Source organism: Podarcis raffonei, chromosome 17 (genome assembly GCF_027172205.1).
Source record: "Podarcis raffonei isolate rPodRaf1 chromosome 17, rPodRaf1.pri, whole genome shotgun sequence".
Classification (NCBI taxonomy): domain Eukaryota; kingdom Metazoa; phylum Chordata; class Lepidosauria; order Squamata; family Lacertidae; genus Podarcis; species Podarcis raffonei.
This window is the reverse complement of record NC_070618.1, coordinates 30359902-30423814: the sequence shown is the minus strand read 5'-3', so window position 1 is coordinate 30423814 and position 63913 is coordinate 30359902. Positions and strand designations below refer to the sequence as shown.

At 46.4% G+C, this 63913-nt stretch overlaps 1 protein-coding gene across 4 annotated transcripts; it reads left to right on the top strand.

The window, feature by feature from the left end:
* The first annotated feature begins 34089 nt into the window (after window positions 1-34089).
* Window positions 34090-52721, top strand: MFAP5 (microfibril associated protein 5). Of its 4 annotated transcripts, none has more exons than XM_053372117.1 (9): window positions 34090-34440; window positions 34696-34758; window positions 40219-40260; window positions 41652-41678; window positions 42247-42285; window positions 43081-43107; window positions 46333-46420; window positions 47629-47702; window positions 48458-52721. In XM_053372117.1, exons 2-9 carry the CDS (start codon window positions 34698-34700, stop codon window positions 48577-48579), a joined length of 480 nt encoding a protein of 159 aa, XP_053228092.1. In that variant the 5' UTR covers window positions 34090-34440; window positions 34696-34697; the 3' UTR covers window positions 48580-52721. The 4 variants fall into 4 exon arrangements, with proteins under 4 accessions (XP_053228092.1, XP_053228091.1, XP_053228088.1 ...); XM_053372116.1 differs by having other exon boundaries at window positions 34090-34444; window positions 42244-42285; XM_053372113.1 differs by having other exon boundaries at window positions 34094-34440; window positions 42244-42285.
* Window positions 52722-63913: the final 11192 nt, after the last annotated feature.

Genomic DNA, 63913 nt, shown 5'->3' with positions numbered 1-63913 from the left:
GCCAGTTCTACATCCCAACCCCTCCTCCGCCAAAAATAATATTTTTTTGCGTCGTATTCGCCCGCTTTGTAGGCCTCTGGAGTGAAAGGAAAACGCGCAAACGTAAGCCCGCGCTTGCCCTGAGGTGCGAACGCCTCACAGCGAGGGCTCTGAGGGAAAAAGGAGTGGAATAACGCTGAAAAGAAGGAGAGAAATGATCTGGATTTCAATAACTGTCACGTTCCATGGGGTGGGACACTCACCGCCCTCCACCATCAAACTGCAGGTGGCAAAGCTATACCCTCAGCCAGGAAAATTGCCACACCCGGTGCCGTGGCGCAAAACCAAGAATCAGCACGTGGTTTTTACATGGCAGGCCCCCCCCCGCCCCGAAAAAACTGCTAAATTGCACTTTGCATCAACGTTCATCAGCTGAACTGTGAAAATTGCAGAGCCATCCTGGTGCATAAGCGAGGCATTCTGCGGACACACATACATGAATTGGCTCCCCCCCCCCATAGGCTTCCCCAAAAGGCATCATGAAATGGGGGGGGGGCACAGATCCAGGGCTTCACAGCACCACTATGAGGCAGAAATGTCAATCCACTCCACGTATCCACATGGATTCTACCTAAACTGTCATCAGATCACCCCTGCCCACAGTTTGCACCACAAAAATACATGGGCTGTGTGTTTCCTGTACCACCACAGCACAAAAACATGGACTCGGGACACTGAACCTCATAAATTCTCTTGATTTTTAAACTGAAGTGCCACAAAACGTCATCAAATCACTTATCAATTATTTTAACGCATGCCAGAGTGCCTTGTATGGTTTATGCTACGCTAGTGGTGAATTCCTAGGCGCCAGGCAAGACAAACTCTTCTAAATGAACACACTACACATAGCAACCTTATGAAGCAAGCCTGTGTTATTTCCATATTACAGATGAGTGTAGAAACCACCTGTTGTTTAGGGCTGCTGCCCGATATTGCTGCTGCCCCCCAGCTTGCCGCACATTGCCTCACATGAGTTCTCTTAACCCTATGGAGCAACTTCCAGGAATTCATGGTCACACATCTTCACAGGCACCTTCCCACTTAAACTCATTTAATGTAAGTAATTTTCACAATCTTTAATATTTATATAGAACTTTCTTCACCCACCTGAACCCATATCATCCAAGATGTGGCTTGCTGGGCCATTTTGGGGGTGTTACACCCACCTGCCCTACACACAGTCTCTACACATGATGTCAGGTGTGGGGTGGATAAGGGCAGGGCTTCAAAAAGAACTATCAGGAAACTATGTATAAAAATTCGGTGTTTAATAAATACACTTTTGAAAAGGAACTATCAGTAGCTTAAAGTGAGCTCCAGATCATTCCTTTGCTAGATGGACACTGGAAACATCTGATGGACACTGGGAGCTACTTCTCTCTCCCAGCATTGCTCTTTGAACCTCCAAAAACCCAAAGTTCAAAGAACAGTGCAGGGCTGTTTGAAAGCCCTTTAAAAAAAACTGCCCTGCATTGTACAGTACTTTGAAGTTGCGACAACAAGGACCTCAAAATATAGCATCACCTGACATCACTATGGCACCAGGTGACTGACAGGTAGGTGCTCTCGCCCTGCCCTGTCAGATTTGTCCCACCATGGGTGAGGAGATTTAAGATCTGCCCCACTGGTCAGAAAAGGTTGCCTACTCCTGACATCTCGATACTTTTACAACAACGTTAAACAGTAGACATAAGTCTTGGGTGGTGGAGGAATGCAGTTCTTACCTGATGAGAGTGCAGGTAGGGGGCAGAGGACATTCCGGGTTCAGTTAGGTTCTGCCTCTGGGACTGAAAACAGGGCTAAAAAGTCACTTCCTGTAAGGTGAGAAATGCTCACCATATACTCAATTACATAGCATTTTAAAGAAAAAACATCTGCAACAGAAAGAGCTAGAAAGAAGAACCACCACCATAGAATGGGAAGAAATGAAGCCAACAGTTCATATTAATTGGAACAGAGAGAGCAATATAACTCCCACTCTCCAAAAAATCAAACAAAATCTGGAAAATATAAGATTCATAGTAACTGGAGTAAATGCAGAGATGGGCAGAGACCCCCAATTCTCTTGATTGTTCTGGAAATAAGAACCAGACCTCCTGAAAAGTCTTCCAGAAGCCCTCACCTCAGATTCTAGGTTATCAGGGAAGTAATAAGTTTCTGCTCAAGGAAGCGAACAGATCACCTCTTTGAGGAGTTGTGGAAAACTCATTCCTGCTTGTCTGTTGACATAAGACTTAGTACATATGCTGTCCAGATGAACAAGGATATCTCTGGAACTGTGTCATGAAGGAAAGGCTTTCAATGGAAGTTGACTCACCCAAAGTTCAAAGAGGTTTATGCTGCAAGGGGTCTCCTTCTGCCACCATGTCCCTTAAACATTGCTCAGCTTGCATGGCTCAGCTAGACTGGTTGACACCAGTTATTACCACAGTTTCTAGCAGAGCCAGATTTAGGTTTAATGCAGCCCTAAGCTACTGAAGGTAATGGGGCCCTTTTTATGTGATATTTCAGGGAGCAGGCTAGCAGGCAGGGCCCATTACTTACATCATAGGAACCTACACAACACAAAACACTGTTGCTGTATGTAAGTTTTATATTATTTGTTTTTTTTGTCTTATATTTTGGAAATGTACATCCAAGGTTTTTTTCTCATTTAAATTTTTTGGGGGCCCCCAAGAGTGGGGCCCTAAGCTAGAGCTTGTTTAGCTTATATGTAAATCCGGCACTGGTCTCTAGGCTGATGGAACAGTGCAGGAACTCCTGTCTCGATGACTTGCTTGAAGTGCTAGCTCTTGTGAACCTCTTAGGGAAGGATTTAAGAAAGATAGGGTCTCATTGTAGAAGGGTAACAGAAAGGTTTTTGAAGAGACTAATCATGATGGAAATCATCTTGCCTAGCAGTCTGGTGAGGGATTGAAGATGAAGTTATTCTGAAGGGGTGAAAACCCTCTCTTCTGAGAGAGAAACACTGTTCAGACATGTATTGAGGGGAACTCCTGGATGCTGGATCTATTGGACAGGTTTTGTTTACTGGGATGTTGAGACACCTCAGCTGAGGTAAGGTGGATGTTCCAATTCCTTGGCGGAAGGAAGGGACACTAATAAAAATAATCTATGTAAAATGGATGAGCAGTCAGGGTTCTCAGATGCTTCAGAGGCTGGAGAAGATACTGAAGGAAAGGGCTCCAAACTGGAACTGGTTGTTCCTTCAAGCGAATCCTAGAAAGTACAATGACAAGGGTGAGTGTGAATGTGGAGGCAATAGAATCATACAATTGTAGAGCTGGATCAGGGACACAAGTGTCATCTAGCCCAACCTCCTGCAATGCAGGAACCACAACTAAAGAATCCCTCACAGATGGACATCCAGCCTCTGTTTAAAAACCTCCAATGAAGGAAAGTCCATCGCCTTCTGAATTAGCCTGTGCCGATGTCAAACAGTTCTTACCATCAGAAAGTTCTTCCTAATGTTTAGTCGGAATCTCCTTTCTTGTAATGTGAAGCCATTGGCTCAGATCCTACCCTCTGGAGCAGCAGAAAACAAGCTTGCTCCATCATTACTGTGACAGCCCTTCAGATATTTGAAGATGGGTATCATATCTCCTCTCAATCTTTTCTTCCCCGGGCTGAACATACCCAGTTCCCTCAACCGTTCCCTCATAAGGCTTTATTTCTAGACCCTTCATCATCTTGGTTGCCCTCTGCTGCACACATTTCAACTTGTGTTCTTCCATGCTGCAGATAGGGGATGGAATGACTCAATCCAACAAAATATGGAAGTATCCAAGAAAAGAGCATTTATGAAGCATTTGTAGCATCCTTCTTAATGAACTGATGGCCCTCCAGGTGTCTGTAAAGGCCTGAAGTTTGCCACTAAAAGAAAGGAGTTAAGGCTGGCATCCCTGTAGTCATGAGGAAGAGAGGGCTTGTTACCAAAGGGTTAAGAATATATGGAGTTGCCTTTTGACTTGGAAGAATGCCATTTGGGCCTGTTGTTGTCACATCTATTCTGGGAAGAAAAGAGGGATGAAAGGAATGTTTCAAAGTGGAGGGTTTCTGGTCCCTTTTTTTAGGAGGCACACATAGACAGCCTCTCTCTTGTTTGAGTAGGTTTCTGTTTGCAAAGCATCTAGGAAAGCATCTGTGAAAAAGACTGCTGGTGAGGCTAATCTCATTTGCTGATATGAGGGCAACCCTGGCAAGTTATGAAGAAGCCGAGGAGGCTCAAAGGCTAGGGCTAAAGCCTCAACTCTCCTATGCAAGGTATACTGTGCAATCTGGGGGTTCACACAACCCCTCAATGTATTTAGAGAAGATGGGAAGGGGGCATGGGGCCACATGGAAAAGCCATGCCCCCACACCACCCTCACACTCTTCTGACCACACATTCATACTTACATCAAAACCTCTACTCATGTACCAGTGTACACAAGTAGAACTTCTAATGTAATTTGAACATGCAGATATTAGGAGAGCATGGCAACAGGGAGGGTCCCACAATCCCTTTAATACATTCTTTCAACATGTCAAGGGGTTCGTGTCAGCCCCACATGATCTCATCCAAATTAATGGGTGAAATAGCTTTAGGAGTTAAGGGAGCCACTAAACCATCTCTTCACATAACACTTGTTAAAATATCCTTGGGTAATATAATTTCTTGAACAAGAAAGGGATGGTTTTCCCCACCCAAAGGGTTCAGCCCATTCTTTATTTTCTTATGGCAAATTCACACACCAGGAAAGGAACCAAGGAACCTGAGACAAACAGAGTAGGAAAAGGTAGGTCCATTCCAACTGGTTTGGTGGGTGCTGGAAGAGTTTCTGAAACATTTAACTGAAAGGTGTCCAGAGCATACCAGACCAAAAAGAATCTGATTTGCCCCTGTGCACTATTCTTCTTCAAAAGTATTATTAGAACCCTTACCATCAATGGAGGAAGCCCTAGCAAAAGAACCAATGGAAAGGAGAGCAGCTCCCTAGATTTGCAGGGCTGGGGCCTAGAGCTTAATGGAAGAACCATTCTCTCTTAAGGGGCAATCAACACAGAACACAGCAACAGGAAAAGCACTTTGCCCCCAGGATTGCCTTTGGAAAGATAGGGGAGGCAGAAAAATGTAACCTGACTTCTGGACATACCCCTAGAATGGATTCTGCTTCTAAAATAATAAGGGGAAGAACTTTCTCTAGCCTGAAACCTTTCTCTTAACTAGGAAGAGTAGTGGTGGCACCTGTAGCTATTGGACCTTCCCTTCAGCTATGGGAACTGGAGCAGGAAGAAAAATGTCTATATCTGATGCAATTTGCAGAACTCTGGTTGAAACAACTCCAGGCATTACCACTTTCAGTTTAGGCTGGCAGTCCAGTGTCCATATGCCATTCAAAAGGAAGAAAAGGGCTCATTGTGACCCTCCATAATGGCAGGCATACCCTCCATGGCTGAATGAGCCATGAGCATGTATGGGGATGAGGCAGACACCTTTTCCTAAAAAAGCACCTATGAACCATGTCAGAAGGAGGGAAAAATATTTTATTGGTTCCCTTCTGAGAGAAAGCATGAGAAAGAAAAAAGAGTGCACTGTATAGGGACATTTCCACAGCAGGACTTAGGCTGCGCTCTTAAAATCTTTTTCCCCAACCCAGAGCAAGGTGAGTTAGGTTCTGAGGAAAAAATAAGGTTCAGGATGGTTCATTTATTAAAACAATTTATACACAACTTTTAAACAAGAAGTCACCAAGGTGGCGAACAACAACATAATTGATGACAATCCACTAAAGCACGTTAGAGTATTAAAAAAATAATCTGCTGTATCTAAAGAATAATTAAATCTGGTATAAGGTAAAGGTACCCCTGCCCGTACGGGCCAGTCGTGTCCGACTCTAGGGTTGTGCGCCCATCTCACTTAAGAGGCCGGGGGCCAGGGCTGTCTGGAGACACTTCCGGGTCACGTGGCCAGCGTGACGGAGCTGCTCTGGCGAGCCGGCACCAGCGCAGCACACGGAAATGCCGTTTACCTTCCCGCTATAAAGCGGTACCTATTTATCTACTTGCACTTAGGGGTGCTTTCGAACTGCTAGGTGGGCAGGAGCTGGGACCAAAAGACGGGAGCTCACCCCGCCACGGGGATTCGAACCACCGACCATGCAATCAGCAAGCCCTAGGCGCTGAGGTTTTACCCACAGCGCCACCCGCGTCCCCTAAATCTGGTATACCATGTGGGAAAAAGTACTGGTACTTCCAAACTACAACATAGAAGATGCAGGCAGAGTTGGAATCCAACTTCCTCTAGACTAGGGTCATATCCCTGCATTAGCAGTTGTGAGGCACTTCTGCTTGTGTTTGACATGTTAATGTTCCTCCCCACCCTTTTCTTTGTTTAGTAATTTAATATGCTTCGTTTTTCTTTACATCTCAGGCATGAGGGTGATGAAGCATTTGCCCAAATATACAAATTGAGTCCTGGGGTGGTATTCAACAAAATTTTATTCAGAGTAGAATGAACAGAAATGAATTAGCATGGCTAAGGTAGGTCTATTAATTTCAAAGGGTCTACTCCAACTAAAACTTAGTTGGATACAACCCTAGGTTTCTTGAATGGTGGCTTTACACAAAGATGGTACTATTTAGACTTTGAACTCACTCTTTGATTCGAATATAAGAAATTTGTACTTGTAAGTTCTGGTCATTTGATTTCTTGAGAAGTGTTTGTGTCAACTACTCAATTGGTTCTTTGAATCGTTCAGTACTATTTCATACTGAACTGTGATTCAAGGATTGACAAATAAATTTCAAAAGCATAATGCAAAGTCTCTTGTTTGAATAAATGTCTTTAGTCATGTGAGAATATGGATGGGCCTACAGGCAGCTGACATTCTTGGCTGACTTTCAGGGGGTGGAGAAAAGCAATTTCATCACTGTTCCACATTATCAAAAAATGTTGGAATGCAGATACAGACATCATCCTAGGGTCACTAGGCAGGGCGTGTATTGACTCTGAAGCCTTCTTTTAACTGTTAAAAAGCGAACAGTTGTCTCTATCCATCTTTTAGGCAAATACACGCTTTCTAAATGTATATTGCAGATACATGTATTCTATCCCTTTCCCTTTGAACTCAAGTAAAAACTTCCCTGTCAGACATATTTCCTACGGCTGTATTCATTAATGGTTTTTTTGGCCATTCGTCAAACCAGCAGATTTAAATAATGTGTCTTTTCTCCTGGTGTGAAGTATTTTATACTGCTGTTTTACAATTTAAGACAATTATGTTATTTTAATATATTTCATAATGACTATGTGCCATCTTTGGGAAGTTTTTTTTGAATAGAGGCATAGGTATCTTCAAAATCATCAAAATAAATAAATAACATAGTTGTGTCATCCCCCTTTAAAAACATGCCCTGACTTTCATCAACATCTGAAAGACAGTCACTTTTCTTGAAAGCTGAGCCCTTTATTTCACAGCTTGCACAGCCCTGCTGGCTGGGGCTGATGGGAATTGTAGTCCAAAACATCTGGGGGGCACCAAGCTGGTCTAAGTAGCTGCATTTGATTAAGTCCAATTGCCAGTAATTATCTACCAATTTGTGGCAGATGCTATGAGTGAGAGACAGGGAGGATTGTTTGTGACTCCTGATGAAGTAGGGAAGGGATGAGTGCTAGAACTCATTATTATATGTTATCCTTATAGCTAGAATATTGTATGGTGTTTATCAGCAAGTCATTTCCCCCCATGATAGCTAGTGTGATGACTGTACACGTGGGTGCATGAGGGTAGTTTGTGTGAGAGTATAAGGGATGTCTGAACACTGGTGTGATTCTTCCAGCGGGAAGACTGGTGTGTGAGTGATTAGAACTGACCAGGATATGTTTGGGTGACATTACTAGAAGGGAGCATTATAGTGGTAGGCCTACGTCTGTAATTCCTGGGGCAAGTGTACCCAGCTGCCTGCCTCCCTTTGCACAGGCCTGTGGATAGGTAACATTGGATAATTGTTTCACTGTCCCCTGACAGTTATATTGTAGGGTGTCATAGAATAGAGTCTTTTCCCCAAGGCTTTAACATCTAAATGAAGCTGTTGGGGACAATATAGTATTGACAGCAGCAGCAAACTGGCATATAGGATTTGATGAGAGCCTGTTTCTTCCCTGTCTCGCCCATGTCTCATCTCCATTTTGACTGTTATACCAGAGCAACATACCCCAGCATATCTGCGCAGTCCTATTAGTGGCTCTCACATGGTGGTGGCATATCTCACATGCTGCCAGTGTAGGGAGGCAGTCACCATATCCATTAGCCCCCCAGCCCATGTAGCTGAAGTATAGGATTGGGCCCTTAATATTATGTTCTTTTGTCCAAAGAAAAGCATGCATATAATATTGCCAAGTGTGATTAATAGCTGTACAATTAGTGTACAATAGATCAATGGTTTCTGAGATCAGAACATACCTTAAAAAAATGCAAGGAGGCAATGCAGATCTGTGGAAATTATCTGGAATTTTGCTGGGGGACTACTGTATGATCACACAATCTGCCTACATTTTCATTTGATTATAAATAAAATAAAATGAGCTTTGGAGAGAAAATGGGAAAAAGTGAGGTGCAACTGTAGCAGAGATGTGATGGGAAAGAATACTGACATATTTGGGTCTGCAAACACCGTGTAGCATTCCTGCTATTCACAAACCCATTTGGAGCCACCCCTGCATTAGCCAACCCAGTGCCTATCAGTTACATCCAAGACCTTGCAAGGGCAGCCCTGCCATGAAACATCCCTCTCAGATGGCAGACTTTAGGCACCATTAAGGCAGGAAGGCAAACTCTACTCCATGGAATAATTCCCACTCAGAGGTTCTCCTGTCCAATGCCGCTGAAGCGACTAAGAACTGCACCATTGTGCCAGCACCCTTGCACAGCTCCTGCTGATCCCAAGGAGGCAAAAGCTGCAGCAGAGAGAAAACGGTACAGCACTCGGCTTCCTAAAAAGCACTAAGCTGTTTTAGTGTCACCGACGACGATCCTGGTATCCTGCCTGCCTTAGCAGCAAGCCGGACCCTGATCATTTATTCAAGGGCCTTTGGAGAGCTAGTCCTCCCAGTATCGATTTCCAGAGGACATGGCGCAAGGGGGAAGTACGCACACTAGCCCTGAACGGATGCCAGATCAGAAAACCAGACGTGGGGAGCGCGCCGCAGCTCCGTTCTTTGCAGCGGCTTCATGCACGTGGCACACGGAGTCTGTTGCCTGCTTACTAAGGAGATGTCCTGCAGCAGCACATTCGCCTCTTACGAGGCTGCAGCTTCCCTCCCCATTTCCCTGTGTGTGTGTGTTTGCGGATGGCTCTGCCTGCATGCGTATTTCAGCCAAGCGCGTGAAAAGCGCGTCCGCTGCCTTTCTGGGGCTGGAAGACGAGCGGAGCGCCTTCTTCCAAGACTGCACCCAGGCCCAGCCTGGGAAACCTGGGCGTTGGCTGGCAAGATGCTTCCCTCGCGCCAGGCCGCCGAAGAGTCCAAGAACGCAGCAAGACCTCTTCCCTGGGGCGATCAGTGGGAAGAGGAGGGAGGAGGAGCGCTCTGCGTCCCAGGGAGGTGGGTGGGGGACGTGGCGCGCGCGTTCGCGGGGCCTGCAGCCGCTGGCGTGCCGCCGCCTCCTCCCCTTTCCTGCCTTCCTCGCGCGCCAGCTGGAGAAGCACAGGCAGCGACTTTTGCAGCTTTGCGGCGCCGCCTTGCCATCTTCTGGTGCAAGCCGGCTAGAACCGGCCTCAGCAGAAGCAGAAAGCAGCAGCAGCAGCAAAGGGGCGGCGGCGGCCGCGACTCCACCTCCTCAGAAGGACAGGAACGCGCCTGAACGCTTCTACTTCCCCGGGGCCGTCCCTTCCTATCCAAAGGATGCTGCTGCCGTCGCTTCTGCTTGCGGGATTGAACCAAGGGGAAGTGGAGAAAGGGGTGCAGCTGGTCCAAAAGCGATTACTTTTATTCCCTTCCTAACACCGCAGCCCTACACGTCTAAATAAATTTCAGCGGAGCTTGCTCTCCCAGATTAAGTTGGCGCACATTAATTAATTAGAATTTTAATTGTCACATTTATAATCTAGCAAGGAGCTCAACGTGGCAGGCAGGGTTCTCCATCTCCCCATTTTATCCCCACAAAACCCATGTGAGGTAGGCTAGGCTGGCTGAGATAGTGACTGAGCCAAGCTCACCCAGGGAGCTTCATGGCTGGCTGGGGAGGATTTGAATCCTGTTTTCTCCCATGTCCTCTGACGTTCGCTCGTGTGAACCACCAAGATCCGGCAGGCAGCAGAATCTCCATAAGGAGGCTGCGAAGACTGGAGCAGTGTTGCCACCCCATCTCTTTTACTGACCCTTCCATTATGCCTTCTGAGACTAGGCTGCCACCTTTAAATTGGTGTGCAAAGCTTTGCCTGAGGATGGAGGTGGAGCGATGGGAGGGAAGCACCACCTGCCATATTCATAGAAACCTAGAACTGAAGAGCCATAGAACTGGAAGGGACCACAAGGGTCATCTAGTCCACACCTATCACGTTATAAGGCAGTTCTCTGCTCCGTTATGTGATGGTTACTGCCTGGCTACGATTGAAACTATTGTGTATGTCACTCTCACTGCAAAATGGAGCTATTGATGGCTTCCTTCATACAATTGTTAGATGAGTGAGATCCAGACTGGAAAGCACTTTGTAGAACTAAGGAATGCTAACAGAGCAAAAGATTTATTTATTTATTCATTCATTAAAAATGGGTGTATTTCAGCCTGTCTGCCCAAACAAAACATGGAAGTACACTTTTGTTCTGAAGTCATTTGATCAAAATTTAAGATTAGATGGTATCCACTAATGGAGAACAAATGAGAACAAATAATCCAAAAATGGCATCTACAAATATCATAAGGTGCTCCCCTGAAGTTTGTCCATAGCTTTTAAGGGCTAATTGGATTAGGAGAAGTGAAGTCTGACCAAAAGCCTCATTGGGACCAAGTCTGAAATGTAGAACCTCATCTGCTCATATCCTGAGGAGAAGACCCAGGGAAGAGAGAAAAATAGGGAAGGGCGGGAAAGCCATTGGTATTGTTTCTGTTTATGTATGCCATATCAAACAGGAGGCAGAATATCATGGGGAAATAAAGCTTAAGCCTTTACCCTGTGACAGTCTGAGGCCAAAACCGCACTTCTTTGTTTGGAACTGTGTGCGTCTTAGTTAATGCAAGAAAATGTATTTTCCAGGTGTAGTGGTAACAAGGCGGAAGGAATGCATTGGTAATTATCCCATCTTCCTCTTTTTGGTCTTGACTGTTCTCCTTCCCACTTTTGTTCTCCTTTGTGGCTCTGGACTCCACATGTCAGACATAATTGCTGCAGGTATTTCTTGCAGCAAAAACCAAGTGTGTGTAGTATACCTGCATTTTTAAACATCTATGTACACATGCCAAGATCCTGAGATTGGAATGGGGCTCCCAAGCCAGGGGCAAAACTAAGTGTTATATCACACAGCTCAAAGACCCAGTTTGGCACACACACACCCCATGCACATTTGCATACACACCCACACAGGTTGGGAGCCTCAGTGGTGCCCCTCTGGAGGTGTCACAGGGCAAAAAAACCTGGCTAGCCCCTCCCCTTGCGTAGCTACGGCTCAGCCCAAGCATTAGTGTTTTTTTTAAAAATGCAGTTTTTTTATCTACTATAGCATGAAATGTTAACTATGCTGTATATGCTGTCTGTGTAAAAGACCTGTGAAACTGTGTCTGCAGAAATTATGTTTGTTACATGAAGTGTAGAACCATTGTGCTGTTCTTTTTTTTTTCTACCTCTGTCTATCCATGGCTAATTCACTCTACTCTTCCTGCATTCCATCCTTTCTTAAATCTCACTCCTGCCAGATTGCCAGACATCCTTCAGCAAATAGCAGAGCTGGCCAGATCTGAATTTTCATTTGAGTGTCCCGTGTTGGCATGAAAAATGTGTGCCTTTCAAGAATGTTTCACCATTTGCCCTGCAATCTGTATGCCTTTATTAACCAATTTTAAAAGCCTCTATTTATATCCTTGTTCTCACAACACCCTGTGAGCCTGTGTTTTGAAATAGTAAAAGTGGTGAAGTGATTGGTCTCATTGTGGGAAAGTTATCCTTTCCCTCAATTTTTCCTCCAGCTTCATCCTTTAACCATATAGTTCTGTACTGGCTGTAAATATAACCACATATGTTCAAAAGCAATGTGGGGGAAGGTCTCTCTCGATAACCCATTTCCTCTGTGGGGTAGCCTTACATAAAGGGTGAATGTTGTGCTTACTGAGGATATGAACCGATAATTGCTCTCTCCCCACCTTCTTTCTATTTCAGACACTGCAATTGCTGGAAGCAGAGGAGGAGGAGGAGATGCTTTGAAGGGAGAAGTAGGTCAGTGTGTAGATGGCAGCTGCCTCTGATACATTGTGATGCTAGGAGGAAGGATGCAGATGGGGAAAGAAGGGAGTGGCGGGAAGGGAGCCTAAGCCAAGCTTGCAAGGGAGGCTTCAGTAGCAGCAGGGGAGGAGGAGATAGTGAGGGTAGCAGTTGCAGGGTGGGGACTCTTCCTGAAAGCTGATTGCACAAACAGCAAACACTCCCTTTCCCCTCCTCCACTTTCTTTCCTCCCATCCGCATTGCTTGATTCCTTCTTTTGGGAAGTACCCTATCTGAGAATGAGAAAAAAGGCTGCCACAGTCAGTTACAAGTCCTCGTTACTATTGCCTGCCTGAATCAGAACTGATCACAATTAAAGACTGCTTAGAATGCACTTGGTTTTCCTGCACTAAATGTGAGAATGGAGAAACAGCATAGGTGAAACAAATGAGGGACTGGAGGAGACAATGGGAGAGAGAGAGAGAGAGGATTCCAAATGATGATGGAATAGGAAGAAGCATGGAAGGAAAGGAAAGGAAGTGACAGCTTTTAAAAGAGGCAAAAAGGAATCAAGATGAGGGGGAAGCTGTGGGGGATGGTGAGAAGAATAAATGGAATTCAGAGCAGAAATAGAGGGAGAGAGGGAAGATAAAATGAAGCATGGGACACAGAATTGAAGAGAGTCCTTTGTGCAAACAATCTATTTTTTTCAAATAGATTTTTTTCAAATTTCAAAATATTCCAAAATGCACCATAGAGTGCTCCCTGCTTTTTCACTTTGCTATGATGCACATGTTCTGAGGCACCTAATTCCAAAAGTTTCACTGCATGTCTTGGAGCTAGCCGGTCAGGGATGGTATCTTCTTGTTCTGGCTCACACAGTGTTCCCAGTACCGTTAGACCTTCCCACTGCACCATTCCTGGAGCATTTAAGCTGCACCCCACTCAGCCAGCATTGCCAGTTCTGACCTGAAGGTCATATTGTCACATTTCCTTATTGCACACATCTCAACTCTTTGCACATTTTCGCATCACCAGCACAGGCTGTTTTGCATTAGCTGGTGCAAAGAAGCGTGCAGTTGTGGAGCATGGGTCATACCACAAAGGAAACACAGTAGTTCTGCATTCCAAGCCGTATCCTATGTTCTGAGATGTGCCTCTCTGGCAAAAGGGCTCTTGCTGCTGTTCTTTTCTTCCTGTGTGCTTCTGTTTGCTGCACCTTTGCTTTAGATACAGCAGCCAGTGGCAAGAGCCTGTCTTTTGGCTCCCTGTCTCAAAGCCCAGTTCCATGTACCCAGCCAAAGATAGAATGGCGCCGTCTGCACACATGCGCCCATGCACGCACGCGCACACACACACACACACACACATTCATCCCTCTCCTTCCCACCCTGATGCTGACAGTCTTTTCTTCTGCTCCTCCCCTCTCCAGCCTTTTCTTTCTGCAGTGCTCCCAGCCTTTACTGCAGTGTAATCCATCACTCACAAGGTCTGGAGGGGTGGGGTGGCTAGAGAGCATAACTATTCACTGACTACAGGGAGAAGAAAGACTTTCAGAATGCAGAGCCTTCAGAAGGAGAATTCGCCAGCCAACAGGCTTTTTGAGATATTTAATTTATTTAGTTTCTTTGTTTTCAGGCATGGGAGGGTGGGGTGGGCTGGGGGAGAGAAAGGTTGCTGCCAACATTCCAGCGAAGGTGACTGAAAAGAAACCAAGGAGACGGGGAAAGCGAGAGACAGCAGCAAGGAGCACAGAGGAGAGCTGTGAGAAAGATGAACAGAGGCAGACAAAAAGAAGAAGAGGGATGTCAAGAAGGGAAAGAGAGCAGCCATGGTGGAAGCGGGGAAAACCAAAATGGAGAGCAGCAGACACAGACAGGAAAATGTGGGCAACACTTGGAAAGTATGTTGAGCCTAAAGAAAGGAAAGACGCAGAAAACTTTTCAGCAGGGAGAACTGCTTAAAGATGAAGGGAAAGGGATCAGGGAAGGGAGATACGAGCACACAGTTTTAACTTTAAAACGTTTGAGTAAACATTTGCATACTAGCAGCACATTTTGAGCTGCAAATTGCCCCAATTTTGAGCCCAGTCCTGGGAGAGGTTCAGGACATTTCAAAGGCTGTTGCAATGATGAATAAGGATAGCTCAACATATTAGTTGTCGTTCCCAAGGAAAGTTTCCATGATTATTGTCACACAGTGTAAGCAGAGGGAGGCACCTCCCCCCCCACTCCCCAGAAACCTATAGTTTCTTCCATTGACTGAGCAATTGTGAGCCAAAGAAATTGTGTGTTCTGACTTGCAGAGCACAGTTTATTCCTGATACCTGAATAAAATTGAAAGTATCTTACATTCATCAGTGTCCAATGTTGCTCTAATAATCCTAAATGGAGGTGTAATTCATGGTACTGTAGTGAATATGTGTTGTGCCCTCAAACTGTAAAGTAAAAAGCTGGAGGGGGGGAAAATAAAGACACAGCTGAGCCTTTGTCCAAGTTTCAATCATTTCTCCACCTACAGGTTACTAACCCACGTATCATCTTGCAAAAATGTGGGTGTTTATTTGTAGAAATTTACCCAATCAGATAATAGAAGATTGTTGATGCCTTAGCTCAGAAATACTCCCTACGGCAGGAATAGCTAGCAGTGTATTGCATTTTGTGTTGTGAAAACAAGTTCAGGTGTATGGAACATCTTGCTAAGAGGGTAAAACCCTGTACATTGCTGAAGTTGCTTCTTGGACATATAAACTTCCAATCTTTTCTGGTTGAACTGTGTTTTGACCTTTCATGCAAGTAAGAAACTAGGAACCAGGAATCATAAATATATCCCATTTTTTTTTTGCAATAGGTTTGAATATGGGAGGAGCTGAAGCCGACCTTTCAAAAGTTGAATCAAAAGTTGAAAGTAATACATGCTTGGGAAGATAGCTGTATCTGTTGTCAGAAAGAAGTAAGCAAGATTTGAAGGAAGACTTGTTTATGTCTCTGTTTCTCTGCAGCAGTCCAGTTAGTCACATGGAACAAAGAAGTTCTGTGCTCTCTTAAAGTATTAACACATCACTTTTCTTGAATTCTTCTGGGCGGGTCCTGGTGTGCTGGTCCCGGGGGGAAGGTTACCGCTGGCGTAGTCAAAGTCCGGTCCTGGGTCACTAGCCTGGAAACAGTTCACAAGGAGCGGGGCGAGGTCTGAAGCAGGAAGCCGGGTGGGGACAGGAACACTGGAGGGTCAGGTCTGGGTCCGGGCAGGAGCAGGTACTCAACGACGTTGCTCCCACAACCTGGGACCGGGCTGACTGGCCTTTATCTTCTCTGAGGCCAGGGGCGGCCCTGGCCCCCAGGAGACTCGCCTCTCCTGGCCTTAAGGCGAGCACTCCTCCTAGGAGAAACCAGTTCCCTCTGCCTCTCTGCCCTAAGCCTCTGCAGTTCAGGAGAGGCTGGGGAGTTACTGGACCCAGGGGGAGACTCACCTTCCTCTGGCAGGGCCGGGAGAGGCGCACCTGTAGTCACTGTGTCCTTAATCACCTCCGGAGCTAGAGTGGAATCACCTGGTTCCTGCTCCTGAGGATCCGGCACAGGTGCAGGCGCTTCAGATCCAAGGCCTCGCCCCAGCTCAGCCGGCCCTGGAGGCGGGGACTCCTGTGCAGGCTGGGGTTCCTCCAGTTCCGCCTCTGAATCGGATTCCCAGGCCATCACACCATCCCCCCTCCCAGGCCCCCCCTCAACCGAGGGTCTGGACCCGGCTTGTTGGGGTACGCCGCATGGAAATCACGGAGGCAGGCAGGCGCGTGGACGTTGGCTGCTGGTTCCCAAGAACGGTTCTCAGGTCCATACCCCTTCCAGTCTATGAGATACTGCAGCCTTCCCCTGCGGTATCGGGAGTCCAGAATGCGTTCCACCTCGTACTCAGGCTCCCCCTGAACCAAAACTGGCTGCGGTTGGGGACGGTTTGGGTGGAACTCATCGGGCGGGGCCACCAGACTCAGAAGGGACCTGTGGAATACCGGGTGTACCTTCAGGTACCGAAGACAGGCAACCGAAGACAGAATGCCACAGGCGAGACCTGGTCCACAATGGGAAATGGGCCGGTGAAACGGGCGTCCAGCTTCCACGAAGGTCGAGAGGGGTGGAGGTGGCGAGTGGAGAGCCATGCCAGTCACCGACATGGAGTTCTGGCCCCACCTGGCAGTGGCCGTCGGCCTGGGCCTTGTACGCCTCCTTGGCCTGGCGCAGTTGCTCCAACAATAGCTGTTGCTGGGACTGGAGCTCCTGAAGCCACTCCGTCACCGCAGGGACCGCGGATGCCGGCAGCACATCCGGAAACAGCCATGGATGATAACCGTAACTGGCCTGGAACGGGGTTTGCTGGGTGGACGCGTTCACCGCGTTGTTGTAGGCGAACTCCGCCAATGCTAGGTGGTCAACCCAGTCATCCTGCTGGTAGCTGCAGTAACACCAGAGGTACTGCTCCAGCACCGCGTTCGCCCGTTCCGTCTGGCCATCGGTCTGTGGGTGGTAGGCTGATGAGAGACAGACCTCTGTCCCGAGGGTCTGGTGCAAAGCTCGCCAGAACCGGGATGTGAACTGAATGCCCCAGTCGGACACCACACACTCAGGTAGGCCATGCAGGCGGAAGACATGCTGAAGGTACAGCTGAGCGGTTTCCTTAGCTGAGGGTACGGATGGGCAGGGGGCACAGTGCACCATCTTAGTGAAATGGTCGGAGAAAACTAGAAGGCAGGTACAGCCATGAGATGGGGGTAAGTCCACTACAAAGTCCAGAGAGACCGTGTGCGAAGGACGTGGTGGAACTGGCAACGGCTGAAGAAGGCCGGGGGGGTCGCCCGGTAGGGCCCTTGGCCCACCGACAGACATCACAACCAGCGACGTAGCGAGCCACGTCAGCCTTCAGACGGGGCCACCAAAACTCACGGCTTACCAGATGGGTGGTCCGATACCGCCCAAAGTGTCCCGCTGCTGGGGCATCATGGGTCATCCAGATAACCTCAGCCCACAGTGGCCCTGGCGGGATGTACAGGCGACCGTGGTGCAGCAGAAGGCCCTGATGCAAGACCAGCCCTGGATACTGAGGGCATGACCCTTCGGCCAGTTCCTGGCGTCGTTCCTGGGCCCAAGCATCGGCCCCCTGCTGTTCCAGCACCCGAGCCTGCTGTGGCTCAGCCTCCTGGGTGGCCAGGAATGCAGCTGATGGTAGGATCGTGGTGGGTACTGCTTGCTGTACCGTGTCTGCGTTGTCTTCAGGTTTCCGGGACAGGGCATCCGCCTTCTGGTTTTGGGAGCTAGGGATGTAGCGGATCCGGAACTGGAACCGGGAAAAGAACAACACCCACCGGATCTGCCTTTGGTTCAGCTTGCGGGTGGTCTGGAGGTACTCCAGGTTCTGGTGGTCGGTTCTCACCTCCACCGGGTGCCGTGCCCCCTCAAGATGGTGGCGCCAGACCTCAAAGGCCACCTTGATGGCCAGTAGTTCCCGCTCCCACACGGTATAGTTACGCTCCGCTGGAAGGAGCTGGCGGGAATAGAAGGCGCAGGGTAAGAGTGGCGCATCAGGTCCGTACTGCTGAGACAAGACGGCACCGAGAGCCGTACTGGAGGCGTCGGTCTCTACCACAAAGGGTCGAGAGGGATCAGGATGTTGCAAGATCGGCGCTCTCTGGAAACAGGCTTTCAACCCCTGAAACGCCTCCTCTGCCTCCTTGTCCCAGGAAAATGGTGTCTTGGGGCGCAGTAGCCGGGTCAACGGGGTGGTGCGATGAGCATAATCCGCAATGAAGGTCCGGTAATAGTTGGTGAACCCCAGGAATCGCTGTAGGTCCTTGCAGTTCCGAGGTGCTGCCCATTCCCGAACCGCTGTCACCTTCCCAGGATCCATTTGCACCCCATCTGGAGAGAGTCGGTGACCAAGGAAGTCCACTGACCGCTGATGGAACTCGCACTTGCTGAGCTTTGCATACAGGCGGTGCTCCCGCAAACGCTGCAGCACGGTCTGGACATGACCCTTGTGGCGAGCCAGGTCACGGGAGAAAACCAGAATGTCATCCAAGTACACCACCACGTACTTGTCTAGCAAGACCTGGAACACGTGGTTGATATACCGTTGGAACACAGCGGGCGCGTTGCACAATCCTAAGGGCATAACCAGGTATTCGAACTGCCCGTACCGGGTCCCGAATGCTGTCTTCCACTCATCCCTGGCTCGGATCTGAATTAAATTTTAGGCCCCCCGGAGGTCTAACTTGGTGAACACCTGCGCCCCTTGCACCTGCTCCAGCAACTCCGAAATAAGGGGCAAGGGGTACCGGTCTGGGATGGTAATTTTGTTCAGGGCCCGGTAATCATGGCAAGGGTGAAGCTCCCCACACTTCTTCTTAACAAAGAGCACTGGCGCAGCGGTGGGCGAGGTAGAAGGCCGAATGAAACCACGCTCCAGGTTCTTGCGCAGGAAGTCCTGCAAAGCTTCGCGCTCTGGCTCTGTTAGAGAGTATAAGCGACTCACCGGCAGGGGTGCTCCGGGCTGGAGGTCTATGCCGCAGTCAAAAGACCGATGCGGCGGCAGCTGGTCTGCCCCCCGTTCCTCGAACACGTCGTGATAGTCCCGGTACTCAGCGGGGAGCGTTGATGCAGCCTCCTCAGTGGGCGCGGCTGCTAGCATCTCGGACTGAGCATGGGAACATGGGTCTGGGAAGTGCACAGTCCGTTTGACCCAGTCAATCTGAACATTGTGAGCCTCCAGCCAGTCCATCCCGAGCACCGGGGGAACCGGGGCATGGAGGCAATGTCCAAAGTTCACATCTCCCGGTGCTGCTGGAGACACAGAACCAAGGGCTGGGTCTCCCGAGTGACGGCACCCAAACGCAGGAGCTGTCCGTCAATTGCCTCCACCTGTACCGGTTCTGGCTTGTTCTGAAGTGGCACCTGATGATGGGCAGCAAAAGCAGCGTCCATATAGGAGCGGGTTGCCCCCGAATCTACCAGAGCATGGGTAAGAATCCAGGGCCCACCTGGAGGGTATAGACGTACCGGGACCATAAGGTGTTGCAATTCCATTGGTGCGGGCCCATTCTGCGCTGTTTGGGACCCCCAGTAGCCAGGGCCATCAGCTACTGGGGTTGGCGGTTTCCCTGTGGCTGGCTTTTCTCAGGACAGGACCAGGCATAGTGTCCGCTTCTGCCACAGTAGAGACATAGATTCCCCTCCCGACGCCGCGTCTTCTCCGCGGGGGAGAGGCGTGGCCACACTGCCCCAAGCTGCATAGGCTCCTCCGATGACTCGGCTGTGGCCTTGAAGCTGCTGGTAGAAACTGGCGCCGAGAACTGGAAGTGCCAGCGGCCCCGGGCCTGACAACGGTCCTCCAGCCGATCGTCTATCTGTAGACTCGGTTGAATGAGGGCGTCTAGTGTGGTGGGGCGTTCCATCGTGGCCAGCTGGTCCAGTATCTCGTCCGAAAGCCCCTTGAGATACTGGTCCCGAAAAGCAGAGTCATTCCAGGTCAAGTCCTGTGCCAGCAGCCGAAATTCCGTGGTGTATGCGGCCACAGTGGATTTGCCCTGTTTCAACCGCCTAATTGCCCGGTTGGCTTGACTCCCCTTCTGGGGTTGCCGAACGCGGCATCCAAATGATTGCAAAACCCCATATAGTCTGTCAGCAAGGGGGAGTCTTGCCTGAGCAGCGGCAACGCCCACTTGGCTGCCTGGTCCTTTAACAAACTAATCAAAAAGTGCACCTTGGTGCGGTCATCAGGGAAGTTCCAGGCTCGCCCCTGAATATACAACTTGGCCTGGGCGAGGAACATGGGAAAGCTGGTCGGGGCCCCATCAAATTTCTCTGGCAAAGCCACTAGGTACTTGCCCAGAGCCGGGGTGTCGGCCCCAGGAGCCGGTAGGGCGTCCAACCGCTGCTGAAGTGCCGTAACCGCATTGCTGAGCTGCTGCACTGTGTGAGTCAAGGCCTGGTTCTCCTGGGCCAATGCCACCAGCGCAGCTGCTTGGTCGGCCATTGCTTCTGGCTCTTCCTGAACGCACCCCAACAAAGGGGGAGTGCGGGTTTGGTGGGAGCAAACTGTGCTGGTCCCGGGGGGAAGGTTACCGTTGGCGTAGTCAAAGTCCGGTCCTGGGTCACTAGCCTGGAAACAGTTCACAAGGAGTGGGGCGAGGTCCGAAGCAGGAAGCCGGGCGGGGACAGGAACACTGGAGGGTCAGGTCTGGGTCCGGGCAGGAGCAGGTACTCAACGACGTTGCTCCCACAACCTGGGGCTGACTGGCCTTTATCTTCTCTGAGGCCAGGGGCGGTCCTGGCCCCCAGGAGACTCGCCTCTCCTGGCCTTAAGGCGAGCACTCCTCCTGGGAGAAACCAGTTCCCTCCGCCTCTCTGCCCTAACCCTCTGCAGTTCAGGAGAGGCTGGGGAGTTACTGGACCCAGGGGGAGACTCACCTTCCTCTGGCAGGGCCGGGAGAGGCGCACCTGTAGTCACTGTGTCCTTAATCACCTCCGGAGCTAGAGTGGAATCACCTGGTTCCTGCTCCTGAGGATCCGGCACAGGTGCAGGCGCTTCAGATCCAAGGCCCCGCCCCAGCTCAGCCGGCCCTGGAGGCGGGGACTCTTGTGCTGGCTGGGGTTCCTCCGGTTCCGCCTCTGAATCGGATTCCCAGGCCATCACACCTGGTCACTTTCAAGAGTTGCCAGTGCAAGTTGAGGGCTCAGGAACTAGCAAGAGAGTATTGTTGAGTGTCTGGAGATCATGTATTGTGATTGTTCCATTGCTTCCGGACATACATACAGTGGTACCTTGAGTTACATATGCTTCAGGTTACATACGCTTCAGGTTACAGACTTCACTAACCCAGAAATATTACCTCGGGTTAAGAACTTTGCTTCAGGATGAGAACAGAAATCGTGCTCAGGCGCGCGGCAGCAGCGGGAGGCCCAACCAGCTAAAGTGGTGCTTCAGGTTAAGAACAGTTTCAGGTTAAGAACGGACCTCCGGAATGAATTAAGTACTTAACTCGAGGTACCACTGTATTCTGGATGTTGCGTCTAAGAAACTCTTGTTCCTCCATAGGATTCCATGGGATTCTATTTATTTATTTTGTGAGATATATTATATTGCTTGATTGTAGAGAAAATCTCAAAGTGGTTTACCACAAAAAAGACAAAATAATCTCCCAGGCTTTTTAACATCTACATTGTACTACTGGGTGAAGTTGTTCAGAGATTTGGAGTCCAGTAGAATCAAAATGCTGATGACACTCAGCTCTATTTCTCCTTTTCATCATGTTGAGGTGGGGCTTTTGCCACCCTTAATGAGTACTTGGTCAGTGGTGGTCCAGACGAGGATGAATAAATAGTTCAACCCAGACAAGAGTCAATACAGAGATGGTGGTGGTAGGCTCAGTAAACAGGTTGGTTGCAGAAATAATCTTCTCTTCATAGAATCATAGAATTGTAGATTTGGATGGGACCTTGAGGATCATCTAGTCCAACCCCCTGCAATGCAGGAATATGGGAATTGAACCTGCAACCTTGGCATTATCAGCACCATGCTGTAACCAACTGAGCTATTCAGGGTTCATGGATTTGCATTTGTCCTTTAGGGATCATGTTCACAATTGGGAAGCACTTCTTGGCTCAGCATAGTTCCAAGATGCTCATGTAACCACTGTGGTCTGGAGTTCTTTCCATCACCATTGGATAATAGTCCAGTTGTTCCTGTTGCTAGGTTAGGCTCTAGCTCTGATACAGTCAATGCAATATAGCCCTCCAGATGTTGTTGGACCACAGCTCCATTGTCCCTGACCGTTGTCTATACTGGGACTGATGTAGCCTGCAACCTGTGGAAGGCTTCCCCTGAGGCATCTATGGTCATTCTTGTATTGATGACTTCCATGGCTTAGAGATTCTGCTGTGACTGCTCTTGAAGACAGTTCAGAAGCTTCAGCTGGTTCAGAACCTGTCTGCTAAAGGGCTGAAGGCATTGTAAACACACAACCACCATTTTGAAACATCTTTATTGGCTGCCAGGCTCTTCCTGCGTTCAATTCAAGGTTTTGGCCTTCATCTTTAAAGCCCAGTCTTGCCTATTTCAGGAAGCATCTTATCTTGTATGAGCCTCAGCAGGCCTTAAGATCTGCCAACCAAGTCCTTTTTTCTGGGTACCATAAATTGTGGCTTTAGTCTTTTTCTGTTCCTTAAAGCTCTGTTCCACTGGAGATTCAGCAGACACACACTCTCCCCTCTTTTTTCACCGTTCCCTCAGCAATTAGATTTTCAAAGCTTTGTTACTTGGCTTATGCTGTCGTTCCGTTTGATTGGCTTAGGCTTTCTGCTGTTTGGTTAGACTTTTTGCATATTGGAACTTAGATTTATTTTTTAAGACTTGAATTGTACATTGTTAGTGTAAACTTCTTTGCCTGGAAGGGCATCTACAAAGGCAGCAACTAAACAAATAATATCTAAATAGTGAGCTGGTGTAGAATTGTGTGTGGCGGGGGGGAGGGAGTGACTCAGTTATGGATCAATGAAGCCCCCAATTTGAGCCTCACCTTTGCCCTGAATTCACCAGGATTCCTTATGCAAGCCCCACTTAGCCACATCTTCCCTTGCGCAATGTGCTGACAATAACGCCCACCTTCCTTCCAAAACTGTTGTAAGGATTGCAGCAAGGGGACGTCTTTGATCCAGCAAACAGTGAACATAACTCCACTTGCGGAATGGGACTTTACCCAGCTCTCTCCTCCATGCTACAGCTAGCTCCCTGTGCTGCCCCAGGGGACTCAGGGGAATGTTGTGAGAGGTGATGCGAGGGAGCTGCAAATGGAAATAGCAGGTCACGTTACCCCTCCCCAGGCAGGCAGAAGCACCTTGACTCTTGCTAGGGCCTCTTTGGATCTAGCCCAGGGTACGTGAAGTGCTCTGAGCACTTGGAAGCACTCTGGAAAGCTAACTATTAAATAAACCAAGGTGTGTGAGCGAAGTGCAGCCAACAGGAGGAGAGCCAAGCGCTGCTGTTCTTCCTCTCCCTTCCTCCCGCATCTCTCTCCACACAGACATCTATATGAATTGGGGAGGTGGTGGTGGTGGCCCAGTCACCTCAGGCAGCCGAGTCTTTGTGTCGTTTTGAACAGGATATATACACCTCACAACAACACCTCATTTCAATAAAGCTTGAGCAAGAGAATGTCCAGATGGGGTAAAATCTATCTTAATTAGTGGGAAAGATGTGGATTTTTGGCTACAAGCATCAAAATTGTATTTGGCCAGTCCAAGAGGGCAGAAGCCTGGGTCCGTCCCCCCTCCTAATATCCCGCTCAAAGGCTGTGGGGGTTACAGTTCAAAACAGACCCTCATATTTCAGAGCATCTTTCTGAGTCCTTAACAGCACACATTTTCAGTCTGATCCGGGGATCCACACAAAATAAAGTGTGGGACATGATGTTCACTCTAAATTCTAATTCATGGGCATTGACTTTGGGTACTTTCTTTGTCGGACTTCAATCTTCCGTCATCCCTGACCACTGACCATGCTTGTTGGAGTTGAACAACATCTGGAGGGCCACACAGGTTTCCCCATTCCTGGCTTGGGGGTCGAGGTCCTAAATAGATAGGGGCTGGACTGTATTGTTTAAACTCAAGGTGAGACTTGGCATGGCTATCTTGACTGAAGTTGTGGAGCTTCCTGTCAGCTGTGCTATTTCTGAAGCACAGTAAATACACTGGAGGAATGAGAACCATGTGTTCTACATCTCTACCATAGAATCGTAGAGTTGGAAGGTGCCCAAGGGTCATCTAGTCCAACCCCCTGCAATGCAGGAATCTCAATACGTGGTCCCCCATCAGATTCGAAACCATATTAGACCCTGCTTAGCTTTGCAAGTGCTCTGGCACTTTTATTACCACAAGGAGGTTTCCTTGTGTATTTATTTAACAACATTTATATGTGACTGTTAAGAAAACATCTAAGGGGCTTAGGCAAAGGTAAAGGTAAAGGACCCCTGACAGATAAGTCCAGTCGCGAACGACACTGGGGTTGGGGTCCTCATCTCTCTTTGTTGGCTGAGGGAGCCGGCGTTTGTCCACAGACAGTTTTTCTAGGTCATGTGGCCAGCATGACTAAGCTGCTTCTGGCGAAACCAGAGCAGCGCACAGAAACACCGTTTACCTTCCCGCCAGAGCAGTACCTATTAATCTACTTGCACTTTGACGTACTTTCGAACTGCTAGGTTGGCAGGAGCAGGGACTGAACAATGGGAGTTCACCCCGTCGTGGGGATTCGAACCACAGACCTTCTGATCAGCAAGCCCTAGGCTCAGTGGTTTAGACCACAGCATAAAAACATAAAAACTATTGATAAAAATGGTTAAAGACAAATATATAAAATAGTCAAAAGAAACAGTAGCCAAAAAGAAATAAAGCACATGGGTGTAGTACTAGGAATGGGGCAAGCCCTCTGCTAGAGTGGGAGTAGACAAATTGGAGCAGGTGCTTATGAAAAGCTTCCATCTGCCACAGAAATTGCAGGTCACCAATTGTTATTTGTTTCTTTTTAAAGTGTTTCATGACGGCATCGATGGGATCCACCACAGCCTGTTACTTTAAAAAACTGCTCTGCAAAAGTGGGTTACATGGACTGTGTTTCTCCCTGTGTGATCTTGATACAAGAGGAGGTTTGACGACATCGACTGCCAGATCAAGCTGCAGCTGCAAAACGGACACAGGCAAGTGAGAGATACCTGAGCATTCTAGATTTTAGCAGTGCTCCCGTTTTTAAAATGTGCCGAGCATAATTCCGGTTAGGAGTGAATCGTGCTTGGGAAAGTAATGGCACTAAACAAACTTGAGGCGTATAAGGTTAATAATCTCCGCTGATATCAGAGGCTCAACAAAGGAGCAGATGAAACTGCTGGAGGCCATGCCATTGTGTAGGATTCAGTGAAGTGAGCTTTGTGACCCAAGAACTGGTGACCTCGCCCACAGTGACTTAGCTGAACACACAGTTCTTACATTATTCACACCGGTGCGCTCAGACACTGCGCTGCAGCTCATTAATGCCTAATCACTGATATGTAACTTAATGCAGGTTTAGCTTATGAGCACAGGACAATGAAGGAGGGAGAACAGAAGGAACATGCAGTTAGTACCTGTACAGTTTTTCTACTCTTAAAGTTCCTCAAGCATGCAACAAAATCCTCCCACTTTGGACACAGAAAGCATCGCGAAACTTAGGACTGGCAGTAGCGAAAGCACTAGACCCCATTGGATCAACACCAGGGTCTCAGTCAAAAGTATTGCCAGGGCCAGCCCACTCATGAGGCAAGGTGAAGTGACCGCCTCAGTCGGCAGGATCCACAGAGGCAGCAGATCTGGGTTCCAAGGAATGAATTGCCCACTGCTGCAGCTGGCATGTTTAACAGTGATGGCTGTGGCTTGCTCCTTGCAGGCCAGATCATCCTCCTCCAAACTGAAGGCACTGCCGGTCTCATCCTATCCTTGCTCTCGGTGTAGATCTTTATTACACCATTGTTCCTGATATAGATTTTCATCAGAGGTGGACCTTGGTAATATGGCGCCCTATCTGCAGACAAACGCCAGCTCCCTCAGCCTGTAAAGCGAGATGAGCGCCGCAACCTCAGAGTCGTCTGTGACTGGACTTAACTGTCAGGGGTCCTTTACCTTTTGGGACGCGGGTGGCGCTGTGGTCTAAACCACTGATCAGAAGGTTGTCGGTTCGAATCCCTGCGACAGGGTGAGCTCCGGTTGCTCAGTCCCAGCTCCTGCCAACCTAGCTGTTCGAAAGCATGCCAAAAAGTGCAAGTAGATAAATAGGCACCGCTCCGGCGAGAAGGTAAATGGTGTTTCCGTGTGCTGCTCTGGTTTTGGTGTTCTGTTGCACCAGAAGTGGCTTAGTCATGCTGGCCACATGACCCAAAAAACTGACTGCGGACAAACGCTGGCTCCCTCAGCCTGTAAAGCGAGATGAGCACAGCAACCCCAGAGTCATCTGCGACTGGACTTAACTGTGACTGGACTTACCTCTTGTGCCAGGCCAAAATTCAACACCCACCACACTAACCCTCATGCCACCTCTCCAAAGCTGGGCAAGCGCTAACTAGGTTTTCGGAAGGAGGCAAAAGGACTCTAGGACCTGTCAGAGCCCTCACACCTCCCTCCCAAAGCCTGGCACTTCCTAGGCTTTGGGAAGAAAGATGGAAGGTGCCCTGTGCGGGGGAACTGCTTGTGCTGCCCTAAAGCTGCCTCTGTCTTCACTCGCACCATTTAATGGAGATTCAAAAGCCCATCAAAATTCCAAAGGTACAGACCAGTTATTGCTATGGAACAAGGGAGCCATGCCCGGGGGAGGAACTGTGCATTAGATGTGCAGGAATGAGCAGCTGGCGAGAGGAAAATTCTCTTGCCAGTAACATGAACCAAAACAGCTGAAAACAGAATGGGGTCTCCTACGTTGATGGTCTGAATATGAATGTAGACATTTCTTGGAGTTCCTGGGGGTGGGGGAAGCGATTCTGGGAATTCCAGAAATTTGCAGCTTACCGAAGGAAAAACATCCAGGGTTTCGGCAACTGAAGATTTGTCTCCAGCATCTAGGCAAGGGACTGTGGTCTAGAAAGCAGGGTCCTGTCAGGATACTGCTGAGGGCAGCGGAACTCAGCTGACCTACGATCTCCTGCAACTAACACAGAGAACTGCATATTTTGAGGAACTGTGCAATGTAAATGGAGGCCGCTTGAAAATGTGGTTTCTTTGTTGCTATCTTTCAGCTCCCTCCAGTGTTTACAATGTGCAATGGCACCATTTGCCAGCTTTTTAGAGGGGGAAAGAGCCAGGATTTAAGAAAACAAAGACGTCAGTTTAACATTCAGATTTCTGATGCCAAAAAAATCATGGAAATGGCTAGGCTATGGCTCCTGCTTAGACTTTCACCCTATCTTAGCGGTAACATGCATTCTATATAGCCTCACAATATTGTTTTTGCCTACAACGTCACCTCTGCACTTTCCCATGCTCATTCAGCTCAAGTCCTCTTCTGCATTTCGCAGCAACACTGAAGCCAGGTTTATGCAGGTGCGGCCCAAGCCATTTTTATGCCTGAGGCGAAGGCCATTCTGTGCACAATATCCGACTAGGTTGGTGGTTGAATTTTACTTCAGCACTGGTGGCAGAGCAGGGCCCTCCACTGGGGCAGCAAGCTAGCTTAGGGGCTGCAGGACACAGCACACATTTCTAGCCACTTTCTACCCCTCAAAATTTGCCACCTGAGGCAGCTGCCTCATTCTGCCTCGGGGAAGGGCTGGCCCTGGGTTCATGGTATGTCAATATTGTATAAGTACCCTCACATTCTAAGCTTTCAGTTCTGACATAGTGCCTGCTTCAAAGCTTGCCACAAACTAGAGATAGCTCTGCATTTCAACAGGAGATAAATACAGCAGATCTGGGTTGTTGTCCTTCCTCTGAGGTTTGGTGACAATGGGCCCTGTTTCTTCCTTCCAAAGGATCTTTCAGGGAGACCATAGCTGGAGGAAGTGTTGGGGCAGCCTCAGTTCAGATCTATTTGCATGCCAAGCAACCAACACTACCTACGGAATGGGGCAAAAAGCTCTGAAAGAAAGACACACATTACAATAGTGTCTCTTGCGTCTCAGGAATGCACATCTCTCTGTGCTCTCTTTCCCCTGCTAACATGGCAGCAGGAATGGGTTAAAATGGAAAAGAACCAAAGCTGGTGGGGAGAAAGGGGCTGGAGATAGATGAAGAAACTGTGTGTTTTCATGCACATGGTGGCCATTTCATTATCGACTTGCAAAGCTAGGATTGCCAACTTTTGAAATAAAGGCTGGGGGTGGAGTCCAACACCAAACCAGCCTCATATACAGAAAGAACAAAATCACACTGGATGCCTTAGTTGGTTAGAGTGTGGTGCTGATAACCCCAAGGTTTCAGGTCTGATCCCCGTATGAGACAGCTGCATATTCCTGCATTGCAGGGGGTTGGACTAGATGACCCTCAGGGTCCCTTCCAAGTATACAATTCTATGATTTCTATGAAAATAAGACGTGTGTGTGTGCTTGATGGAGAGAACAACTTTGTCCATTGTTTGTCTTTCAACAGACCTCAACGCAACCCCCCACCCAAATCATTCCCCCTCTCTCAGCCATCCTACAAAACACACTCATAAGCTTGGGTTCCCCAGGCCTCCAAATAATGTCATATGATGATGCCTTCTTATCAGTGCTTATCAGTGCTTATCACTTTAAACTTGAGAAACTTGTGTAAACATTGCAAATCCCATTTCTTTAGCTTCAGACTCAACAAGGTAGGTGGATTTGCTAGTAGGGTCATGCCATAAAATCTTCAGCTTTCCCTTCACCTTCCCTTCACCTAAAAGATCTTTCATTTTTAAATACATACGCAAACATGCACTTTCTGTTGTGTTGAGCTGCTAGAGACGCTAAATTAAATGCAGAAGTCTCCCCTCCCAATCTGCACATTCTGTCCTTTACTCTCTTCTCCACTTCCCCCCCTGCTATACAGTCTGAAGTCCCTGGGGCAAGGTCCCTCCCATGTCTTAGGAGCCAGCTAAAGGGAGGGTGTTTAGCTTTTTAAGCATCTGGCTTAGGGACCATCAGCTGATGTCATCACACTCTTTGCCAGCTGATTGACTGACTGCCAGGCCCTCCATCTGTCAGCCGTCTATAGCAATCATGCATCTTTATCATAGGCTTTTCTCTCCCATGTGTTATTTTTCTGGCCTTGCTTTCTCTTACTCCATGGCATGCAGAATAATACAGGACCTTTCTACCATCAACTACCCTGTGGTAAGGACCCTGGTGACTTTTAAATACATTGTTTACTACTTGGAAGTGCTTGTATACTGAAAAGCAGGATATAAATAATTGTAAACTAACCAACAAAGGTCTGTACAGTTAAAGCTATGGTTTTCCCAGTAGTGATGTATGGAAGCGAGAGCTGGACCATAAAGAAGGCTGATCGCCGAAGAATTGATGCTTTTGAATTACGGTGCTGGAGGAGACTTTTGAGAGTCCCATGGACTGCAAGAAGATCAAACCTCTCCATTCTGAAGGAAATCAGCCCTGAGTGCTCACTGGAAGGACAGACCCTGAAGCTGAGGCTCCAATACTTTGGCTACCTCACGAGAAGAGAAGACTCCCTGGAAAAGACCCTGATGTTGGGAAAGATGGAGGGCACAAGGAGAAGGGGACGACAGAGGACGAGATGGTTGGATAGTGTTCTCAAAGCTACCAACATGAATTTGACCAAACTGCGGGAGGCAGTGGAAGACGGGAGTGCCTGGCGTGCTCTGGTCCATGGGGTCACGAAGAGTCGGACATGACTAAACGACTAAACAACAACAAACTAACCAACAAATACTACAATTGCTTACATGCACCCATACTTCCTCTTGGGTCTTTCACCCCCAATCTTCTTTTACCACCACCTGGGTATGGGGGGGGCACTGAATTGCAGGACATCATGAGGACAGTGCCTACCTAGCTGCACACTTGGCCTGCTTTTTGTAGGGTTCCAGCCTCATATAACTCTAGCATGTTTGAATTTTATTTGTGCATGAAAGGGTCAAACAATAGGGTAAGCTGTTCTGCTAGGCTTAGCCTATGTCATCACTTCCCACCTTGTAAGGAAATGGGCCACTGAGCCTTCAATATCTCTTTCTCTCCATGCAATTTCCAGCATGTAAAGAACTCTGAGCTGGACGTTCCAGCACATGGCTTTAATCAGCCTTCTTTTGTTTCAGACCAGAATGGAGTCTGAAACTAATGTTTTTCCTCTACCAGTAGTTCAGAAACTTCTGCCTTCTATAACTAAGCAATGTTTTGACTGCCTATGCATCTTTTATGACTGCTGTGTGGAAAAGCACATGAACTTGGCCTTTGATGAGTTTTGTAAGTAAACTGTTTTATGACTTACCAAATGTGCGGTCTATCTCTATGATAGGGAAGTGGGATAGCTTGGAAAGAGCTTTTAAAGGGGGACATTTTGGGACAGACGGGCGTATTTAAAAGGTTTTAGAGCCTACATTTCCATGCTTTCCTTTCATTTAACATGTTTTGTGATGTTAAATCTCTGTTGGGGTTCTCTCACTAAAGAGTACTTGCCCCAAACTTAGGTCTTGGCTTCCAGGATTTCAATACATCCCCTACATCCTTTCATTTGGGTTAGATCATCATGTAGTGACACATAGTTTGGCAGGTGACAGGAGAGAGGTGAGTATATACTGCATTTAGGAGCCATGCTTAGGATTGACGTTTGCAACAGACTGGCTCTTTTCAAAATGATTTAATTACATACTTCGAATTTACCAACAGAGCAGAGCAAGGCTAATCTTCTAAAAATGCTTCAAGAGTTCCTTTCCTGCTTAAATATGCACAATAAGCCTTGCAAGAGTTGATCATCAGATTTACAGTGCCAGTCTAGGCATGTCTACTCAAAAGTGAGTCACATTGAGTTCAATGGGATTTACTTCCATATAAGACAGACATAGGCAACCTTAGGCCCCCCCAGATGTTTTGGCCTACAACTCCCATGATCCCTAGCTAACAGGACCAGTGGTCAGGGATGATGGCAACTGTAGTCCAAAACATCTGGAGGGCCGAAGGTTGCTTATGCTTGATATAAGAGAATATTCTGAGGATACACCTGTATTTGGCTATATTGCTTTGTATTTGGAATACTGTATATACATATATATTTAGCTACTACTGGTTTTGCCACAATTTTCTAGGATTGTGTTCTGCAGGTGAGTCTTAGCATTGCAAGATGTTGGTTATTATAATTTAAATGCACAGTGAAAGTCTGCACTCCACTGATCCCGTTTCAGTATCACCCACAACCTGCAGAGATTTGCACATGAAAGACCAAGGGAAATTATGAATGTATGGCCTTGAAGGCTAATTCTAAGATAGCACAAACCATTTCTAAGAACATGATCATTTGGAACTCCTTGCCTACTGAGATCAAACAGATGGCTTCGCTGTACTCTTTCTGATGCCTGCTAAAAACACTCTGGTTTAGACAAACCTACCAAGATGCTTAGAAAGTTGGAATAATTTTAATCTGTTTTAGTATCCTAACTTTTGCATGTTGCAAAGTAGGGTTGTGAATTTTTGAACTGCCCTGAGATCTACAGATGAAGGACAGTATGCAAATTTAATAACTCTCTCTCTCTCTCTCTCTCTCTCTCTCTCTCTCTCTCTCTCTCTCTCTCTCTAGTAAACTGCTTTAAAGTTTTTTGCAATGAAGTGGTGTATACGTTTTATGAAACAAAACAACAAGAATACTGTATAATATATTTTCAGCTTAAGTGCCATGGAAGTTCAGGTGGGAAACTTACAGTTCCCATGCTTCTTGTTACATGAGTGCTTTTGTTAGCACATTTCTAAGCAAACAATTTTTTACCCTTATATTTTCCTCATTTTATTTCCCCCCCAGAAAATTGGTTAAGGGTGCAGCCCTGTACTGTGTACACACTGATATCTGAGTAAGTCTCGGTGAACTCAATGATGCTTTGTTCTGAGGAGACGTGTATAGGATCACAGGATTTTCAGAAGCTCTAATGCAGTAAGGCGGGAGAAAAATTAACTATGCTGTAGTTATAGGGACGCGGGTGGCGCTGTGGGTAAAAGCCTCAGCGCCTAGGGCTTGCCGATCGAAAGGTCGGCGGTTCGAATCCCTGCGGCGGGGTGCGCTCCCGTTGTTCGGTCCCAGCGCCTGCCAACCTAGCAGTTCGAAAGCACCCCCGGGTGCAAGTAGATAAATAGGGACCGCTTACTAGCGGGAAGGTAAACGGCGTTTCCGTGTGCGGCTCTGGCTCACCAGATGCAGCTTGTCACGCTGGCCACGTGACCTGGAAGTGTCTCCGGACAGCGCTGGCCCCCGGCCTCTTGAGTGAGATGGGCGCACAACCCTAGAGTCTGTCAAGACTGGCCCGTACGGGCAGGGGTACCTTTACCTTTTTAGTTATAGAAAAGCATTTGCATCGACTGTGTAAGGTTGGCCATTTAAGTGTTGCTGGCATCTGTCTCAAAAGACAATGGAGTGCACCTCCGGGCGTGAAGTCAAACTGCTGTATTAACAGTACCAAAGTGACCTCCCCAGGCTGCAAGCCTGGGCAAGTTTGTATGATGGCCCTGGGCTGCCCAGGTGACAGGACCCCACTCTCGGCCTCACTGATGTGGTCCAAAGGAAAGCAGAGCAATACATTTGGCACCAGCTGGAAGGAGATGTCATCTAACTGTCTTAGGGACAAATCCATTCTGGATTTGTGTAGGGTTTACAGTGGTACCTCTGGTTACGTACTTAATTCGTTCCGGAGGTTCGTTCTTAACCTGAAACTGTTCTTAACCTGAAGCACCACTTGAGCTAATGGGGCCTCTCGCTGCTGCTGCGCCGCCAGAGCACAATTTCTGTTCTCATCCTGAAGCAAAGTTCTTAACCCAAGGTTCTATTTCTGGGTTAGCGGAGTCTGTAACCTGAAGCATATGTAACCTGAAGCATATGTAACCCGAGGTACCACTGTACTTCTTAGCCTTTTCTTCCCCTGAAGATATCCCACAAGGCAGAGGAGGTTTTAGGATCAGAATTTTCCTTCACTGCCCTTCATTTCCTTCTGCAGCATTCACAGAAACCGCCTTTTTATCCATTGTGAGTCTGGTCAACTCAATCTGCTGGAGCCTGTCTTCGCATGTAGGAGAATTCCCTAACTCACCCAGGGTTTGAGACCCATCGGCCACCATCACCATGCAAGCTTGTCACCTTACTGCACCTTATAGACAAGCACACACACAAGATATTTTGATGCCCGAGGCAGAACATCCCCAACGGCAACTCTCATTGTGGCATTTAAAAACAACAACAATAAACTAGGCTATATATTGTCTCCCTGCTTATTTAACTTATATGCAGAATTCATCATGCGAAAGGCCGGCCTGGATGAATCCCTAGCCGGAATTAAGATTGCCGGAAGAAATATCAACAACCTCAGATATGCAGATGACACAACCTTGATGGCAGAAAGTGAGGAGGAATTAAAGAACCTTTTAATGAGGGTGAAAGAGGAGAGCGCAAAATATGGTCTGAAGCTCAACATCAAAAAAACGAAGATCATGGCCACTGGTCCCATCACCTCCTGGCAAATAGAAGGGGAAGAAATGGAGGCAGTGAGAGATTTTACTTTCTTGGGCTCCATGATCACTGCAGATGGAGACAGCAGCTGCGAAATTAAGAGACGCCTGCTTCTTGGGAGAAAAGCAATGACAAACCTAGACAGTGTCACGAAGAGTCGGACACGACTAAACTACTAAACAACAACAACAAATTGACAATTTGCTGCTCTGTGGTGGTACCTCCAATTCGTCTGCCTCAACAGTTATGCTGCTTCACCCTACCTAACGGTCAGGCTGGCCTTGAGGCCAGGCTTGGGTTTACTGGAATGCTTCTTTCCAGGAAAAAGATACATTGTGTTGGGGAGAATTCGCATGGGAAAATAAGCTTTGCTTCATCCTCTTCAGGGCAAAATGAAGCAGATTATGCACTTGCATGACAGACAGTGGGACTCCATCTCTGGCTATTCCTCATCTGGAGGGAATAGGAGGTGCCGATTCCTCTCGAGCTACAATAAACTCAGTGAGGTCATGGGACAGTTTTTTTTCCTCCCCCTCTCCTCATTCCATCTGCATGATGACACCAAATCCTACTACTACTTTGCTGAATTGAATTTTGAAGGCAAGCCAAAGGAGAACGTTTGCTGGGACTGGGAGCGGCTAGGCACTCTGACCAAGCTAGGGGGACCAGCTGAAGGGAGGAGGCTCTGTCCACAGTGCAAAGGAACCGAGTCCCTCAATGACAGTGAAGGGAAGGAGTTGTGTCTCAATTTTTTTATATTTTTATTTTTTCGCAGAGGGGGATTTTGTAAAGACATCTTTCTAAGCACGCAATCGACATAGTAAGTGGGTACAAGACAGCACATAGATGTCGGGAGGTTAGAAGAGAAGAAAGGAAAGGAAAGACAGAGTTGTGTTCAGTTAGAATTATTTTGAATTGTGTGGTTATCAGGTAGAGCAAGCAAGCCTTCTGGTCATAGAAAGTGGGGAGGGAGATAAAGGAGCATGCTGGGCACCAGTTGGTGAAAAAACAAAAATGTGCACAAAATTTGCAAGTAGCTTTAACTGATTGTCTCTCTTTCTTCCTCACTTTCCAGGGATGATGGCCTGTGGAGCTCAGAAGCTGCTGTGTCTTGTAGCTCTCATTGCCCTGTCAACTGGTGAGTCTATCCGGTGGAAGCTAAAATAGGATTTGCCATATTTTTCCTGATGCCTATATGCTAATATAGAAGCTATTGTTCTGTGATAAAACGGATTTGATACAGAAGATGCACCAAGGGCAAGAGAGGACAGGAGGAGGAGGAGACCAGGTTAGAGTGAAAGGGACATTTGCCCAGGGCCAAAATTGACATGGAGGCTATTCTATACTGACAAAATTTAAGTTCAGAGTCAGGTCAGTTTGTGCATGTGTGTGTGTGTACTTGAGGAGCATGAGCTTTCGTTGACAGAGGCTGGGTGGCCAACTGTCATGGATGCTTTAGTTGCGATTCCAGCGTTGGACTAGATCATAGCTGTCAAGTGTCCCTTATTTGGCGGGACAGTCCCTTATCCCAGCGCCATGTCCCGCTGCTGTCCCTTATTGATGATGTCCCTTAAATAAGCTACTGAAGGTAATGGAGCCCTTTCTATATCCAACAAATTGTTGCTGTTTTTTGTGTTGAATATATGCTGTATGGTAATTTATGGACCTAATAGGTACAGTGGTGCCTCGCAAGACGAAAAGTATCCGTTCCGCGAGTTTCTTCGTCTTGCAGTTTTTTCGTCTTGCGAAGCAAGCCCATTAGCGGCTTAGTGGATTAGCGCTATTAGCGGCTTAGCAGGCTTAGCGGATCAGCTGATAAGCGGCTTAGCGGCTTAGCGGATCAGCTGTTAAGCGGCTTAGCGGATCAGCTGATAAGCGGCTTAGCGATCAGCTGTTAAGCGGCTTAGCGGCTTAGCGGATCAGCTGTTTAGCGGCTTAGCGGCTTAGCGGATCAGCTGATAAGCGGCTTAGCGGCTTGGGAAAAAGGGGGGGGGAGGAAAAAAAACCCGCAGGAACTCGCAAGACATTTTCGTCTTGCGAAGCAAGCCCATAGGAAATTCGTTTTGCGAAGCACCTCCAAAACGGAAAACCCTTTCGTCTAGCGGTTTTTCCGTCTTGCGAGGCGTTCATCTTGCGGGGCACCACTGTATCTAAAGCCATTTGCATGCAACAAAATATGTATTCTATCAAAGTAATTGTTGATCCCTTATTTTGGCTGCTGATCCCTTATTTTCGAGGCTGCTGGCCCCCTATTTTCAAATCTGTAAGTTGACAGCTATGGACTAGATGACCCTCAGTGTCCCTTCCAACTCTACAATTCTGTGATTCTAACATTTTATCAGGTGCTGAAATGAAGCAAATGACAACAAACATTTTAGAAGGAAACCTCAGTGGAATCTTCATCTTAATAGCAATAGATCATAATTCCTTCCATCAGGTTAAAGAATCCAGTGATTTGTTCAAGCAACAAAAAATTTGGATCTGTCCTTTTTCTGCAATCTCACTTTTCTTCTGTCTGATCTGCAATCTCACTTTTCTTCTGTCTGCCTGAACCAACTTATCTGAGGTCCGTCACCTGCGGTCTTTGGTGGACTATAGACTCCTCTCTCTTGATAGAACAAGAAATTAATTTAATTAAGAAAGGAATGCATATCACTTTAAGATTTCACCAAAGAGCTTTCCTTCCAAATTGAAAAAACTTTCATACTTGCTGTTCATCCAATTTCAGTATCTGATAAAGTGAATTGTAGTCTAAGGAAGTGTATGCTTTTAAAAATGAAACAAGGTGGTCTTTTTTTTAAAAAAAAGCATTTTCTTTTAAATTTTATTTACAACGTGAATGTTCTGCAATGTGATATTCTGCAATGTTTTCTATGAGAGTCAGCCCCTGCCCCAACTCAGAGCTTTTTAAACATTAGCTCAACCCCAGGGTAAGTTTTGCAAGTATAGATATATAAAAACTTTAAAAGCAGGATCTACAGCATAACACTACAAATTGGCTGCAGGCTATGGCTTATTTCTATGCTATTGACATGCAACCTCAGATATAAAGCCCACTTAGTGTTGTGGGACCTATTCCTGTGTAACTGTGGCACAAGATTTCAGTGTAGCTTTTAGAATAATTCCCCCTTTCTGGGGAATATTGAGACCTGTTCTGTGAGAGGGCTGGGAACCATGAACACAGAACTCTCAAAATTGTCACTAAACTACAGTTGCCACGATTCTTCAGGGGGAAACGCCATAATAGTTAAACTGGTCTAAAACCAATAGAAGTTTTTAATCTAACTGTATCTAAAGGGTTAACCCATCTCCTTGTTGCCTGTTGTTTTCATCTGTCGTTTGCTGCTATGCATTGCCAGTTTAATGCAGCTGTTTCCTCCTGTCCAGTTCTGCAAAGAACCTTTCCCATCTTTCAACTACCAGGACAATCACTTCCCTTGTCCTTTTGTAGTTTCAAACAAGCAAAGCATGGTTTTGCAACCTTCCCCTTGGAGCAGAGCAGGGCTGGCCCATCCATGAGGCAGACTGAGGCAGTCACCTTGGGCCACGGAATCCAAGGGCACCCTGCCCCTGGAGAAGTGGCGGTGGCAGCTTCTAGATTCCAGAAGGTCTCGCGAGATCTCACCAGAAGCAACTGCAGTGGTGGCTTCCGATCAGGGGTATACGAAGTGGGGGGGGGCGGAGGGGGCGGGCCACCCTGGGTGCCCCTCTGGGGTGTGTGTGTGACAAGATGACCCCTGCCTCCCCCAGCTGTAGAGTGGCCGAGGGCACGCATGTGGCGTCTGTACGGGCTTCCACTCTCGCACGGCGTCCATACGGCCACGCATGCGCACTCCATACAGGATGCTGCACATGTGCAGTCTGTATGGACGTCGCAGGCGAGCGGCAGCCCATACAGAGTGCACATGTTCGGCATCCTGTACGGAGTGCATGGGCTGCTGCACATGCGCAGTCAGTATGGACATTGCGTGTGCACCACTGAGCAGTTGGCCCCCGCCCCTCGGTGTCCCGCCCCAGGTGCCGGAGATGGTTCCTTTGCCACCACTTCCGGGTTCTAGCAAGATCTCAATGGAAGCCATTGCTGCTTCTCTGCTGTTGTGGACTGGTTGGACGCTGAGGAATGGTGGGAGAAACCAGCTAGGGAACCTCCAGGGCAAGACAGCTCAAAGCCCAGGAGTGATGGTGGGACGACAATGAGTGGTCAGAGGAAGAAGAGGGAGAAGACTGGGAGGGGGAGGTTTCAGAAGCTGACGAGGCAACGGCTTAGTGAGCTGGGAGAGTCTGCTGGGAAAGTGAAATCCAGAATCAGAGGCAAAAACTGAAGCAAGAGGGAGGAGGGAGGCCAAGAGGCAGAGATGAGTCAGGCCAGTGAAGAGTCATGGGTGTCTCACCTTCCTGCTGCAACAAGCTCCCCTCCCTCCCAGTCTCCCAGAACCAGAAGAGGCATGAAGAGAGCAGAGGAAAGTTAGCTTCATGAAGGCACAGTTTCAGGTTGCCTGGGAAAGGCCCTGGAGAGGAGGGGACCTTCAGTCTCAGCAACTGCTTCATGGGGGCAGGACCTGCCAGAGATGAGCTGCTGTGTCCATTAGGCATGACACTCCTGTGCAGATCCTGTCTTTGCTAATAAAGAGTTAACTCCAACTTGGTCTGTGTGGTTTCCCGCGGGCTCATTCCTGTCAGGCAGCTTCTGCGTTCTTGTGAGATCTCACAGACCTCTCACAAGATCTTGCCAGAACATGGAAGCCACCACCACACAACCCCAGTAAGCGAGGACCAGCAGGTGGGCAGAGGCAGCAGTGGAGGGGTGAAGGCACCTTTCCATTGCCTCAGGTGGTGAAATAGGATGGGCCACCCCAACAGCAGAGAGGTTCCAGGATAGCGCTGCAGGTCAGTTTTGTCTAGAGGAGGGAGTCCTAGCGGCAACTAGTGTTTAAATATCCATTAATTTACAAATGTACATATCAAGCAGATAGCCTTCCAGCAAGCAGGCAGTCTAAAACAACTGAAGCATCCCTGAAGTTGTTCATTTATCACCTTTTCCCACCTCCCAATGTTAACTTCAGCCAGTGCTTTAAAAAAACCCACAAAACACGTTCAGGGGTACTCTCATTTTCCTACTCATATTGAAATACTGCTCCTCAATGAGGCCAAACTTAGATTCACAAAATGTTTAGGGGTATGCATACCCTTGCGTCCCCCCCCCCCAGAAAAAAAGCACTGACCAGCTGGGCAGGTGGCAATGAGCTTTGTTGCATCACCCATATCTTTCTCTTTAACTTCAAAAATTCAAAGCAGCTGTAGGAGGTATTAATTTGAACACAGAAGCATCACCAACCGTTTTCTTTGCTCCCCTAAGAGTTGTAATATTAGTTGCAGGGATAGATTTTTACCGGGAAAACAGCACAGGGGGAGAAGGTTAACTGCCTTCCAATATAAAATCAACAGGCACACACACAGCTGTTGTTTTAGAAATGTTAGGAAATTCAATCACAGATGTCCTTTATCATATGCAGTTTGGCCTTGATATATTCCAGATGTTTGGAATGTTTGCTGTTCATTAATTGGGAGACTCCGCAGATTGCCAACATGTATAAAGCTATACAAAATCTAGAGGGGAGAGGGGCATTTTGCATTAACAGAGTATTATGGCTGTAACAGTCTAAATTCAGTCAAAGAGTCTTTCAGGAGCTTAAAGATTAACACATTTATTATGGCATAAGCCTGGGTTTGAGTCTACAAAAGCGTATACCGTATTACATTTGGTTAGTTTTTAAAGTCCCATTTATGTGGGTAAATAAAGTTGAATCCTGAAAATGAAGAGGCCTTATATGTTTTGAGTTCTCAAGTCTGGTAGGTGGAAAGGTGACATGTTCTGCACTGCCCTGGAAGGGTCAAGTCCATGCCTTTGGGAGGCGGTGCTTGTGGGTCCAACCCTGTCCTTGGAGGCTCATGCAGCCTCAGTGGCTGGGAGTGGCTGGTTCACCAGGTAGTCTCTCTTGGACACAAAGGGCTTGGTCACTGTCAGGGCTGGCCTGCCCATGAGCAGACTGAGGCAGGAGAGGACTGCTGTTATGATGGCTATTTTTTTTATTGGGATGTGGCAGTAGGCTTTTTATTATATTTTTATCATTGATGTTCTATTGTACACCGCCCTGGGATCTTTTGATAAAGGGCAGTATATAAATTGAAACAACAACAACAACAAAAAACAATACTCTGACATAAAGATATTTTGCTTTGCTGGACCCACCTATTCTGCTGAATATATAGTGTTGTGTTCTGGCTGGACTTGTTTAATCTTTGTAACTGTACGTTTTATATGGTTTTATATTACTGCATTGTTCTAACCTGCTCTGAGACCTTGCGGTGAAGAGTGGGGAAAGTATAAACTCAGTTTTCATTATTTATTCGTTTTCCTCCAAACCAAAAACAAAAAAAAACCTGCTTGGCTCTCTCTCCTGCCTCCCTTTCTTTAACAATGTGGGAACTGCAGTTTCATCTTTGGTGTGGGAGAGAGTAAGGACATTGCTAATTTGTTGCTGCTTCTTTATTTTAACACATGCGAATTACACAAGGGAAATCTTTTTCTTTGTCCTAGACTGGTTTCTGCCTGAGGTCATTGCTCAGGATGATCCTACAGGTACGTTTCCTTTAATTCTGCACCAATGCTTCAGTCCTAAACAGATGTATTAGGAAGTAAATCTCACTAGACTCAGAACTAATTTATACTTGTGAGTTATACTATTATATGTGTGTTATAAAAATGTGACACCAGGGGGCTCTGTACAGCAGTCAATGGAAAACTGCATAGAGAGCTATATAGTGGGTTTTTTTAAAATCAGAGGAGATTCAGCCTCAGTCTGCATAATCATGTTTAGTGCAGTTATGCAACTCTGTAATGTGGTGCTTGAATTTGTGTGCTCATATATGGGAGGCACATATTAAAGGTCTATATGGGACCTATAATATGGCTGTCTGTCTGTGTGTGTGCATGCGCGCGCACACACACACATGCATAGGCATGTATCTGAGCATAAATCATGCATGCCCATGTAAAATATGATATTCTGACAATGAAATAGGGCAGCATGCATGCTACATCCTGTTAAGCTGCCAGATTCCCTTCATTTTCAAATGCTTGCTCTTTGTATAGTACAAAATATCACTGAAAGTGCAGAGTGCACATTCAAGCAATGCTTATGAAGAACCATAAAGCACAAACAGTACTATAGCTGGCATTGAAGAATGCTCAAAGCAGTTGATGACCAGCTTCCAGATAAGGTCCTGCTTCCAAGAACCTCCCCAGATAATAAGACTTCAAAAGTGTTTTAAGGCCCTGATTGCAGTTTTCATAACTGGGAGGACTTCAGGGATGTCTATCTCTCCAAAGAATTTACTTGATTCCAAGAGGAATCAATACCACTGCAAAGGTCCAAAATTATGGGCAGGCAAATACCTTCCAGAAATGTATACTTTACAAGTGTTATGATATTTGTCAGCGGCTTAGAGCATTCTTCAACAATTTTTGTACTGTATGGTTCTTTGTAATGCTGGAAAGTATGTACACATTGTGCTTGTACTGATATTTTGTCTACTTTATTGTAAACTTCCCTCATTATTATCTTGTTGTTCGCAGTTGTGTGTCCTTCAGCATTCTTTTGTGGTTTTGCCAGTTACAATGTGACAAGCAAATATTTTCTGGAGAATTTTAAAATGTGGAACTGAGAATTTGCTCAATAGCAGCAGTGTGTGGGTTGTGGGTGGGTGTGTAAGTAAAAACAGCCACATCATCACCCTCTCACCTCTGGGCCTGACCTGTCCTCAGATCCACTAGTACAATAGCCTGATGAATTGGATTTGAAATTGTTTTTATATATCAACTTGTTTTAATTTTTTATTGTTTGTGTTTTACTGTAAAACTGCTTCAAGATGTTTCATAGGAAATGATTCATAAAGAGAAACAAACAACGGTGTGCATAGCTGTGCACCAAACAACTGATGGCTGCAAACCTGTTGTCTCTTTTTTTTCAGATGCACCTGATATACCGGGTGATGTGGGTGAGTTGAGTTCTTCTTGTTGCACATCCACCTCTAATGTCAAGGCCAATTCGCACATGCTGCTTTCTATGTTTATACCTAAGATTTTGTTGATTTTTTAGTGTGCAGCTTAATGAAGAAGACAAACCTCTGTTTGCAAACACAGGTATAATACAAGTACAGTGGTACCTCGGAAGTCGAACGGAATCCGTTCTGGAAGTCCGTTCAACTTCCAAAACGTTCGGAAACCAATTCGCAGCTTCTGATTAGCTGCAGGAAGCTCCTGCAGCCAATCAGAAGCCACGGAAGCCCCATCAGACGTTCAGGTTCCCAAGAACGTTCGCAAACTGAAACACTCGCTTCTGGGTTTGCGTCGTTCAGAGGCCGAAACATCTGAGTACCAAGGCGTTTGGGATCCAAGGTATGACTGTATGTGCATCACCAGGTCTGCCAAGTGAACACGTGGTGGAAGTCCCAGGTTTGCTGCCGCATAATGTGTGGAATGCTCCTCGAGTATATATATATATATATATATATATATATATATATATGCACACCCACACTATAATATCTCTTCTCCTTTCAGCAGATGCAGCTGACCCTGCAGCAGGAGCAGCAGATGTGCCAGGTCAGTTCCCATTTTGGTGCACGCAATGCCTTGTCAGCCTTCAGTGATGGCTCTTTGCTGCTATGAGTCAGAAGATTACTTTACAAGGGCTGGGGCTGGGGCTGCAGTTTGCAGCTGAGCACCCTACCTGCTTCTCTTTCCCCAATCTGCTCTGGTGAAGAAAGGGTTTGAGGGCACACTTAAGAGGAGAGGAGGGAGGGAGTGGGCAAGTGGATAAGTGACTACCAACATTTTCTCCCGATGTCTAGCAACAAAGTTTGCATCACGGGCTCCAGCAAATGCTATGCTGGCAGCAGTTCAGTAAGGATCTAACTGGAAATTAAAAACAATAATTATTTGGGGTTTATTTATAAGGCAAGCAACCTAGTTGCATAGGCTTCCTGACCCACAGTTTGGGAAATGCATCTCCACCCCCATCATTCAGCCCGTACACGGAGGTCCAGTGCCGATGACCTTCTGGCAGTTCCCTCCCTGCGAGAAATGAGGTTACAGGGAACCAGGCAGAGGGCCTTCTCGGTAGTGGTGCCCACCCTGTGGAACACCCTCCCATCAGATGACAAGGAAATAAACAACTATCTGACTTTTAGAAGACATCAACCCTGTTTAAGGCAGTTTTTTATGTTTGATGTTTTATTGTGTTTTTAATATTCTGTTGGAAGCTGCTCAGAGTGGCTGGGGAGGCCCAGCCAGATGGGCGGGGTATGAATATATTATTATTATTATTATTATTATTATTATTATTATTATTATTAGTTTCTATTAATTGCGTTTAAACCCTTTCCCTTTTCCTTCCAGGTGACACTGCCCCATCAACAGCACCTGGTAAGTTCAATTTTGTTCTCTATCCCTTTCTTCTCCTGCTTGCTCTCCCCTGTTCAACCAATGGCTTGACTCACACCTCACATAAAACCATAATTTAAAACAAAATGGGGTTAATGCAGATGATTGGCTTGCTGGTGCACATTGCTCAAAAGGTTTTCATGACGCTTCTCTCTCCCCACTACCCTCCACTGCGCCTTGCATTATCCAAACCTGGGCTTGTAGTTTATTTCCTCCAGATAAACCAGAAATAAACCCATATTTGTTCTGGGCTTAGTGCTCATGGTTTGTTTGGAAGGAACAAACCATGTGCCTGAGTTCAGACCACATGATGAGCCAGATTCTTATTATTTGATCTGTCATTTGGTGGCAGGGGAGCAGCACTGCGGAAACTTTTGAGCAGGTTCAAGCAAATGTTTTAATCACAGAGCTTCCAGAAGTTACAGCAAACACGTCCTCATCCATTGGCAGTAAAGTGAAGATGAAAAAAGGTTCCAAACGACTTAAAAAGAAAAGTATTTGGTTTCCTTATAAAACTGATGATGTTCGAGCACCAAGGCGTTTGAGAATCAAGGTTCCACTGTACAGTGGTACCTCGGGTTACATACGCTTCAGGTTACATACGCTTCAGGTTACACACTCCGCTAACCTAGAAATAGTGCTTCAGGTTAAGAACTTTGCTTCAGGATAAGAACAGAAATCGTGCTCCGGCGGCGTGGCAGCAGCAGGAGGCCCCATTAGTTAAAGTGGTGCTTCAGGTTAAGAACAGTTTCAGGTTAAGTATGGACCTCCGGAATGAATTAAGTACGTAACCAGAGGTACCACTGAAGTTGTTTTTTAAATTTGTGGGTCAACATTGCGCTGGGTGTATCAGTGCCGAGAAATGCACTCATCTGCTGTGAATTTCATGAGGTGCTTTCTGGTTCCTGTATTAGCAGAAAGAATCCACACAGTTCCACATCTGCATATTAAATATTGGCTATTTCGATCCATAGCCATGTTCAGGCATTTGTCTGAGCACACACAAGCTCAAAGTTTGGGCAGCTGCAGGGGTATTTGTGCAAGCCCCACCTCCCACCCCATGTATCTAGTCTGGTGCACGTTGGCTCCAGATTTCCTGTGCTAAGCAAGGAAGGGGCTTTTTGGTTTGTTCATTTTATTCACGTAGGCTGGGGATTGAGTGGGCAGGACTGAGTCATGTGCAGATACTGACCCCATCCACATTTTGGACTTTTACCTCAATTAGAGTTGCAGAGATTAATAATGTGCATGATTCAAACACGGTTTCCCCTATGAACTCATGAAAAAAAGTTTAGCGCACTTAAAACACACACGTGGCTTGCAAAAGTATTCTATAAAAACAATAAACCTGAATCCACAAAATGTATTAGCCAAAGCTTAAGGGTTAAGGGCAGTGCTATTTTTCTAGAAAAAGAGGTGCTGGAACTCACCATGAACACCTCCCTTGTTCTCTTAGAATGGCAATGGCGCCCAACTGAGAACTGCCGGATCGGAGTTCCTATGAGTTCCCCCTGAAAAAGCCCCGGTTAAGGGTGCTAATGGAAACCTCTATTGTGAAGGAATGGGTTTTCAGCATCTCTTTGGGTGAAAGCAAGGAAGGAACGGTGTCCTCCCCAGGGTCTGTGGCACAAATTGGCCCAGTCATTCAGAGGCTCAATTTCCCAGTTCTGTGAGTCCCTTTTGATCTCATAGGGTAAATCTAGTGCAAGGGTAGCTACCAATACATCTGGAGATGGCTTGGTGGCGGCAGGAATTTTAAAGATGCTCAGATTGTCTGCTTGAAGCGACATACCACTCCAGCATTGAATTGGTGCGAATTTGACTAGCCTTCACTATCTCCCAATAAACCCACAAGACAGAGAGACTGCAAGTTGTGTACATTTAAGTCCATGGCCACCACTGTATGCAGGGGCGAACGAAGGCAAACCAACACCCAGGGCAGGGGAAAACGCCGGCTGCACATGCGTTGCACCGCTACATACAATCCATGTGTGGCGTCACTACATATGACGCATGTGTGGCATCGCTACGTAGGACGCATGTGTGGCATTGCTACGTATAGCGCATGCATTGTACGTAGCGGCATTGTACATAGTGCCACCCAAGCGCTGTACGGATGGTGGTGGGATCCTTTGCTTGTGGCTGCAGCAGTGGCGGTGGAATACTCCGCTTGCGGCTGTAGCCGCGATTGAGGGATCCCACCACCGTCCGTACGGCGCTTGAGTGGCGCCGGTGGCAAACTGCTATGTACAGCACATGTGCGGCGTCACTACATACAGCACATGCGTGCAACACTGCGCATGCGTTGTACATAGCGGTTTGCCGCCAGCACCGCTCAAACACCATACAGACAGTGGCGGGATCCTCTGCTCACAGCTGCGGCCGTGAACGGAGGATCCTTCACATGCAGCTGTGGCAGCGCGATGGCTGCTTGCGCTGCCGCGCCTGGGGGCAGTGGGACGAGCAACCCATGGGGTGCCTTCTTGTCACACACACACCCAGGCATGACACCCGGGGTGCACCGCCCCCCCCCTGCGACGCCACTGACTGTATCTTTTGGGAATAAATTCCAGTTTTAACTATTCATTGTGTGCAGAGGTACTTCTTTGTGTCTGTCCCAAAATACTACAATTTGTGACATGTGGTGCCCAAAACTCTACTCAAGTATTCCAAATGTGTCTGCGCCATAAATTAATATAAATGTGTTGTGATCATGACAGTTTCATTTTTGATCCCTTTCAATCCGTAGCATGGAATTTGATTTCCTCACTTGATGTTTTCATGGACTTACCCACTACAACCTCAGGATCCTGTTCCTAGTCAGCCACTGCTAGTTCAGAAGGTCTTCCCATTTATTTTCCAGCTGGCTTTCATAGATGTCTGTTCCAGATTGAATATACCGCCAAAGTCTGCACGACACAGCTCTGCAATGATTTTATCCCCCGGCATGCTAAGTTGCTTGCGAAATATTTTCTGTGGGTGGAGTACTTTGCACAAAATTCAGCATGTGAATAGGATGGCATGGTGTGAGCAGGATGAAATTTTACTCTGCAAGGGGAAACGGTAGAAAAGTTACTGCAAGCCAGTGTCATTAAAGGAAATATCTCACTTGGTCTCTTGGCAGTCAGTTTCAATGAGCCACCATCCCGTTGAAGTAGCCACACTGATGGCATTAACTTGAACATGTCCCTCTTTGTTTGCTCCCAGAATGCCGTGAAGAGCAATTTCCTTGTACACGGTTGTACTCTGTTCATAAGCCGGTGAAGCAATGCATCAGTTACTTGTGTGTTACCAGGTAAGAGAGGAAACGCTCTGGTAGAAGATGAGAAGGTTTAGGAATTTTCTAAAATTCTATGATTCTACAAGATAATACAGATAGTTTTGGCAGGCATCTTTGGATACGATTTCTTACAATGATCTGTGAAAAGTAATTATTATTAATTTAATTTGTTAGTTGCCTAACACAGGGCATTCTCTAGGTGACTTGTAACCAATTTTTAAAACATTTGAAAATGGTTAAACACCATAACCGCCAACATTTAAACGACCAGGAGTCATTTAAAGGGGCAGCTGGTATACCATGGCAGAAAGAGAAAAGGATGAATGCCACGAGTGGCACAGGAAGCTGTGAACTATCACTGGAATTTCCCACCCCCACCAGATACTAACCCACCCCATTTTTAGCACAGTTTGAAGCAGGAACTGGCCATCTATTTTCATCCATTTTCTGCAGCCGCAACAGCTGGAGACTTGCTTTTTTGTCCAAATGAAAGTTTCACTTGATCATATTTCTCAGCAATTACCCAGGGCACAGGGCCATTATCTGTATTCCAGATAATGCTGGTTGAGGCTGATGGTAGTTTTGAGTAATCTAGAGAACACCAGACTCTCTAGAAGGCAGATTTGGAACAAGGAAGCAAAGGGCAGGGAAGGGAATTCATACTCCTCCCCTTTCCCCCAGCAACTGCTTTTCTTTTCCAAATCACAGTCCACACATTTGCTTTTCCTGTAAAACAAATCAAATGAAATACCGTGAAAATCCCTGAAACGAGAAGTAATTGACTAAAAATATCATCTTGAGGAAATAAACTAAATAATAAGAAAAAGCAAAAAGCTTAAGGAAAAAATTAGAAAAACCTAAAATTGTACAAAGCCTTTACAGGATGCCGGCTACAAACCTTGTTTCACTGAACTATTCAGTTTCCTCAGAAGGAAATAGAAAAATCATAAACTTTAAATGACCAAAATTCAAAAAAAGGGTAGAACCCCCAAAAACTCTGAAGTATTATAATCCTAGCTCAACCTAGGTAAAGCGTAGTAAAACAAGCTTGTGTAGGTTCTGTAACATACATTTGTGTGTAATGTGTAGTTCGGCCTTTTGTACCTCTGCTAGCAATGGTTTAGCCACAGTTATTTGTTGGTATCAGTTTTTGGTGCACAAGGATTTATGTTCCTACTGTTTGCCTTCTCCCCACCACCCACCACCCCTGTTTCTGGTGACAGTGTCCGCCGGACATACATGATAAACAAGGAAATCTGCTCTCGCATTGTCTGCAAAGAGGATGAAGCCATGCAGGGTGAGTAAAGATGTCCATAGGGATGTGCCCCATAAACCAGGAAGAAATAAAGTTGCTCAATTTCTCTTAGAGGAAGAAGGCCTATATCACAGGTGTATGCCCTTGTGTGAATGGCCAACATTCAGAGGCAGGCAACATAATCCAAGAAGGGTGCTGGCAAATGGGAAAAGGTACAAAAATGGTGAAGGGCTTAATGGCAAAAGCAATAGTGGAGAAAACTGAAGACCCAGAGATGTTCTGTCTTGAATATAAGACATTTGTGGTTGGAGAAATACATCGCAAAATTCAGATAAGTTCAAGTTTCAAAGAACGGCTGTTTCAGTTCTCATATTGTTCCTGAAAGTGCAGATTCGATAGATTGGCCTTTAAGTGCAAGCTGAATTCAATTTCTTTCCCACCCCTACTCCCAAGGAAGTATCTTGAAATCAGCAGCAGCATCGCTCTGATCCTCTACTTGGCATATATGGAAGCAAGTTGTCCTTTCTCAGTGGCCACAATTTGAAGAGTCTGAATGGGGGCCATTCTACTTCACAATGCTGCTGATGCTTCCCCCCCCTTTAAGTAAAACTGCTTCAGGAGGAGAAAATAGGGAGAGAGGGGTGTCAGACTCTTTCCCCGCAACCCTTTCCCCCCTCACAGATGTGCTGCTAACCACTAACTATAACGTACACCCATGTGTGCATACGGCCGGGTTGTAAATTATGTGGCATGGTTAACCCACTCTTGAGCTCCTTCTCTCTCTCGTCTGTCTCTAGAGGAGATCTGCCGCCAGATGGCTGGCCTGCCACCACGCCGCCTCCGCCGCTCGGGTCGCCCTCGAGGACCACCCTGCCGGCGGGCTCAGCTCCAACGACAGAATGCTGTTGATCCTCAGTGACCAACAAACTGCAGGCATGATAAAAAGGAGCAGGAGATGAAATCACAGCGAACCCAGACAGTCTACAACCCAGCTTAAGTTTGCCTTCTTCCCCCAACTTCCTGCCTTGGGAGGTGCTCCAGGCCAGGGACTTTCTGTGCCCACATGTCACAGGTGGCAGCTGATGTCACCTTTGAAATGTGATACCAAGACCCTCGTATGCTCATGCTTTTGTGTTACTCTTGCCCCAAGCTGCTTATAAAAGCTCTGTTCACACCTGCCTTAATATATACAGATGTGTATACTCAGCCTGTGGGGCAGTAGGATAATGTGCATCCTGCCCCAGAGCTTGGTGTCCCCTGAGCTGTGTGTAACTAGGACTGAAGTTAGCTGTCCTTGGGAGGTTGGAGGCACAACATGCCAATATCCAGGAGCTGCTCGACTTGATTTCTGCATTGCTCTTGCAGTGGGAAGGAAACTTCAGTCATTGGCACACACCACTTAAACCCCTGTAAAGAAAAATGGGTTATTAGCTCTCTCAGCCACCACTATTCCATAATGGAAATGAAACTAAGCCAGTGTAGGGCTGAGAGATTTGATTGCACATGCACATGACAGAGCTACAGTGGAAGAGCAGACAGAGAAATAAATTCTAGTCTGTCTGCATGGCACTGATGGGTGGGCCCCCAAACACCATGGATGCACCCATCCTTAGCTTGGTTCTAAGTATGGTTACATCACTGCAGACCATCAACAGCACCACCTCACTGTCTCCACTTCACTGCCTCTTTTTTCCACTCGTAGTGTACAACTTGGGTCCTGGGTGGTGGTTGTTCCTCAAAACAATTGACTAATGATCGCCACACAACAACTTTGGTGGAAGAGACAAGAGGAGAGGGAGGGAAGGAGACACGGTGGCTCAAATCTGGCCATAGTAGAGACACTGCAAGGACCACACTGCAAGGTCATGCACAAGCCCGCATTAGTGAAACCTTAAGCCAAGGTCTCAGAGAAGTATGAGCTTTTCAGTAGTACTGGATGGTTGCAGTGCCTGCTTAAATTAACCATGGGCTGTCATTGCTGACACAGTGTAGCTGGAAACGGAGAGTTGTTTGCATGAGAGTTGAAGGTGGCATCATTGCCCATGGTGTATATGCTCGTTTCTTTTGCCCATTGTTGCCTTTAGCCAAAACTACAAGAGAGATAATTGAGGGGCAGCAACAGTGAGTCTACACACCATGAATAATGATGCCTTTACCAAAGGGATATTGAGAGTCTCTTATCCTGAGTCCATCTACTCTGGTTGGTAGCACTTACATGGGACCTTCTGCTGGTGATGGATGTGCTCTATCACTGAACTGTGCAGCCCCTCTCTCAGCTTTTGAGATATCTGAAAAAGCAATTCTCGTCTCCAGCTACCGTATGCCCCAAAGGGAAGCTGATAATTTACTTCTGTGGTACCTTTGCTAGAGCCCTTCATCTCCTGCATATAGTAAACACGTCCACATGTTCTGGTTCCTATTTTTTTTTTAATAGAAATTGCATAGCAACTTTCAACATTATTTAACTTAACTCTTTTTACTTAATAACTCAGGCACCTGCTGCATGCTTTATAGCTTCTCCTCTTCACTGCCCTTTATAAGTCCTTATTGCAACATGGATCAAAATGATCCAGGCTGCCATCTGGTGCTAGTCCATATGCTGAAGTGAATTCCTTTAGCAACACTGATGCCAACAGAACAATGGTATAAATATTTCCTGCTGGCTTTGTAATTACATAACACTTTTGCGATCCAGTGCTGTCCATAAAACTGAACGCAACAGGCAAGGCACTTGGTTGAAGTCTTAGGTAAAGGAATGTAAAAGTATGTCTAGATCAGCTAATAGTGGACAGGATATCTGATGTCCAAGTGACTAGGGGCACAATCCACCATGGTGTTTTCTACTAGCAAGCCCCAGTAAGACAGTGAATGGGAGCTGTGCTGGCGCACAACTGTCAGGCCTGACTCCAGATTTTGGGGCGGCCTTTGGCAGTTTGCTGGGCCTTCCTTACACTGCTGCAATAATTCTGGAGTGTTGCTTTTTAATTTGTCCAGTTCAGAAATAGAAGGGTAGGGGGAAATACTGTTCTGTTCAAAGAAAAGTAGGGGCAGAAGGAAACCAGCAGCAATTTCTGCCCCACGGAAATATGGCACAGATAAAACAGTGAGAGAAGTGTTTCCAATAGGTAATTCTGACATGGGGTAGCCACCAGGAATTGCCATTTTTGATGCAGTCACTGGTCTTGTCCGTGCTCTGCCATGTGCCAGAGTTATGCGTCTTACTCATCACCTAATTGCTCAGTCTATACCTTCACCATCTTCCACAAGGGAATGAGCTGCAAACTTGGCATGTGGCACGATAAAAAGTTAGTTATTCATGCCGGTTACCGTTTGTGTAGATTGTGTGAACTGAAGCTCCCATATATTTGCAGGGAAGAAATCCCCTGTTGAAAAGGGGTATTATTAAAGAGTTTGACAAGTTCACATGTTACTTGATCTCTCTCAGCGCTTAATGGAATGTGTGATTGGTTTTTGCAGACATGTATTCTTTATGTTGTCATCGGGCGACAGGAAAGCTCTGTGTGTTGTGGTTCATTTTATGCGTGCAAACCACCGCTAGAAGCTGTAGCCAGTGAATGATCAACATTTATATGTGAAACAGCCAAGGAGCAAGTAGTAGGGGAAGAGAGCTGAAAATAAGCCAATATATTGTACATCTGGCAAAATATACATCAGGAGGCTTAGCTTGGTCAGAATTGAGTATACGCTTCCAGAGTTACATTACTTCTCGTAAATGAGCCACCATAGCCACTAGAGGGCTGTGAAAATTTGTGTCCTGGGCTTTTAAGACTCATCTACCCATGTACTATCTGAAACCAAAGGGGCACATTGCTTGCCAGATGTGAATTCCCCTCCCAGCTCTCTTACCCCCCACTAAATGGTGGGTAACCTGCAGCCCTCATGCTGTTGTTGGATCAGCTCCTGTCAGGCAAAGCCAAAATGGCCAATGATCAGGATTGGTGCTAGACTTTGGGGAATCCTTGGCATGGTACTGTTCAAGGGCCCTGCCAGTTAGGGCTGGGCTGGGCAGTTGCTGCTACTGCTTTCACAATGGCAGCACCATTCACTCTTCTCCACCAGATCCTTAGATATGCTTCACTGGTGCTTTTGAATGGGAGCTGAGCTCAACTTCCATCTGTGATGGCCAACCGCCATCTTAACTCGCCCAAAATGCAACGCCCTAGTCCACAGATCTGTGAAACCAATTCACTTAATGGAGCTGTTGGGTTGGGGCCTTCTAGTTCAGGTAACCAAAAATGGCAGGTGATCATGGCAGATGGGAGCGGAGCATGGCTCTTACTCAAAACGCCACCATTGCCTGCTATTGCAAAGCCTCTGGGAAGCCATCAAGGAGGGTAGGGAGTGAGGGCAGGACTGAGCTGGGCATGTGAGGGGCCCATTCAAGCCTTTAAGGCATTCAGCCAGTGTTGGATCTGGCCAACTGCTTGTGCCAGGCCTGCTAATAGTCAGGGATAATGAGAGCTGTAGTCCAGAAATCTCTGGCCTACAGTCTCCTCAGCCCTGCTGTAGATACTATATGGTACACAAATTCTTCAGTAGAGTTGGTGACTTTGTTTTTAACTGGCCCTTGTCTTAAGCCTCTAGCAGTGGCTGTATGGGCAGAAATTAAGTTGGTGAAATTTTTCCCATCATTTTATATCTGTGTCTGTAAAAAGGCACAGTAAAAAGAAAGAAGTACAATTTGTCTTTATAGAGAATAACTGCCTGATTTTTTTTTAAAGGGATGGCCTTACTGTGGGACGTTGGTACGCATCAGTTGTTAGAAGGCACATATATAAGAGATCTAAATCTGTTCTGAATACCAAATGCAAATGTAAACATATATGAATGTATTCCATAGTTATTGTACAACATATAAATATATAAAACACGTTCACAAATTTTGAAAGAATGCAAATTATTTCTTATGCTGCTTCACTGCTGTATTTTATGCGGGGTCAAGGAGTGGAATTTCAAGGGAAAAAGCACTGCATAAACAGAATTTATATTTTATGGAATGCATACACAATTCAAACATATTAAAAGACAACTTGTTTTCCTGTTGATCCTTGTACCTGTGCATGTTATGGCTTTTGTCTTTATTTTATATATACATCAGCTGGGTCTGCTAAACAACTCTACTTTCTTAGCAGAAACAACAATGCAGTCGCACACGTCAGCCAACGTGGCAACCACAATGTGGAGCCACAGCCTAGACACAAGTCTTCCTCCCCAATGGCTGTATATAACCCTCTCTTCCCAGTGACTTGTTCACACTTTGTATTAGTATATACTTTGTCCACCTCGAGGGGCCTTTATAGTGTAAATGTGGGGTACACATTTTTTAGAATAAACAGAATAAATGATCCTTAAATAGGTATTTGTCATTATAAGATAAATTGATTTCCTGTAGCTCTGTTATGGATTGCTGGGACCTATCCCTGACAAATTACCCTGTTCCTCCCAGTTTTTGTCCTTTGGTTGTGACAAGCACTTGCAAAGTATTTAGCAGATTGGAGTGTTTTTTCTTGCCTCCAGAGTGTTCTAATCTGCTCTTAATGGCCGCAGCTAGAGGAGAGTGTTGCTAATTCCACCCAAAATCTCAGTGGCTTGGATCAAGACTGTGGACCAACACCACCTCTACCACACTCTCTGTGTTCTGAAACCAGCATTTTTTGTCTTGCACAAGGTTTATGCAGCAAAGTAAGCCTGCCATCTTAAGGGGTTTCTGCCTTGATTGTGTGCCACAAGATAGCAGATCTGATCCATCCTAGGGTACAATAATCCACTGAGAAGTTCTGCACAAGCCTCACCTAAATAATTGAGAACTGTAGAAGAGTTCTATAGTGTTAAATTCCAAAGGAGGAGCTGTATGAGATCCATACAGAACTGCTTTACACCAAGTCAGATTTAGGGCCAGTCTACACTAAAGAGTTATTCCTGCTGCTTGAGATCCTTCATTTGTAATTGATCAGTGATAGGACCTAGGACCAGGGACCTCTGTTATGCGGCAGTGTGTACTTCTGATCTATGGCTCCTACATGGGAATCTAAAAATCACGCTGCTCTGGTTGCAAGTGAATGATTCCTCATTGAATCTTGATTGTTTCCCCTGCCTTTCTCTTACACCAAATAGTGATGCAGCAATCTGCATCTGGGTGAGCACATGGTTTTAGCCATCTGCTGGTGAAGATGGATTGCTGCTGCAGACAGCATCCTGCCCAAACCACATCCTCCTCACCACCTGTGCAGCAAGAACGTGTGACCTTCGGCTGCTCCTGCTCGGCCAGCCTCAGTGGGTGAACCTCATCAAATGGCCCAACACGCTTATAGTGACTAATAAACACCACAGTTTGACAGCACAAATCTCTGTGCTTGGGAGGGCTGGGAGGAAAGGAAGTGACTAGGGAGGCGGGGCAGCCCCCCTACATTTTTTTCTGTCCCCCCTAATTTCCCCCACAAACAAATCAACAGTAAAATATTTGTTTAAAGATCCTTTAGTCATGCATACATTCCCAGAGTTGAGCAAGCCGTTATTCACCTGCAGCTTCTTCCAAGCAGGAGAGGGAGGGAGAAAGTAAAAGCTGCTGGGAGCCTGCTAAGTCTCACCAATGGCAACTTGAGCTCAGGGCTCAGGTTAACCCTTTCATGCACGCCAGTCAGTAATTTCATATTACAATAGAAGTATCCAAGAATGGGAATATTGCCCCACTCTTAGTAACACAGTGCACCTACACACTCTAATTCCCACCCTCTTTCTCCCTACTGAGCTGTTCCTTGTTGATCGGTACAGGAGAGGAGCTCATTTCACAGCTCAACAGCTCATAGGCCACTTTAAATCTGGCTGCAGGCAGGGCTTACCCTGCTCTGAAGTGGAGACTTCCCCAATGCACAGTGGTAATGATGGCGGTAAGCCTTGGGCAGCGCTGACCCTAGTACTTGGCAAAGTGAGGGAGCTGCCTCAGGTGGCAAATGCTGAAAGGTTGCAGGGAACGTTGGCGGACAGAGCTGTGTGTACCAGATGCTCTGCCTTACAAAAGCTTGCATGCAGCTTTCTGGTGTGATGGAGGCTGATGCTGAATCACCAGTGTTGAAGAAGGACTAAGCAATTTCTGGTACGCAAAAGTGGGAGGGGTCTCATCTTGTCCTTTGCTTCAGGCAGCAAAATGTTTTGGGCCAGCTCTGACCTTGGGTAATGGCCCTTGGTATGAAAAACGGTCCCTGTTTGCAAGTGTTGTAAACAGGCTAAATTGAGCGATGGGAACAGACTGAGATGTACCATGACTACAACCGGAGGATTCTGAAGCAGGTGATGAAAGGAAAGTGGGGATTGAACTATGTGTGGATTGAACTACCAAACACAAAATACATCTAGCGTTCAAGTGGCTCATGCACAGAAATGTATGGATGTCGCTTTAAAGAACACAAAGGAAATGTGGAGGAAATAAGACCCCTGCTTTTGTAAAGAGCTATGCACCAAATTTTATAGTCATACTAATGTATATTTCATATCTCTGCAGAGAGCACATTGACCACCCCATCCTTTTGATTGCAAATTGTTTTAACTGATTTTAATGTATTTTTTTCTAAATACTTTTGGACTGGCTTGCTTGTTTTTATTCTGCTGGTGGTTTTGCCATGTTGTTGTTTTAATCTGGGACATTATATATTTTCTCCTTCTTTTACTTGGCAGTTGCAGGATTTGCTTCGGAGCCGAAACAGTGGGACTATAGCTTTGAAAAAGAAAAAGGGGGAAAGTATAGATTTAGACCAGAGTACACAAAGTGATAATTAGCCCACAAAGCAGAGGTCGCTACTAGTTTCAGCTTTACATTTAGCAAGCGGAGAAAGTTCAGCAGTGAGGTTTTCACTTTAGGGGAAAAGGAAGTGGCTAAAGATTTTTTTTTATTATTTAAACCAACTGAAGCTGCCGGCGCGTAATTCAAATTGTGATTTCTGAGCAAGTAGGTGAGTGGAAAATAAACAGTTATTTATATCTTACAAGCAGATCACACCACTTCCTGTTGATTAAACAGACAATCTGCCCCTCCAAGTGCTTTGGCTGAAATGTATTTCTGTTCTGTAATTGATTTTTGGCCAGGTTACTGCTGACTGAATCTTCAGTGAGAATGGATGGGTCAAGGGATTTTTAAAGGCAATGCCCATCAAATGCAAGCTTTCCTAAAGCAGCCCTGGTTCACACATGCATGTATATCACTTGATTTCTCTACACTTGATTAGCAACCATGTGTTTGTGTGAACAGGCTTAATTGTCAAGCCCTGCATCTGAAGAAACATAAAAAGGTTATACATGAGGAATTCATACATGTAAGTTGTCCCTTGATGTTGCAGTTATCACATCCAAATGTGTGTCAATCAGTGACAAGGTCAATCAATGGGCTCAAGATCATTTTGCTTGTCATTTTTTGCATCTTCTCCAGTTCTACAGTATCATTTTTGAGATGTGTATTAGGGATGATATTCTTGAGGAACATCATTGTAAAAGCTTCAGTATCTAGGACCAAACAGCTGTGGTGAAGGGGTTAGGAGAGCCAGTGTGCTTTGTTAGCAAGTATGACGTACAAACTAATCTGATGTCACATCGTGTGTGCTTTTGAAAAAACAAATAAATTGATGCAAAGGTCCGTATAGTTAAAGCTATGGTTTTCCCAGTAGTGATGTATGGAAGCGAGAGCTGGACCATAAAGAAGGCTGATCGCCGAAGAATTGATGCTTTTGAATTAGGGTGCTGGAGGAGACTCTTGAGAGTCCCATGGTCTGCAAGAAGATCAAACCTATCCATTCTTAAGGAAATCAGTCCTGAGTGCTCACTGGAAGGACAGATCCTGAAGCTGAGGCTCCACTACTTTGGCCACCTCATGAGAAGAGAAGACTCCGTGGAAAAGACCCTGATGTTGGGAAAGATGGAGGGCACAAGGAGAAGGGGACGACAGAGGATGAGATGGTTGGATAGTGTCCTCGAAGCTGCCAGCATGAGTTTGACCAAACTGCGGGAGGCAGTGGAAGACAGGAGTACCTGGCGTGCCCCATGGGGTCACGAAGAGTCGGACACAACTAAATTTAAATTTCCTTGGAGACTCTCAAGAGTCTCCTCCAGCACCATAATTCAAAAGCATCAATTCTTCGGCAGTCAGCCTTCTTTATGATCCAGCTTTAAGAAGAGGTAGGGCTCAAAGATCAGCTTTTCCCTGCTGCGGTCCAGACTCCTTTGCACCAATCCCAGCTGTTCCCAGTGCCATGGCATGGGTGCGGCAGAGGGGCCGTAGCCCCGGGCACAAAATTCTGAAGAGGTGCAACGAGGCCTGGGCCTTTGGGGCGCTTCCTCCTTCTCCTCATGGCCCGCAAAAGGATGCCTGCGGGTGCCAAATTCCCCCCCCCCGGCTGGCCAAGAGGGAGGGGGAGGGTGCCGCTGCCCACTGAGGAGGGAAAGAGGAAGAGGAAGGTGGGAAAGCACTGCCAGAGCAATGTGCGCTGCCCAGAGTGCCTCACTGCAAGGCCAGGAGGGCAAGGCGACACAGCGGCACTCCTGGCTTCACTTTTCTATACCTTCTCTCTGCTCCCAGGTTGGGGCTAGTTTGCAAGAAGAGACTCCCTTGATTAGATGCTGGCTGGTGAAGGGACTGACTGCTGCCCAGTCCACAACATCTGCCCTGCCCCCAGGCACCGGCAACCCATGCTACACCACTGGCTGTTCCTTAGGCAGCTGAGCAGCGCAGGGGTGGAGTCACAAGGAGAGAAAGAGAAAAAAAGGTAAGGGTAAAGAACCCCTGGACTCCTTAAGTCCAGCCTGCATAGCATTCATTGAAATACAGTGGTACCTCGGGTTAAGAACTTAATTTGTTCTGGAGGTCTGTTCTTAAGCTGAAACTGTTCTTAACCCGAGGTACCACTTTAGCTAATGGGGCCTCCGCTGCCGCAGCGCAATTTCTGTTCTCATCCTGAAGCAAAGTTCTTAACCCCAGGTACTATTTCTGAGTTAGTGGAGTCTGTAACCTGAAGCGTCTGTAACCCGAGGTACCACTGTATAGCTCCTTTGCCAGAAAACCAACGGAGGAACTTGAGCGCTTGGGCACAAGAGAGCGTTATGGAAATTGACTCACAAATTGAGATTGACAAGAGGCACGAAGCACAAAGGTGAGGGAGAATGGTGGTGCCTTGTTTCCTTTCCACATTCTGCAGAAAACCAAAGGCCAGTTCCAAGGGGCGATACCAGTTTGTGGCTCACTTAATAGGAACATAGAGTCAAACAATTGTAGACTTGGAAGGGACCCCAGGGGTCATCCAGTCCAGCCCCTGCAACGCAGGAATCACAACTAAAGCATCCATTACGTGCTTTACAGATGTATACTGTTATTGGTTGCAGTATATGTGTGGGAATACAGGTTTTCACAATGTATTTTGGGGGGGGTCTCCAAGGAAATTTAAAGTACAAAAAAGGAAAAGAAAACCAGCTGAGCCATGGGGCAACTGAAAGCAAAACCTAGGTGCACCAATTTCTTTTTTTTGCTGGAACCAGTAACTATTTTTCTTACCTGCCTACATTTTAATGTGATAATTGACAGATATAGTTCTAAGGAGGGAGGAGGCTGAAGAAACTGGAGCCAATCAGAACCAAGCATCTTTTTTAGAATGGGGGCCCACAACTCCAGCGAACTGTGTAACTCCACCCCAGACAAAATGACTCCTAAGGGGAGTCGAGGGGGTTGGGAACACCCACCCAACGACACTTCTCATTTCTGTACCTCAGTCATAAGGCTATTCAGACGCACGGCGTAGCAGTTGGTGACTCAAAGCGACTTCCCACATCAGCCCCAGCGCAGTCATGGACAGGTAAATGGGCAGCTTTTGCCCCAGTGCATAATTGCTACATCACTGAATTCATTGAGTATGAACTTGCTCTGTGTTTTATTCTCTTTTCCCCATCTGACTCAGCTCTCCAGATGGCTTCTTCCCATATCTCTCACTAACCAATATTCTGATGCTGTTGACTCTCTCTCTCTCTCTTGCTCAGGCATGTTTTATCATTATTGTTTTCTACCATGTCCCCAGTAATTTTTCTCTTCTTTCTCTCTCTCTTTTTGCACATGGTTTGCTAAGACAATTTCCCCCCTTTAATTCAGTTTGTTCTATACACTCTTGAAAATAAGGGATATCATTATTATTTCTTCCTCTTGACTTTCATGTCTGTGATAGTTTATATAATAACATAATTAAAAGAAACAGACACCTGCCCCAAGAAGCTTACAATCAACAATGATGGGTGCAACAGAGGGGAGGGCAATGAGTTTAGCAGAGAACAATTATATACAGTTTCACATACTTAGGCTTTGGTTCCAATGCCTTTTTGGGCAATTAAAATAATTAGACAAGTGGGGTGAGATTTTTGTGTAACTCAAAAGCTTATGTTTTCCTGCATCAAAAAGTGTTGCTCCGATAAAGATTTCCAATACTTTTTTGCATGTATGGGTGCTAACAGAACACCTGTCTAGCCTATAGATGAATGGAACTAATTGCAAATTTTCTGAATCTGCACTCATTCACATTAGCGAAGAGAAAGCATTATAATTAACAAATGCATCTTTTATTTTGGGATTAGCAAGAAAGCAGCTTTCTATAGATGAATGCATCTAATTGCAGTTTCCAGATGTGAATGACTCATATCTATTTGTCTATTTATCATAATATCTTTGTCTCAGTTTTTGTCTCACAATGGAGCTCCTTTTCAGCTGATAAAAATTAAAAACATAATATATCATTTAAAAAGAAAAATTATTTTTCAAACGAATTCAAAACTAAGACCTGATAGGTCTTAAATTATAGGTCTTCCAGTCTTTCTTGTGAGTGTGCACTTCTCCTTAGATGCACAATTCAGAATTTCAGAATATGTAATATTTATATTATTCATAAAACACTCCTCCGTCACAGAGGATCATAACATGTATCGAGTTGTATTGTAGCATAACTTATATTAACTTGTACTGAGTACCTCCTCCTCTGTTTCATTTCTTTAAATCAGATGCAAGTGCGTTAGCTACTTTAGGAGTATGTCCACAGCAACTACAAAAAGTCTCTCATTTTGTGCCATCTGCTGCTGAAAATAGTGTGAGATACTATTTGAGTTTTCACTTCACTCTGCTATCTCCCTCTAGTTTCTCAGCTCCCTCTCCCTCTTACCTCGGTATTACACCAGCAAAGGGTTGAACATTTCCCTGGGTTAACCTGGGCAAATGGGAAAGCTAATAACTCATTAAAGAATTAGAAGACTTTATGAGATTCAGCTGGACAAAAATGTCTCATGGCATGCCTTTCCCTACCCCTCTTGGGAGTAGTTTGTGAACTCCCATTTCCAGAAGAGTGGAACTTTGGGGCACATGACAGCCAAATATAAGCCCTTTCAAGTCTCCATGTATTATAGTGACTAATACGCATGTGCTTAAGTCTCGCCCCTTGGATTCAGACGGGTGTGAAAGTGCTTATTAACCTTGGCATTCCCTGGTTTCTGCTCTGTAAATCAGAGGTTGCAATCTACTTCTATTGAGCCAGTCGGGTGCTGTGGCAAGAGCATTGCTTGGGAATTGAAGCCCATGTTCAAATCTTTTCTTGGAAATGAGATTCACAGGGTGCACTTGGGCAGTTTATTATTTCTTCATCCTAACCTACCGTGTTTTTCGCTCCAGAAGATGCACATGACCATAAGACGCACCTAGTCTTTAGAGGGGGAATGCAAGAAAAAAAATATTCTTTAAAGGGAGCGCTGAGCAGAGCCTGTATGCATCCCAGGCTCTGCTCAGCGCTCCCGTTCACGAGCTGCGTGGAGTGTGTGTGCAGTGCTTGCAGGCTTTTCCTCGGGGAGGGAGAAGGGCAGCCTGTCACTGATGGGTTGCCCTTCTCCCTCCTTGGGGAAAAGGCCTCAAGAGCCGCACACACGCTCCGCACGGCCCTTTAAAGAATATTTTCCTTCCCTCACCTCCCGGAAAAGCCCCCAAGAGCCGCACACTCTTTAAAGAGCCACATGGAGCGTGTGTGAGACTCTTGGGGGCTTTTCCTCGAGGAGGGAGAAGGGACTGATGGGCTGCCCTTCCTCCTCCTCGGGGAAAAGCCCCCAAGAGCCGCACACACGCTCCATGCGGCTCTTTAAAGGGAGCGCTGAACAGAGCCTCCCGCCTGCATTCGCTCCATAAGACGCACACACATTTCCCCTTACTTTTTAGGAGGGGAAAAGTGCATCTTATGGAGCAAAAAATATGGTACTTCACAGGGCTGCCATGATGCAAAAAAGGCTGGTGCTGATAAGACAGGATTATAGTTGCAAGGAACTCTTGCCTCCCAAAGCCAGTCCCATTTTAACATGCAATCCGCTTTTGAACTGCTACACCAGGATTGGCTTTTCACATATAGCTATTTCTTGTTCTGGGACCAGATGTTTTTCAACGGGACACTAGGACTTGGAAGGAGTCCAAGTTCTTCTGCATACTACCAGACTGAGAGATCCAAATTGTTTTTAGGATGTGCACATACATAATGGGTCGACAAACATAATGGGTGTGCACGTATTTAAAAAAGAAATTGCACTCAGCAATTTTTCTTATTCTTAAGTGGGCGTCTGCTTTTCCCCTCTGCTGTGCACAATGCGTTTGCCACATGTTCAGCTATCAGCTTTCCACCTCTCCCCCCACCCCATGATACAGGGGGACTCTCAGCCATTTTTATTTGTAAAGTACTTTACGCACATTTATTCAATTAAATGTACATTTGCCAGTACTTTAAAATGTTGGAAATCTGCCTAGGGAAGGGGAATGAAGGTTGGTTCATTTGATCATACAAATTGCAGCTTATCAGCGCTATGCACAGCCAATCTCTGTTGCAAATACACAGAAATTCCATCTTGAAGAGAAAATTGTATGTTGGGGGGGGAGGTGTGTGCTTTGACAGTGGGGCCCACTATTCAAATGTTGCACATTATTATGCACCCTTAGAGTGTTTACAAGTAAGAATTACTCAGAACCTCAGTCCTTCAAAGGAATCCATCCCCCTGCGTTTCTGCATGGGCAAATGTTCTGCACATGCCTTCTGGTGCAAAGAAACAAGCCCAGAACAGTGACTCATACAGAAACACAACAGGAAGCCCCTTCTTAGGGTAGATATTTTCTTCTTTGCATCAGAAGTGACTAGATGATTCAATCACACTTGATGTAGCGAGCTTGATGTGCCTGAATCTAATGAAGGTTGTTTGGAAGAAGGCAAGGCCAGAATTAAAGTACAGTGGTACCTCGGGTTAAGTATTTAAATCGTTCCGGAGGTCTGTTCTTAACCTGAAACTGTTCTTAACCTGAAGCACCACTTTAGCTAATGGGGCCTCCCGCTGCTGCTGCCGCACTGCCGGAGCACGATTTCTGTTCTCATCCTGAAGCATAGTGCTTAACCTGAAGCACTATTTCTGGGTTAACAGAGTCTGTAACCTGAAGTGTATGTAACCTGAAGCGTATGTAACCCGAGGTACCACTGTACGTAGAGGTCTCCTAATGGCACATTAGCTGTTATGTCAGAGCACTCTAGTTGCTTTAGCCTGGAGCAGAGGCTCAAGAAGGAAAGTGATGGCACCAATGGAAGTCTGGATGAGCCCTGGAAATGGACAGAGCTGAGATGGATGGAGGGATGCAAAGAGGAGCCTTCTGCAAGTGAATGGTTCTAAGCTGTGTAAATGGCTGGGGAGAAATGGGACAGGAGAAGCTGAAATGGACAGAGCAAAGGGGGGGGGAGGGATGCAATCCTGGAATATTTCAAAGTCTCTGCAACTTTTGATTTGAGCCCCATCCACTATGGGCCTGTGGCACCTGGCAGATTATTCCCAAGAAAATGTGGCCCATGACAGAAAATAAAGGTTACCCACTCCTGGCCTATAATCTGCTGGAAATTACAACTGCAGCAAATAATGGATATAAATTGGCACAGGTGCTGTTTCCTATGGCCCAAACATGTTGCTCCATATATGCAGAACAGCATCTTGGGAATATAAGGCCAGATTCAACTACCCGGTTCCATTGTGGACAGGGGTGGCGATGTGGTCTAAACCACTGAAACTTTCGGGCATGCCGATCAGAAGATTGGTGGTTTGAATCCGCGCGACGGGGTGAGCTCCCGTTGTTCTGACCCAGCTTCTGCCAACCTAGCAGTTTGAAAGCACACCAGTGCAAGTAGATAAATAGGTACCGCAGCGGCGGGAAGGTAAACAGCATTTCTGTGCACTCTGGCACTTGTCGAGGTGTCCTGTTGCACCAGAAGCGGTTTAGTCATGCTGGCCACATGACCCAGAAAGCTGTCTGCGTTCAAGCACCAGCTCCCTCAGCCTGAGGTGAGATGAGTGCTGCACCCCATAGTCGCCTTTGACTGAACGTAACCGTTTAGGAGTCCTTTACCTTTTACCTTACCTTACCCAGTTCCAGTAGTGGAAGCCAACACTTCTGCTAGTGCAACAGGGCTTCGCTCACAACTGCCCCCCCAACACCTCTGGAGTGTTGGGAAACCCCTCAGAACAATGCACAGGTCTGGGGACGCAGGAAGAGGGGAGGTCTTCAGAACATTCTCCTTAGTATGGCGTTGACTCTCACCCATAGAACTGAAACCATCTGAAAGAACCTATAATCTCCTGCTTCATGGGCTTACGAAGTTGCCAATATGGCCCAGGTTGCTTGCCATGCTACAGTAAAAACTAGTTTGCTTTGCAGAAATGACCGGCAGAATCCGAGACCAGGGAGAAGAGTCGGTGGAAGAAGATTGGAAGAAATTTAAAGACTACTTACGGAAATATTGTAAAATTAATGAATGTTAGAATGATGTTGGATGGAAAGTTATGTGGTTTTTAGCTACAATGCTATAAGGAGTATGAAAATATTGGATTATTAATAGACAAAAATTTAATGTTACATTATTTTAAGATTAAAGATTAGGATAGGTAAAGAGGGGAAGGATTTGCTGAACTAACAAATTAAATTGGAATACAAAAAGGGAGGTTTGAGGAGGTTCGGGAATCAAGCAAATGAAAGAATGTGATGGAAAGATGGAATTGTTTTTTACTTGTATTTTTTCTTTTTTCTTTTTTTCATTTTGTAAAACTCTAATAAATATCTTTTTTAAAAAAACTAGTTTGCTTTGAAGGTGAAGCCTCTCTGTTGGCATCGGGTCATTATATTGTGCTTGTATGAGCACTCGAACTTATAAAGCCTGTGTTTCAGT

What these genes read in the sequence shown, in the direction of transcription:
- MFAP5 (XM_053372116.1), top strand. Translation starts at nt 34,698, where the DNA reads ATGATGGCCTGTGGAGCTCAGAAGCTGCTGTGTCTTGTAGCTCTCATT. An exon ending in TGATATACCGGGTGATGTGG is followed by an intron (nt 41,679 to 42,243) that starts GTGAGTTGAGTT and finishes TTCTCCTTTCAG; the next exon opens with CAGATGCAGCTGACCCTGCA. An exon ending in AGGAGCAGCAGATGTGCCAG is followed by an intron (nt 42,286 to 43,080) that starts GTCAGTTCCCAT and finishes TTTTCCTTCCAG; the next exon opens with GTGACACTGCCCCATCAACA.